We start from the raw sequence: 60,948 nt of genomic DNA on the forward strand, positions 1-60,948 counted from the left end.
TAAACAGACTCAAATGTTGGTGAGGAGACCCAGGAAGGGAAAAGGGGTGTTGGACTAGGAACTCCAGGTGGAAGTTCAGAGTGTCTTTTGATGATTCCTGTTTTCTCTGTAAAGCAGCAGGCATGACCATCCATGGTGGTTAATTTTATGGGTCAGTGTGGCTCGGCTGCGGTGTCCAGTGTCTTGGTCAAATAATCCTTGAGGAGTTGATTGCTCTCCCTAATGTGGATGGGCTGTGTCCAATCAACTAAAGGCTGTAACATCAAAAACTGAGGTTTCCTGGAGAAGGATTTCGCCTCAAGGCTGTAACAGTAGAAATCCTGCCTGAATTGCCAGCCTGCTGACCTGCGCTGATGGATTTCAAACTTAAGGCTGCAAATCAACTCTTACCTGAATGCCAGCCTGCTCTACGGATTTCAGGCTTACCAGCCCCAACAATGGCATAAGCCAGTTCCTTACTCTCAATTCATCTCTCTCTCGCTCCCTCACTCTCGCTCTCAATATATGTATAATATTAGTTCTGTTTCTCTGGAAAGCCCAAACTGATACAGCTTCCATTGAGAACATGTTCAGACATTTGTCCAATTATTTTCTTAGGCTGAATTCCTGTAAGTAAAGTTGCTAGGTCGAAATTCCTGAGCTATCCAAAGAAATATGCAGTATGTTGTCAGTTTACCTTCTAGAAATGTTACATTCCTAGGAATAGTGTATGGCTGTCCAGGTCCTGGACCCACATCAAGGGTAGGTAGGTACTTAATGATTTTTTTAACCTTCACCGATTAGCTGGGAGGTACCACTTTCTCATTTTATATTTGCAGTATTTGATGAATAATACGCTTGAACATCCTTTCATGTTTTCTGACCATGCACCTTCCTCCTTAACATTTCATATCAAACTCTGAAGTATAATTATTTGCTTTAGAAACCTGGGCTGCTTATATACGGCTTTTTCTTTTCATTTGAAAATATCGCACATGATCAGACTCTGTAACAGATAAAATTCTCACCTGCTTTTTGTTGTTTGTCCGCTTTTCTATCGGATATTTGTCCTTTTGGATTGATTTGTGATCTTTATGTAGTACTTTGTCTTTTATCCAATATGCAAGCTTTCCCTCCGTTTTTGATTAGCATCTAACATTGTTTGGGGGTTGTTGTTGCTGTTAGGTTTTTTTGTTTTTTGGGCTTTTTTTTTGTAGCACAAAAAAGTCTATATATTATGTGGTCAAATCATTCAATCTTTTTCTCTGAGGCAGTTATTTATTTTGGAAATGTTGGCCATATATACGGACTTTCCTCTTTTCACATGAAAAAGACACAAATGATCAGATTATGTAACAGATAAATTTCTCAATTTAGGAATGGAGTTTATAGGTGTTAATTACCACTTTAGTATCTGAACCTTTGACTGGATGCATGGGAAAGTCTTAATACGTTATTTTTCCTAAAAACTTGAGTCGTTTCAGTTACTGGGGAGGCATGTTATTGCAGCTGTTAAAGCTTGGTGATTTTTGGAAAAAGAGGGATTTTTTTTCCTTTTTCGTGAAAACTTAGCTATTGCACAGCACTATGAAAAACATTAGATACATTTCTAGCTTCCGGTGGTAGATACTGAGGAAGAAGTAAGTGATTCAAAGCGGAATTAGGGTTTAAACTCCACATATTATTCCCAGTGCTGTGTTGATTTGAGAGAAACTTACACATTTTTTTTGTTACATAGTTTATTTCTTCTCTTAGTACCTCCCTTAAAACCAGCATAGAATGAGTACAGTTTTTTTGTTTTGTTTTGTTGCATTATTATCACTGTAGGGTTGCCCCGTTAAATATGTAGAGGAACTTCCGCTCATGTAATGATCAGGAAGCAACAATGCAGGTTCTAGAAGCTCTACCAGTGCCCCTCCAGGGTCCCCTGAACACGTTCCTCTAACCCTGAAGGCTGCCCTCAGAGCCGCCTTCAACCAGAGATGGACAGTTGGTGGATATGAACCTAGCTTCCTCGCCCCAGGTGGGATGTCTCTGCTCGGTCTCCGAGAGGCCCCAGATGCAGTGAGCCCCAGTTGCCCGTGATTCACTGGCTTCCCTTCCCGCCCCACATCTCCACCCATCTACTGGTGTCTTGGATCCTCTCCCAAATACACTGCAGTCATCCCTCAGTATACACGGGGGATTGGCTCCAGGACCCCTCCCCAAGTGCTCGAGTCCCTTCTATAAAATGGTGTCGTGTTTGCATGTAAGGTACGCACATCCTCCCTGACACTTTCAATCATCCCCAGGTTGCTTATAATACCTAATAGGATGCTGTGTAAATAGTGGTAAATACAATGTAAATGCTATGTAAATTGTTGCCTGAGCATGGGCAAATTCAAGTTTTGCTTTTTGGAACTTTCTGGAATGTTTTTCCTTTTTTTTTTTTTTTTGGCCACACTGTGAGGCTTGTGCGATCTTGGTTCCCGGACCAGGGATCAAACCTGCACCCTCAGCAGTGAAAACATGGAGTCCTAACCACTGGACTGCCAGGGAATCCCCCCCAATTATTTTCCCCCAAATATTTTTAAAAATTATTATTATTTTTTTTTTTATAAATTTATTTTGGCTGTGTTGGGTCTTTGTTGTGGTGCGTGGGCTTCTCATTCCGGTGGCTTCTCTTGTTGTGGAGCAGGGGCTCTAGGCACACAGGCTTCAATATGGCACACGGGCTTCAGTAGTTGCAGCACGGCAGGCTCGGTAGTTGCGGTGTACGGGCATAGTTGCTCTGCGTCATGTGGGGTCTTCCTGGACCAGGGCTAGAACCCGTGTCCCCTGCATTGGCAGGCGGATTCTTAACCACTTTGCCACCAGGGAAGCCTTTTTAATTTTTTTATAAATTTATTTATTTATTTATTTTTAGAATTTTTTAAATTATTATTATTATTTTTTTTTTTTAAGACTCTACTGAGTCAGTTTTTTTTTTTTTTTTTTTTTTTTTAATGGCTGTGTTGGGTCTTCGTTTCTGTGCGAGGGCTTTCTCTAGTTGCGGCAAGTGGGGGCTACTCTTCATTGCGGTGCGCGGGCCTCTCATTATCGCGGCCTCCCTTGTTGCGGAGCACAGGCTCCAGACGCACAGGCTCAGTAATTGTGGCTCACGGGCCTAGTTGCTCCTGTGGCATGTGGGATCTTCCCAGACCAGGGCTCGAACCCGTGTCCCCTGCATTGGCAGGCAGATTCTCAACCACTGCGCCACCAGGGAAGCCCAAATTATTATTATTTTTAAAAAATATTTATTTCTTTGCTTGGCTGTGCTTGGTCTTAGTTGCGGCACGCAGGATCTTCGTTGATGAGTGTGGGCTCTTAGTTGCAGCATGTGGGCTCTTAGTTGTGGCATGCAAGATCTAGCTCCCTGACCAGGGATCAAACCGGGGTCCCCTGCATTGGGAGCACACAGCCTTACCACTGGACCACCAGGGAAGTCCCCCCAATTTTTTCCCCCAAATATTTTTAATCTGCGGTTGGTGGAGCCCACGGATGCAGAGCGCCAATGATACTTGTATTTGAACCCTTGCCTCAGGGTCTGCTTCTGGGGACTCCAAGTCAACACAAGTGCTTAAAGTAAGTCAGGCTACATGCAAAAAATAATGGCTGATATTTATTATGCACTGACCATTGTAAGCACATTATTCAACCCTAACAACATGTTTTGGGAACTAATATCATCTCTAGCTTACAGATGAAGCATGTGAGGCTGAGAGAGATCATCTCTTTGCTGAGATCACATAGCTAATGGGTCATGAAGGATTTAAACCTGGACTATTTAACTCAAGCATCCATGGTTTTAATCTATATGTCCTATGACACAATGTATCAAGTTACTTCAGATAACTTCACTGGTACATATTCAATCAGCTTTGGGAGGGCATTTTGCTGATAGCTGAGCTGATATAATTTTTTTTTTTTTTTAACAAACTATCAGCAATAATGTTGCCTAATTTGGATTGTCTGCACTTATCCAACTGAAATCTGAGTCACTGCAAACAGCTTTTCTTTTTTTCCAACCACATGAAGAAGTGTTCTCCTGGTTCTTCTAAAACATGTCTGTTTTTGCAGCTAACCACTGTTCCTGCTGTTTTTGTCAAAACTAGCTGCCGAGCTAACTATTTGTTGTATGATAAAGGTCTCCATTTATGCCCTAATAACCAACTGAATGGATCCAGGATTTTAGCTGGTTGTGTGAGGCGTGTTCATTACTGGTTTGAAAGACAACATTTCACGGGCTTTAGATGACCTTTATTTGAACTGAAACATTCTTCCAGCCACTGATGTTATTAACGTTTTTTCTGTTTCAAGGCAAAATATTATGCTCTCCTCCTGGTCCCACTGCTGGCCTTCAGAAAGAGTAAAACAAATGTTTTGTGTTTTCTACAAAATGTTATCAAATTGTTTCCCAAGTTAGGTCATTGCAGCTGCAAAATTCTTGTTTGTAGAAAACTTAGCCAAAAACAACAGAGCCAATGGTCAGCCATTATTTCAGGGGGAAAAATAAATCTTGAGATTAGCTAGGGATTGCTATCTCCCTTTCCACTAAAATAAAGACCAATTCCTCCAGCTGGGTCTCAACTATTGTTGAGATAAATCTCTTTCTTCCTTTACAGAGCTACACTTTAATTTACTGGCTGACTTCTCCAGTTTTTGAAATGGCCCCATAACATTTTGGGAGCTATGTTAACTTTATAAGGCAATTTATCATAAATTAATTTTCAGAAACTTCTTGAGCCAACTTGACATCAAAACAAGACATTTTCTCAGGCTATATACTCTGATTCTAGTCTAATTTTTTTTTTTCTAAGCTGAGCATTTAAATTTAGGGTACCATTTTATGTAACATACTTGGGAAGCCTGATTCTCTTCTTTGAGCTTACAGAGTCTGAAGAAAAGACATCAAAAGTTTCTCTCCATCAACATCTGCCACTGGAGAGGTGGATCTATATTATTTCACAGGTAATGCGATGGCAGTAGGTGTTGAACACCTTACTTTCAAGGGGCAAATGTCCTGAACTGTGTTTATGGTGTTTGTCAATTCCTGTGGTGTAAATATCCCCACCTGGCTGATTTCAAGCTACCAGTGAGGTGTCAACCAGCTCACCAAATTCCTGAAAATTTAACAACTGGGTCTTATGAGGTCCTAAGAGGCAGTTGCAGAACAGCACTGCAAGTGACTCAGCAAACTAGTGCCCCAAATGCAGCCTTGGGAACACCGGCTTGTTAGCTCTGAGATGCCCTGGAATTGTTCTTAGCGTCACGTGGACATCACGTAGAAATCCTGACAAAGCAGCATCTTCAGATCCAGTGTGTGTGTTACCCCCAAACTCAGGTTGCCTTGAAAAAATAATGTGGACTACTCTGGTGGTGCAGTGGTTAGGAATCCACCTGCCAAAGCAGGGGACACGGGTTTGAACCCTGGTCCGGGAAGATGCCACATGCTGCTGAGCAACTAAGCCACAACTACTGAGCCTGTGCTCTAGAGCCCGCGAGCCACACCTACTGAGCCCGTGTACCACAACTACTGAAGCCCGCGTGCCTAGAGCCCATGCTCTGCAACAAGAGAAGCCACCACAATGAGAAGCCCGCACACTGCAACGAAGAGTAGCCCCCGCTCGCTGCAACTAGAGAAAGCCCGCACACAGCAACGAAGACCTAACGCAGCCAAAAATAAATAAATAAAATAAATAAATTTATTTTTTTTTAAATTGTATGTCCATGAAGGACAAGGCATAAGTCTCTGGGTGTTAATTCAAGCTCTGGGCAACATCCCTCAACTCAAAGCAGCTAGATCATATCATTAAGGGTGGCCCCCCTGCCTTCGAGCTGTAGCTGCTACTTGTGACATACTTCAGGAAGCTGAGAAATATACCCTGGGGCAACCTACCACTGTGTGTGTCCCTCACTATTTCCTTTCTTTACTGGAACAAAAAAGGGGACTATTGGCTGACCTCTGGGAGAATGGGAAAGTACCAAGCCATTCTCTTAGACAATCCCAACGTAAGACTCCAGGTCACTTCAGCCCTAAATCCAGCCACATTGCTCCCGACTGAAGCCACACAATCCTCAGAGCCCGACTGCCCGAACATCATGGAGCTAGTGTGCTCTAGCAGACCAAGGCTTGGCCAGCCAGATTTGGAACTGTTCACTGATGGGGAGCAGCTTCACGGACCAGGTAGGCAATGCTCTGGGTACGCAGTAATAACCCCAGAGAAGACTGCTGAGAGGAAAGCCTTGCCCCCAGGGAGCTCAGCCCAGAAGGCAGAAATCTTTGCTCTGACAAGCACTCTCTTTATTGCTGAAGGAATGTGGGTGAATATATACACAGACTCCCGCTCTGCATTCTCCATGGTGCACGCTCATGGGGCAATCTGGAAAGAGAGGGGCCTCCTTACTTCAAATAATAAGGACATAAAGCACACTTCTGAAATCCTGTCACTGTTAGAAGCAATCCATAAGCCCTTACAAGAGGCCGTAATGCACCGCCCAGGCCACCAAAGAGGTGAAACTCATATAATAAAAAGAAACCAATTAGCTGAACAAGCTGCAAAGAAGGCAATTATCAAGCCGTGAGAGGGTCACTTCTTCCTCAGCTCCATCTGTCAAAATACCAGCCGGTGTATTCAGAAAAGGACAAAGAAGGGGCTAAAGAGTGGGGATCCACTCTTGATCACACCTCGCCCGGCTGGAAATGTAGTGCATGAGGAATTGTTTTGATCCCGAGGCTTGGACCCCGTCCTGAGGCACATTCATAATAGTACCCATTACGGGAGAGATGCCACGTTACAATGGGTTCAGAAGTATAAAATGGGGCCTAACCTACAAAGGGCCATCCAACGAGTCACTCAGAACTGCATGATTTGTGCTAAAAATAATGCAAAGACCGCTGCTAGACACAGCACCCCCCATGGGAACTCAGTACTGTATACAGGAACCTGCCCCACAGAGAACTGGCAGGTAGATGAGCTGCAGGAAACTTCAGATACTCGTTAGTGTCTGTGGACACTTTTTCAGGATGGGTGGGAGCATATTCCACCCAGACAATAAAAACCTCTGAAATAGTGAAAGCTCTCCTTAAGGTAATTATCCCCCGATTTGCATGGCCCAACACCCTTCAAAGTGACCATGGGCCTGCTTTTCTCTGCGCTATAACCCGACAGGTATCTAAAGCTCTGCATGTTGATTGGAAACTACATGCATCCTGGAGACCACAATCAACAGGAAAAAACTGAGAAAATGAATCATACATTTGAAAAGAACATTGCTGGGAATTTCCTGGCAGTTCAGTGGTTAAAACTCCACGCTTCCACTGCAGCGGGCACGGGTTCCATCCCTGGTCGGGGAACTAAGATCCCGCGAGCCATGTGGTGCAGCCAAAAAAAAAAAAAAAACCAGTAAAAAGAACATTGCTAAAATATGTCAAGAGACTAATTTAACTTGCGATAAAGCCTTGCCGGTTGCCCTGCGATGGGTCAGAGCGGCTCCCAGAGGCAAACTTAAATTAAGCCCTTTTGAAATATTGTATGCTAGGCAATTCCAGGTGTCTGCCTGTGTGGGAGAATCTGTAGGTCGTCTTAAAGGACCTGGCAGTTGCCAATCATGTTAAGACTTTAGCAGTATACTAACTTCTGTTCAAAAGTTTGCTTCCAATAGGTCTGCCTACCCAACTGAGGTGGTCCTGCATTCCCTTCTAGCACGGAGATGAGTCCTCCTCAAAACCTGGAGAGAACAAGGACCCGGACATCAACTTGCGGCTAAGCGGACAGGACCGTATGAGGTCCTGCTAAACACTCCCTCCTCTGTTAGGTTAGCCAGGATGTAAGGCCATGGATTCACCAGACCTGAGGAAAATTCGCTCCTCCAGAAACTGGACAGAAGAAAGAAAAGGGGACTTGGTCTTATGAGCCATTAGAAGATCTTAAGTTGCTGTTTCGAGCCAAGCCTCCTACCAGATAAGTAATGATGACTTTTGGTCTTCTCTTTTGTTTCACTACACTGGAGACAGCCACTCATTGGAAAGGACCAAGGGGGGAAATAACCCCACTTTCTGAAATGTTTGGCAGGATATAAAGATAGCACAGAGCAGAGCATCCTGGGTATCCTTATACCAAGTGCTGGAATTTATGTATATGTTCAAGTGCTTATGGCCCTGTGTTGTGACAGGGCCATAAAAAGGGGAGCCACGGTTGCCCAAACCTGGCAATACTTCCTGTCCCAAGTTGATCAGTTCCATTCCACAATCACCCCCACATCGCCCCCGTTCAGCAGAGCGGTTGTCACCCCTTTTCCCGCAAAATGGTGGAATGGACATTGACGGGGGGAATTGTACCAGAGAGGAACAAACCTGACTCCATATTGAATCTATTCCTTTAGCTCTAACCTTTGTGCTCTGTTGCCGGGGCTTAGTCATGCAGGCTCTGCACCTTTTGTAAACGAATGTTGCCTATAGCCTGAAGTATACAGGAGAGCCCATTGTCAAGGCTCTGACCTTTAAAGGTATTAACACTTTTCCATTCGTATAGAATTTTAAAAGTCGCAGAAAAGAAAATAATTGTCTTTTTGGAGGTTTATAGGAGCATTGTGACCAGACCTATCTGGACAGCTGCAAGAACAAATGATTCTGGCACCAAGAAGTGGGCAACAAGCAGCCACACTCCCTCCCCTTTTAGTATAAAGGAAGCCTGAACTCTAACTGGGGTAGATGGTTCTTTGGGACATGAGTCCACCGTCTTCTCTGGCTGCTGGCTTTCTGAATAAAGTCGTTATTCCTTGCCTAAGAGCTCATCTGTCAATGTATTGGCTGTTGTGTGGCAAGCAGTATGTGCTTGGACTCAGTAACACTATGTGCCTTCCAAACAATGGCAATCTTCTGCAAACCAGCTATTATTAGAACTTTCATTAGAAAACTTTATGTGGAATTTAGGTCTGAGAGTTGAAAGTTAGGGCTTAAAATGTACAGTCTTAGTATCCCTGAGTGCAGAATCTGAAAATAGATGATAAAATAGCTTGGGATATCATCTGTCCCAATTTCATGTCAAAGCTGAGAAGTTGGTAAACTTCAGAAGCTAGAACATCTTCTCTTGTGACATAGTTCAATTAGTTCCTCTTGATAGCAATAAGGAAGTAGATATGGACCCATAAAAACAGTGGGTATACCAGATGTAGGTTTAAATCTGTGACTGTGTAGTTCTATTAGAAATGCCTTCATGGATGTTTGTGCCTAATTCCTTGCAATCCATTTCCTATTGGTACAAATTGGGGTCTGGAACATCTTCCATTTAGGGCAAAATGAGCATGCCAGTTGGCCAACTGTGGCTCGATGATACATCAAACCACTTGACAATCTATTTCCAAAAGAAAAGTGGGTGGTTCAGATGTAGGCTGACCCAACTTGAGCATGGCAGTAGGTCTGTTTAATGATATCTTCAAGAGAAGCACAGAGCAGAAATATGAATAGCATGGCTAGAGTGAAAGCCACAAGAAATTATAACTGTGAAAGAGACTTCTCCAAACTTGGTCCTGAGGATGGCACCTGCTGGGACCGTGACTCATTGCTGCATCCCTGAGGTCACAGGCATGGCCACTTTTCATGCATAACCAGAGTGAGGATGAATGAGTAGGTGTGACAGTGTCTCAACGACATTCCAAGGCTGTGCCCCGTCGTCTGGTGCTCAGGGGAGGTGAGTCCAGATACATCTCAAAACCCCTTCATCACTAGTGTGTTACACTCCTGCCTTGGTCATCAGTGAAATCCTGGTTGTGGAGACCATGATATCATCTGGTGAATCAAAGGAGCATTTTTGCATTCTCTTGCTATCATTAAGAAGCATCTACTCTCAGCACAAATTTTCCAGAGGTGTTTGGGATTTTGGAGGGTAGCTTTTTCTTTTGTTATAATTTCAAACTTACAGAAAAGTTTCAGGAATAGTATAGGGTACTCCCATTATACCCTTTACCTAAATCCACCAATTATTTGCAATTTTCTCTACTTGCTTTATTATTCTCTGTTTTATTTATCATTCACATTGATTTGTATGTGTGTCTATTACATATGCATATATATTATTTATTTTCTGAAGCACTGCAAGTAAATTGGATATTGTGCCTAATCATCCCTTAAACCATCATGTATTTCCTGAGAACAAGGTCATCTTCTCATATGCCGTTGAACAATTATCAAAATTAGGCATTTTAACACATAATATTGCTAGCTATTCAAATTTCATCAATCATCACAATAATGTTCCGGGATAGCTTTTTTTGTTTGTTTTTTCTGGTCTAGGATCCTATTCAGGATCATGCACTGCATTTAGTTGTTATGCCTTTTGTCGGTCCCATCAGTCAAAAACCACAAGAAATACGTCTGTCATCAAATTTGATATTTGCTTCGGTTACTGTATTGGACCCTGAGAAAAGCAGGTGGATACTCAGTGCACTCCTGGCTTCGATAGTGAGTGAATCTATGGCTTCACTTTCCAGAAGGCCTTCAGCGTCCACAACATGTGTGCAGTTGGAGAGAGAGCCTTGCTTTTGAGTGTGTTTCTTCCTTTGTGTCGACGCATCACTTACAGAGCAGCCAAGCCTGCTTTACAGCTGATGGGGAGGCCAGTCTAAGGGAGCCGGCATTGGGGGTGGTCAGAGGTTTGCCCTTTCACTCCGGGGTTGCTGGCCATCTTACTCAACACGAGCCTTTCCAGAGTGACTCGCGTTTTGAGTTGATCCAGTTTGGTGGCAAGGCTTCCAGCTGTGCATCTGTGCACCCAGCTGCCCCCCCTGCTGTCTGCAGTGGCCCTGGGGGCCAGGAGGCACTTTAAGGGCAGCGTGGCCCTCTTGTGGCAGCCATGTGTATGTCCTGGGAAAGGATGGACCGTAATAGGAGGCCGTGCAGGATCAGAATGTCTGGGCAGTCTACTAGATTGCTAGGGCTGCCACAACAAAGTTCCCCAGACTGGGTGGCTCAAGCGATAGAAGTCTATTTTCTCACAATTCTGGAGGCTAGAAGTCCGAGATCAAGGTGTCGTCAGGGTGGTTTCTTCTGAGGCCTCTCTCCTTGGCTTGTAGACGGCTGTCGTTTCCTTGTGTCTTCGCGTGGTTTTCCCTTCTGCTCCTGTCTGTGTCCTAATCTCCTCTTCTTATAAGGACACCAGTCATATTTCATTAGGACCAAACCACATGACTTCATTTTATCTTAGTTACCTCTTCAAAGGCCCTGTCTCCAAAATACAGTCACATTCTGAGTAATTGGGGGGTGAGGACTGCAACATATGAATTTTAGAGGACACAGTTCAGCCCATAACGAGCAGCAAGACGGTAGAGATTCCTTAGCTCAATTCCTTCTTTTCAGAAAACGGGTTAACTGAATTGTTCAAGGCCTCACAACTAGTAGATGGCAGGGACCCCTCCACTACCCTTTATGTCTATAAAAAGCCCAGAGTGAACTCAGAATGTATCTGAACTGAAAGGGAAGGCTTAAACCTCTAGAGTATGAAATTGACTAAAAGGCAAACCATCTATGCCTATTTTTTCAGTGGACAAAAATGTTAATTAAAAAATTTAAAAGTGTCATGTATTGAAACAACTTGAAATGGAAATAAAAAGATGTGATGAACATAAAACCTGGCATATTACACTAATTTCTAATTATATGTATGTTTTTATATGACTATAATCACTATGCATCTGTTTTTTTGTTTTATCTGCTCCCCTTCATGTTTGTTATAAACTTTTTCACTTATGTCATCACATATTCCACATGATTAAAATTGGTCAATGGTTATAGACCATTTTCTCCTATTGTTTTTGCACAGTTGACTAAACCATTTCCCCTCTGTCCCTCTCCCTCTCTTTGCTTTTATGTAGCTAGTGGGCTATAAAGTAAATCAAGTAATATTTCTTAGATGTCTACACCACAAAGTGGTTAATGTAATAAGGTGATCACACTTTTCACAAATGTTTTTGAAAATAATCTCAAACTATGTAAGAATGGTACAAACAACACCCGCATACCTTTAACCCAGATTCACCTGTTATTATTATGCCCCATTTTCCTTCTCTTTCTCTTTCCATACATTTTAATGTTTATGTTTATGTATATATTTATGCATGTAATTTTAAAAAATCATTTGAGGGTAAGTTACATACATCATGCATTTTACCCCTAAATAGTTCAGAAGTTATTTTCTTTTCTTTTTCTTTTTTAATATTTATTTATTTATTTGGCTGCATCAGGTCTTAGTTGCGGCACACAGGATCTTTTGTTGCGGCATGTGGGCTTCTCTCTAGTTGTGGCACATGGGCTCCAGAGCGCACAGGCGCATTAGTTGTGGCGCGCGGGGCTCAGCTGCCCTGCGGCACGTGGGATCTTAGTTTCCCGACCAGGGATCGAACCTGAGTCCCCTGCATTGGAAGGCAGATTCTTAACCACTGGACCACCAGGGAAGTCCCCAGAGGCTATTTTCTAAGAATAAAGATATTATTTTACTTAACACTGGCATAGTCATAAACTTAAGTAAATTTAACATTGATACAGGTGTAATCTATCGTCCATCTTCCGATTTTGCCAAAGGATCTAGTGATGATCTTACAGCATCTTTTCTCCTCCAGCACAGGATCCAGTCTAGGATCAGTACTGCATTTGGATGTCACATCTTTAATCTGGAATCTTTCCACATCTCTCTTTGTCTTTTATGATATTAACATTTTAAAGAACATTGTTCCCATCTAGTTTTATTAATAATGTTCCTTATTTGGGGTTTGTCTGGATGTTTCCTTATATGGTTAGATTCAGGCTATGCATCCAGGGACAGGATGAGATGTTTGTTGTGTCCTTCTCAGACAAACCACGATACTCTTGAGAGTGGGTGCCACCTACACTTACACTGAGATAAAGGGTGTAAACGTGGATGGTCTCAGATAAACTGGGAGGTATGGTGACCCTCGTTCTGTGATTATCCCCCTTCTACCAGTGCCCATACTGGGACCAGATGGACTTGCTGGCCCACCTCCCACTGCCTGCAGCTGCCTCTTTTTCCCACCGGCTTCAACTGGCCATCATTCTACCCTTGGCTGTGCCTGGCAACTTGAACTCAAGACCTCTCTTGTTCAATTTCACTGCAGAATAACTTCCAGTCTCCTGTCATGATGGGGGTTGGGTGGTTGCCTTGCTGTGCAGGGTTGGGTAGGAGATCTGATATTCTAACTGCTCCTATGCAGACTCTCAGGCAACCCTCCTGTGTTTCAGCTCTCCTGTAACAGAGAACAAACCTGACTCCATATTGAATCTATTCCTTTAGCTCTAACATTTGTGCCCTGTTGCTGGGGCTTAGTCATGTGGGCTCTGCACCTTTTGTAAAAGAATGTTGCCTATAGCCTGAAATACACAGGAGAACCCATTCTCAAGGCTCTGACCTTTAAAGGTATTAACACTTTTCCATTCATATAGAGATAAAAAGTTGCAGACGGAGAATAATACTTGTTGAAGTTTTATAGGAGCATTGTGACCAGACCTATCTGGACAGCTGTAAGAACAAAGGATTCTGGCACCAAGAGGATTGCAACAACCAGCCACCCTCCCTCCCCTTTTAGTATAAAAGAAGCCTGAATTCTAACTTGGGAAGATGGTTCTTTGGGACACGAGTCCACCATCTTCTCGGGCTGCTGGCTTTCTGAATAAAGTCGCTATTCGTTCCCCCAACAACTCTCCTCTCTATTTATTGGCCTGTCATGTGGTGAGCAGTACGAGCTTGGACTCGGTAATGCTACCCTTCACCTCCATCTTTTGCCATATCTGGTACATCCAATTCCTAAGATTTCTGAGATTCTCTTGCATGAACCAGCTGTTTTCCTCTCCCATCCCCCCGAGACACTTAGGTTTCTTAGCTTTCTCCACTGTGCTAAGTCAGTCTCCTGAAAATTTGTTGACATTATCTTGTCCACTGTATTCTTTTCTTCCTTATTTTTGTGGAGTTTTAATCTAAAAACATTCTTTGCTGCCATTTTTGGTGGGGCTTGGGGGAGGGAGTAGAGATCATGCCCACGTTCAATCCACTACCACTAATGGGAGGCCTTCGAACTTACCCTTGTGGGACCGTTCTTGCCATGCCCACCTCGATTTGGCCTCACCACGTTTGGGGAGCACAGGGCTCACACCTCATTCATGCTGTTCTGCCTGGGATTCCAACTTCCCTACCTGCCCACGCACCGCTCCCTGCTGCCGCCTTGATACAACCACAGCGTTTTATTACCATCTCTATTTTAGAACTTATCCCAGATTTCCTTGTGTCGTCATTCGTTGAGTAGGACTTTGTCTCCTGCCCCTTAAAGGTAGGGACTTGACCTTGTTCAGTATTTAACTCTTCCAGATGATGCTTTGTGAGTAGATATTTTCTAAGTGTTTGTTCCACTGGATTAAAAGGAAATAATATTGTTTCTTTTGTTATGTTCCTGGAAGTTTATTATTTTTCTCAAACGGGATTTCTATGAGTGGTAGACTGGGTTGCTGGTCCCAGTGCTTCACTCCATTGTGACAGAGTTCCACACCACACCCTCGCCATGGCCTTCGGTGAGCCATGCCTCTTCCCTGCCTCTTGACTGAGGCTTGGAACGATCTTGTGTGCCTGGGCTTGCTCTCATCCTTCTGTCACTGCTAGCTCTAGGAGGATGACAGATATTTGGAGCAGAGCTGCACCAGCTGATCAGAAGACCTGCAGCTTGCAGGAGAGCTATCCAGCTGAGCTGCAGACCTGGGACAGAGTGATAAAGACTTCTTGTCTGCTGCTTAGTTTGGGGGTCATTTTGTTCTGTAGCAAGAGCTGACTGATACATGATGTCAAAGGGAATGAATGATTTTTTTATAAATTATTCTTGTCCTACGTTGGTTTTGCTCTCTAGGAAGCCTGAAACCAATTTACCATGCAATCAGCATGGTATATGTGTGCCACATCATAGAAAATACTCATTGATGCTCCTTGATTTGATCATAAAATCTATTTTTAAATGGCTTAAGACAGCAAAATAGAATAATAACCACACTGCCAGCACAACTTTGGCCCTTACATAGATTCATTCCAGACTGAATCAATTATCGTAGTCCTTTGGGAGAAAAAAATAAATTCTGAGAAACCAACAAAGATCTGTGTAATTTTCTTGATCTTTGATAACTATGACTTTAATTTGTAGTATACTATGTGCAATCCATAGAGTTAATTATATGGCACTGCTAATCCTTATTTTTATGAAAACAGGCTTTTGATAATGATTTTTAAAACTGGAGATAGGACAAAATATTTATATTTAGGAGCATTCTCATCAGATGCTATTCATTTCTTTCAACACCCACAATTTACTTTTAAGTTTGTCAAAGCCTAGCTTTGTTATTTCCATAATACGAATTAAAATGAAACATAGTGGCAAAACAAAAATTCCTTTATATTATGTAATTGAGAATTGGCCAATTTATCAAATCTTTAAGAATTTTTTCTTTGGTTCAAAGAATCTATTATGCCAATGTCCTGATGGAGCTCTGCTTGTATCTCCTACTCTGGAAAGGTTTTCAGAATCCATGAGAGTCAGGATAATATTATAATGACAACTTTTCTGAGTTATTGTACAAAGAAGAGATTAGTTACAAACAGGCACAAGTATAAGTAAGAACTTACTTGCAATACACCTCACAATTTACCCAGAGGTGCCATTTGATTTTGCATCCACGGTTAAGAACCCCTAATAAAAGGAGGGGTCCTGAATGTCATGTTGCAATTACGAAAAAGAATTGCTTAAGTAATCAGAAAAGAAAATGGTATTGTTAAACAGTTCTGGCATTGACAGCTTGACTGAAAGAGAGAGAAGACAAAGCCAGGGGTCCTTGGGCTCTCCGACTAGTCCAAGTTTAACAAGCTCCCTTGGGCTTCCTTCACAATTCCCAGTGGAAGCAGTCAAAAGAAAGGCATGCCTCTCCTGTCCTCCTGACCCTCCATTTACTCATAAAACAACGGGCTTTAACAATCACGGAACAAAAACCACATTGCCCAATGTAACCTTCCAACCCCCAGAGTTGTATGGGCCGCTAATCCACCGCACAAAAGCAGGCCGACCGCTCTTTTGTTCTGCCCGAGGCTGGGCGCAGCGCTGAGCAACAGCTGATCGGCTCTGGAACGTCCCAGCAGCGTGCCAGGGGCCTCCGATGTTTATTTAGCGCGCTGCTGTCTCGACGAGGGGCCTCCGGGAGCCGGCTGCACGCTCGCCCGGAGAGGAGTCATGTACCGGCGCAGCTACGTCTTCCAGGCCCGCAAGGAGCAGTACGAGCGCGCCGAGGAGGCGTCGCGCGCCACCGAGCCGGACAGCCTGGTGGAGGGCCGGGCGGCCGCGCCGAGCCTAGCGCAGCTGCAGGGGCTCGGCGAGCGCGTGGCCGCCCACGTCCAGCGGGCCCGGGCACTCGAGCAGCGCCACGTCGTCCTGCGGAGGCAGCTGGACGCTTTCCAGCGCCTGGACGAGCTGGCCGGCTCTGAGGATGCCCTCGCCCGCCACGTCGAGGGCAACCGCCAGCGCGCCCGGGATTTGGCGGCCGAGCGCAACCGGTTGGAGCGCCAGGGCGCAGAGGCGCAGCGCGCCCTCTGCGAGTTCCAAAGCAAGTAAGCGCAGCCGTGGGAGTAACGAGGCAGCGCGGGCCGGGATAGCGCTGCCGCCGGAGGTAGGAGGGCCGTCTCCCGGGCCCTTGCGACCGGTGACTTCATCTCGGCAGAGGCACGCACGTGCTGCATCTCCCTAAGATAGGACTAGCTTCCATTTTGGTGACACGTCACGGTTTGCATGAAATGGTGTAATTTGCTGTTAATGTCTTTTAGAGTCTAGATATAAGTTACATGCAATGAAATGCACAGATTTTAAGTGCGTAGCTCAATGAGTTTGACGAATGTATTAATAGATACCAATGTAACTACGAAAACAAGCAAGATATTCCTCTACCCCAGAAAGTTACCTTCTGCCCTTTCCCAGCCTTTGGTTCCCTCTCCCCAGTCCCCGCAAGCAGAGGCACCCAGCGTTCTGATTTCTGTCACCATAGATTACTATTGCCTGTTCTGGAATCTTCTAGACATATTCTTATGTGTCTGGCTCCTTCTGCTCGGCACAGTGTTTCTGAGACGTGTCGATGTTATTTAATCCTCACAGCCTCATCCTGTTATAGACGGTACTGCGCCCAGTTTACAGATGAGGAGACTGAGGCTCAGACAATGTAGAGATTGGGGGCAGGGTCCCTCAGCTGGTGGATCGCTGCACTGGGACTGGAATTCAAGTCTTGAGCGTGCTAAGTCTAACGGCCTTCACTGCATCACAGCGGACACCTGGACATTGCTTCAGCGTGTGCCTGCTAGTGTCTGGCCCCTCAGAGTGTGATCCGTGCACCAGCAGCATTGCCATCACCCAGGATCTTGTTAAAAATGGAGACTCTTGGGCCCACCCCAGAGCTCCTGAATCAGACTCTGAAAAAGACCCCTAGGTGATTCGTCGTTTAAGTTAACGACCTTGAAGTTTCAGAGGTCCTGCTCCTGGGCAATGTCCCCCCTTTTGACAGACTGAATAATGTGTTAAGATCACTCAAAAAGCTATTCAAAGAAAAAAGATGCTCAGCAATTTGTCAGCATCTTTCCAGGTGATAAATGGGTGTGCGCTTTGATTCAGCTGGGCACTTCAGGGAATTTACCCTCTGATACTCACTCCAGGACGTGTCAAAGGGCATGTCCACCAAGATATTCACTGCAGTGTGATCTGCAACAGCAAAGGCCTGGGACCAACCTGAAGGCCTGTTAATAGGAATCAGGTTATAAAATTGTGCTTCATTCATGCAATGGAATACTGTGCAATTGTGAAAAAAAAAATAGTGTGTTATTATCATCTATTTTAAAAAGACGGGGGTCAGAGTAGAGATTTTTTGCTTGCATAAGAAAAAAGAAGGCACAAGCACACACACAAAAACCTAATAACACTGGTTACCTATGGGGATAAGGAAGTAGGAGCAGAGGTGAGAGGGAGACTTTTACCTTTTTCTGTCATTTAAAAAATTCTCTAACCATGTAAGAGATTTATCTGTTTAAAAATTATATAAATTAATTTAAAAGTACAGATGTGCAGGCCCCATCCTGGACCTCAAGTGGGGCCCAGGTTTTTTATATTTAATGAGCTCCACTGGTGATTGCAGTGAACAGCCAGGTTTGAGAACCTCTGGTTTAGGATAGAAAGAGGGTTTTCTTCAAACATGCTTTGTGTTTGAGTTCCACATTCTCAACCCCAGTCGTGGGCAGGGTATTCAGCATTGGGTACTGAGCATATTTATCAGATCATAAGCATCGATTCCATTCCCATCAGTCCTTCTGTTTCTGGTTTTTGTTTTTGTTTTGTTTTGTTTTTGGCCAAATTGCACATGTGGGATTTATTTCCCCGACCAGGGATCGAACCCGTGCCCCCTGCAGTGGAAGCATGGAGTCCTAACCACTGGACCGCCAGGGAAGTCCCTGTTTCTGGTTTTAATCCACAGAAGTAGGTTTGCAGCTGGAAGAAGGCACCTGAAAAATCCCTGTGGCCCTTCAAGGGAAAACTGAGGCTTGCAGAGGGCCTGTGGGTGGCAAGACTTGAACTTGGGTTTTTCACCCTAGGCCCATACCCTAGACACTGTGTCTTAGAGAGAAGCTGTTCTTGGACTCCTGTGGAGTGAGGCCCAAAGGTAGGACTTCATTCATAGTAAGCTCATGTTCCCTAAAGAAAATAGAAGTGGATGCTGGTTGACACCCAGGGCAGTTCCATGGGTCATCAGAATACCTCAGATCCCCAAATGGCCTTTACCTGGTCCTTGGACCACAGTCAGCTGTGATTTGGCTGGGCAAGCATGACTCCCAGGAGCCCTCGTTGGAGGAGTGGCCATGTTGAGTCTTCCTGATTTCACCTGGTTCTGAGTTGTATGTTCTGAGTATGTCCATCGTGGAGCCGACCCTTCAGACTCTGTGATTTATTTGATAATTCTCGTTAATTTATTCCCTCCCATTGCCCCCTTGGAGAAGTTTTGATGTTTTAACTTGGGTAGTGGGATTTGAAAATCATTATAAAAATCATACCCACCTACATGCATGGGTACACGCACCGAGTTTGGTTTAATTCCAGAGGTGAGGTGATGATTAGCCAGAACCAGGTGAAATTAATGCAGAAATAGGAAGGTATATGCAGCCTTGTTAGGCATGTTCTTTACCTGGATAGTTGAATAATTTCAAAATCAGGTCTTCAGCACATCAAACAAAGGCTAAATAAAATAAAAACTAAATACAAATAAAAACAAAACTACCAAAATACAATGATGAATAGAGTCAATTATCCAAATTGCTGAAAACCAAAAATAATCCTGTAAAACAATCAGGTAATTGAAGCCAAAGTGGGTTTTTCCACTTTATGAATTCACTTTTATATTCACTTCTATGAATATATGAATATATCATGAATTCTTACAATGGATTCTTTATAATGAAATCACTTGTCTGTAATAAAATATCTAGGCTTGTCTACAGCATGAAAATCACATTAATATGTTGTTTATTAAATATGTTTTTAAGCTACAGAAATTCTTGGATGTTTCTAGCAGGAAAAAGCAATGAGAAAATTAGATTTTGTTAACAGTTTTATTCTTAAAGCTAATTAACCATTAAAAAACATCATTTCTGGCTCCATTAGAGCCACACAGAAAAGAAACTGTTAAATGTGACATCCTGGTGTGAAAAGTAAACTGATGCAAATATATTTTGCTTACTGGTTATAGCTGAGCTGCTTAGGTGGCTCTAGAACTGGGAACACTTAGTACAGCGTTCCTATACCTCATGTTCTTCCCTGAGGTCAAGACTTTTAATTCTGAGGCATGGTTTCCCAGCACCTGTCACGGTATAAAGTCCTTGACTTGAACCCGTGGCATGGGTCTACAGGGACACAGAAAGCGATGCTTTGTGGGTTGGGCTGAGTGCTAATTAGGATTAGTTTCAACAAGTAAACTCCAAATTGACATTGGCTTATCCAAACAGAAGTGTGTTTCTTTTTTGTGTAAGGTCTGGACTAACAGTTTAGTATGGCACCCTACAGTATTCAAGGCGCAGAAGGCTCTGTGTGGTCTTCAAGAAGGCGGCATCCATGTTTCAGGTGCAGGAGGAAGGGATGCAGAAGGACACACCTACACCATCTCTTACCGCAGATACCTGGAAGGGGCCACAGACATGCTTACATCCCATTGGTCAGGGCCACACTGAGCTGCAAGGAAGGCTGGGAAATGCAGTCTCCCTTCTAGGCAGCCCTGTGGCCACCAAACATGACGGGCTCTAAGTCCTATTCGAATGGATATTGAGGGCAGCTTGCAGGGAAAGAGGTCAGGGGTCATTTGGGAAGGGGCTTTCTCTTTTTCTTCAGGGGGTGAAATTCCCCCTAGAAGGAAACTCGTTCTGACCAGAATGATTTCTGGGGTCTCTCTGCTTCCTTGATCCTTCCCATTTTTTAGAAGTCCAGGGAAGAAGTCGACTAGGAGAAAAAAATACACCTGCTCCTAGTATCTGCTGCTTTATTAATCTTGTGTATGTTTAACTTTGAGGGTGTCCCTGCTCTACCCAGGCAGCATGGTGTGGCTGTCAGGACACAGTTTTGTGTCAGACTCACATCTGAGTCCTGCACCCCTCTCTTAGTTTGGAGTCCTTGAAGCCGAGCTTGAGCAAGTCGCTTATTTGGGAGGTGGCATCAGGGAGCACCAGTTGGGGAGTAAGGAGGTTAGGCAGGAAGGGAAGGAGCCAACACTGAGTGCATCATCTGGCAAGTTACCTGCACGGCCACTGGAGGCCACCTGCGGGGTGGAGAGCACACCTCAGTGGTCCCAGCTGAGGGCCAGGGAGCCGGGGTGTGTACGTACCCACTCGCCCCGTCAGAGCTTGCAGGCTGCTCCCAGGGGCACTGACTCTCTGACCCGTCCAGCCTGCCCTGCCTGCCACCCCACAGGAGGCCCTTGGTGTGCAGGGCAAGGCCTCACAGATGCAGGTGAAGTGCCAGGAGCACCTGCGGAGGCCTCGGGCCAGTTTCTCAACCTCGGTTTCCTCATCTTTCACGACGGGGTAACAGGAGCTGCTGTATTCCAGGGTTTTGTGAGGATTAAATGGCGTAATCCAGAAAAGCTGACACATGATGATAAATACAATAGGATAGGGTATCCGGACCAGGTCAGGTTAGTGGTGTTTGATGTAATAGATCGTTAGTACAGCCTCCCAGTCTCTGTGCTGCCGCTGCACTTGGGGTACAGGTGTGCTGGGATCTGATTCCTGCATCTTTGGGTGGCTGGGAGGGGGCGCTGGGGGGTTGGGGCTGGGACTCCGGGCTGGGAGACTCCTGCTCCATCTATGGTGCCACTGGCGGCACTTCCTACGTGTGCCGTGATGTGGACAAGGTTGGGAAGGAGTGGCTCCGAAATGCAGCATCAGCTGCTGCTTCCCTTAATGAGAGGGGGTAGGCCTCAGGTTAATTGAGTGCTGATTGTGTGACCACACGTACCGGATCACGGAAGCTGCCCAACTCTCCCTTCTGTGTCCCATCTGCAGGTATGAAAATGAGTGTGAGTGTCAGCTGCTGCTGAAAGAAATGCTCAAACGGCTAAACAAGGTGAGCTGAGCCCGTCCTTGGGTTTGAATAGATTCACGACAAGGTTGAGCTAAATGGCTGAATGATTGTTTCACACACTGCCTCTTTGTGTTCTTTCAGGATTCCCCTATTTCTTTTGCTGTCATTCTCCTTCTTTCTTAAAAAATTTATTTTAATGAGGTATAGTTGATTTACAATGTTGTGTTAATTTCTGCTGTACAGCAAAGTGATTCAGTTATGCACATATATACATTCTTTTTCATATTCTTTTCCATTATGGTTTATCACAGGATATTGAATATAGTTCCCTGCGCTCTACAGTAGGACCTTGTTGTTTATCCATCCTATATACACTAGTTTGCATCTGCTAACCCCAAATTCCCAATCCATCTCTCCCCCACCACCCTCCCCCTTGGCAACCACAAGTCTGTTCTCTATGTCTGTGTGTCACTCTCCTTCTTGACTTTGTAATTTCAACTAAATCTTTGTGAGTGAATTCACACACCCACACACACTCCTATACCACAAGCTAAATGAGCTCGTGAGAAATCCCTAGATGGTTAAGCTCATTGGTTTGCTTGGCTATCAAAATGGGCCAGCGTTACAGAGACTGGCTGTTGTTTGCACCAAACTTAGGAGGGAACTTGCTCTGGGCAGTGGTTATTTGGATGCAATGCTACCTTATCCTGTTGGCTAAGAGTCTTGAGATTACTCCTCCCCAGGGAAAGTCTCAAGAGAATAGAGGACAAAATTTCCTTTTACCCTCAAGCTCCTCACTCTTGAAGCATGAACAGTCGCCATGTGCGAGGGACCAGGATTCTTAGCTTCTTGCTGGAGACCCTCCTGCAGAGGTTGGGTGGAGTTGTTCTTCGCAGGGGCAGTTTCCTTCTTTGGATCCTCCATCACCATCCTAACTGATTGGATTTTCTGCTGTAGCCAGGAGAACTTGACTACCAGATAGCAGAATAACTGTGGACCACAGAGGTTGGACAAAACCAGGGATGGCAAAGAGCTATAAGCATTATCCTTTTCTGATTATTTCAGAGCTCAGATGTCAGAGGGGAAGGACCTATGGGAACTGGTTATTTGAAGGGTTGCTTGTTCAGTGTACCTGGCTGCCTTCCCCCTTCCCCATTCCCTACCCCTAACCTCATTGCTGATAAAATCCATCACCCTTCCCTGCTGCGCCCAAATGTGGCCTTAAGATTCTTCTCCACCTGGTTGCCATATGATCCAGCAATCCCACTCCTGGGCATACATCCGGACAAAACTCTTATTCAAAAAGATACATGCACCCCATTGTTCATAGCAGCACTATTTACAATAACCAAGACATGGAAACAACCTAAGTATCCATCGATAGATGAATGGATAAAGAAGATGGGGTATTTATATACAACAGAATACTACTCAGCTATAAAAAAGAATGAAATAATGCCATTTGCAGCAACACAGATGGACCTAGAGATTATCATACTCAGTGAAGTAAGTCAGAAAGAGAAAGACAAATATCGTATGATATTGCTTATATGTGGAATCTAAAATATGACACAAATGAACCTATCTATGAAACAGAAACGGACTCACAGACATAGAGAACTGACTTGTGGTTGCCAAGGGGGAGGGGGGTGGTGGTGGAGGGATGGATTGGGAGTTTGGGGTTAGCAGATGCAAACTAGTATATATAGGATGGATAAACAACAAGGTCCTACTGTAGAGCACAGGGAACTGTATTCAATATCCTGTGATAAACCATGGAAGAGTGTGAAAAAGAATGTATATATGTGTATAACCGAATCACTTTGCTGTACAGCAGAAATTAACACAACATTGTAAATGAACTATATTTCAATAAAATAAATGAAAAAAAAATAAGATTCTTCTCCACATGGAACCCCAGGCAACTTCAGACGGTCAGGGTTAGCTCAGGGTTAGCTCGGAATGTTTGCCACTAATTTCCTGGCTTCGTCCAACGTCTGTTGTCTAGGATTATTCCGCTAGTCGGTGGGAAAGTCAGAACTACACTCTAGGGACACTGAATTTTGCTTTGTGTATGTTACTGACTGTATGATATTTCTGTGAGCATCTAACGTCTTGTCCAACTCGGGACACTGTGTGAAGGAGATGCTGTCAGTAATTACGCAGGTCGATTGTTAGAAGCTGGACTGTCTCAGGCCAGTGGAACAGACGGGCACACAGAGGTGAGCACAGAGATGGCAGGGAGGGGGTCCTGCAGGGGAGCCCTAAGCCCACAGCTCATGACTGGCCGTGTGCTGAGCTGGGTTGCAAGGACCCAAGGCCTGCTGGAAGTCTGAGGATTGGGGCCTTATTAGCATTTGACCTCACCCAGCTTTCAGCTGACACTTGTGGCTCACCCCCATTTGTGTTTTTGGTGGCGATTCCAGGCTGTCAGGTGGGGCCGCTGTCTTGTCTATCGGCCGAGGCCTTCAGGAACAGGGGCACCTGACACCCTTCACCTTTAGGTGCCAGTTCAGCCCCTCCGCAGCACCACCTCGTTTTGCTTTGTGACTATTTGCCCTCCCTGCAAGCAGGGCTCTCTCTGGACTGGGCCCTAAGGTTGTTGCTCACATGGTGCCATCCTGGGCATTCCTTGAAGAAGAGACAGAAAGAACTTAGTCCTTCTTTTTTACCTTTGGTGGCAAGTGACACTGGATTTAAAAACAAGCTCAAATCTTCTGGTTTTTTTTTTTTTTTCCTCTCTTATTACAAAAGCAATGCCTATTCCCAGTAGAAAGATAAGACAGTAGAAAGAAAACGAAAAATAAGGGAAAGACATCCCACCATTTCCCCGCGTCATACTGTGATGTAGCGTGTGGACGATGGGGGTATGAGTCCCGTGAGAACGTTACGAAGGTTCTGGGGAAAGATGGGACCAAGCATGCGGGCGGGCGGGGGCAGCACAGGTATCGGCGTGGCTGATCCCGGGTCCAGGGAAAGACACTTCTCCCCACAAGGACTGTGCCATCCAGAACAGGAGGGCAGCCTGCTAGCAGGACCCTTCACGCTGTCGCTCAGTATCTGTGAGGCTTCATCTCTCTGAGACTCAGCTTCTTCGTCTGGAAACTGGGAGCAATGCTAGTTCCCACCACCAGAGGAGCAGGTGTCCGTCTGCATGCCTGGTGAGAGATAAATGACATAGTAATGCACGTGACCTGCCTGTTACAGTTGTTATTACAGGTCACGTGATGTGATGGACGCCAGCTTAGTTTTCTCGGGAAGTGGCCGCGTACCCCTGGAGGAGTGGGAGTGCACAGAGGGACAGTTTTTTCATAGCTGTGAATTTATTTTTATGGCTACCTTTTCTCTAGAGCAGGTGACATTAAAAATAAAAGTTTCTTTTTAAATGCATGTCAATAAACATGAATCAATTTGAAAAAAATACGGGGTGAGTAACAGTAGAAGATTTTGGATGTAGCGGAAATCACAGACACAGGATGCAAATACAGTGAATCCGGAGGTCCCTGCACTACTAGCTCACGGGAGCCTCGGAACAGCCTTTTGGATTTTGTTTATTTTACCCTCAGATAACACGGTCCGATCGCCGCTCTGTCGGGGGGGAACTCACCCTTGCTGAGGCTAAACGACTTCAGAGACCCACAGCCCACCCGCGGCAGGTGTGGGCAAGAGCGAGGTGCTCTGGGTCCATGGCTCGTTTTTTCCCTCCCAAGGACGGTCAGGGAACCGCTGTCTCTCAGGAGACAGACACAGAGCCGGAGTCTCTGGGTGAAGACGGCCACTTCCCACTAGATGTTGGTGCCCTGTCCATCCCCCCAGGCCACCCTCAATGTCACATAGAGATGCTGGGCCTGCTGGCAGCTTCCTGCATCCGTCTGGCTTGGGAACGTCTGCAGTCGCAGGGGGCACGGTCCAGAAGTGTGGGCATTAGCACCCCAGGGGCGACCCTCAGCCACTGGGGGACAGGAGGGGGTGGCTGAGTCCCTGGCTGGCCCACCCCTCGTCCCGACAGTTCAGAGGTGAGTTTCCCAGTCTCCTGGGGGGTCCCCAGCAGGACTGAGCCCATTGCCCACAGTGGGAACCCGCTCATTCCACACCTTTATTGGCTTTGTTCTTTTCCCTGTGTCACTACACCACCCCTTCCAGTGCTCCTGGGATTACCTCTCAAATAAGGGACCCCTTCCCAGTCCTTGCCTCGGGGTCTGCTTCTGAAAACTCACATTAAGACAGCCCCTCAAGGGTCAGCCAGCTGGATCTTCAGATTCTCTGTCCACTGAGACGGTCACTGGAGAAGAAGGAGGCGAAATGGTACAGTAGAATTCACATCTTGTTGGCTGTCGGTCATATCATTGATTTTAGTTGACAAAGCTTTGAATATCTACAGACATCACATCAACTGGGTTTTTACTGTCAATGCAGCCTAATGTCCATTTCCTTTGGTCCCTTTGGAAGGGATTGATCCCTGGGTGTGGCCGTGTGAAATGGGGTACACTAGGAATCTCTGACCCAGTCTTTGAATCTGGCTTGGAAAACATCACAATGTATGGACAGGACTGGTTGCCACCATGTTCATAAAGCTGCCATCTATGTATACTGCCCATGTAATTAAACCTCCAGAACAGAGTGTCTGTATTTTTAACGGCCAGGGTCTTCGTTTCTGTGCGAGGGCTTTCTCTAGTTGCGGCGAGCGGGGGCCACTCTTCATCACGGTGCGCGGGCCTCTCACTGTCACGGCCTCTCTTGTTGCGGAGCACAAGCTCCAGACGCGCAGGCTCAGTAGTTGTGGCTCACGGGCCTTTGCTCCGCGGCATATGGGACCTTCCCACACCAGGGCTCGAACCCGTGTCCCCTGCATTGGCAGGCAGATTCTCAACCACTGCGCCATGAGGGAAGCCCTTGGAAAGGTTTTTGACGTCCAGGATTGAAGTAGGTGTTTTTTTAAATCAAACCCTAATTAACTAGAAATCTTAATGAATTTGAATACCCATTCTTTAGCAGTTGGTTTTTTTTTGTTTTTGTTTATTTTTTTAGTTAGGCTGGATTTGGGGCTGCGTGTGGATACAGACAGTTGGGTTTTTAATGGATTTCCAGCATCTCTGTGACTGGGTTGGCAAGGCTGATTTTTCAAGGGTATATAGGACTCTAGTTATTTCTTCACTTACTTTCTCAAAAATCGTCTAGGCCAGCGGTTCTGGAACTTCCTGTGCATCAGCGTCACCTGGAGGGCGTGTTAAAACACAGATTCCTGGGCCTCTACCCCAGAAATTCTGATCCGGTAGGTCTGGGATCCACCAGAATTTTTACGTTTTTAATCATTTCCAGATGGTGTGGTCCAGGGACCACACTTTGAGAACCACTGGCCTAGATGAAAACATACACAGTATCAGGGCTGGAGTGTTTTCTAAAATTAGAATATTGGCCCAGAGTCTCGATTTGGAAAAATCTAGACGCTTCGGCTGGTGGAGCTTTTGAAAATGCAGCTGACAGCATCCAAAAGCATAATAAAAACACAAGCGTCTACACATTTCTGAGTTCTAGTGCAAACAAAAGAAAACACTTCCAAACGAATTCTTCTCCCCGTATCAGCAACTGCACATTCCAGCGGCAGCTACTCACCTTTGGGAGTTTTCCCGGGCAATTTATCAGATGATTGTCTTCAAACCAAGAGAATGTGCTTGCAGAGCATCTGGTTACTCTCTCTTTTAAGGACGGATGTGGGCTGGCCTGTTACTATCACTCTTTTAAAGGTTGGCGGATGGGACCTAAGAGTGGTTGTTTGGCTTGACCCGGAGAGGGAGGTGGGGGACGGACAGCAAGCACCTTGCAGGACAGGGTCAGCACTCAGCCCTCAACTCCTGGCTAGTAGAGGGAAGATCGCATTCCCATTATCTCCAGTTAACCTCTGTTCACTAGCTGAACGGCCCACTGGTGCGATATCTCCCCATCCGTGAGGTGAGACTCCAGTTTCTGAGCTGCGTTTGTCAGAGTCCTCGGGTTCCATGGATTTGCTGAAGAGCCTCTGAGGGAGGAGGGTTGCCAGCCGATCGGGGTTCCTGTCCCCCCGTCATGTCCTTCAAGAAGCACATCTCTGCTTTCCTTCTGTATGTTGGCTTCCCTGGGATATTTTGTTTGAAGGATGACACATGTGGCTTTAAAAAGTTTGAGGACCAATGACCTTTAGGGTCCCTTCTATTTTTTTTTTTTTTAATTAATTAATTTGGTTGCACCGGGTCTTAGTTGCGGCTCGAGGGCTCCTTAGTTGTGGCATGTGAACTGTTAGTTGCGGCATGCATGTGGGATCTAGTTCCCCGACCATGGATTGAACCCGGGCCTCCTGCATTGGGAGCACGGAGTCTTAACCACTGCGCAACCAGGGAAGTCCCAGGGTCCCTTCTATTTCTAAAATCTTGAGTGTTCGATCCCTTTATAAGTAATGACGCAAAAGGTCCTTGAAAGCTCATTTTCAGTTTTTCAGCTCCGGTAATTGTGTATCAATTGTGGATGAATTTTTGGTAAAAATTAAGATGTTTGAGAATTCCCTGCCCCATTCCATCCTCAGCAGTCTTGAGGGGCCGAGGGTGGGGCGAGTAGGAAAGCATCCCGAAGGTGAAGGTGAAACTCAGGTCTCCACCCAGCACTGCCTCGCCTCTGCCCCGGATTTAGCCACACCCACTCAGCAGTGTCCCATCCCCAGAGCTGAGAATCACTTTCACAAGGAACCACCGTGCCTCAAGGGGGTTGGAGCTGATTTTCCTTCCCGTCAGTGTGGTCCTAGGAGGATTGTCGGCAAGACGACAGTCATGTGACCATGTGGGCCAATCGCAGCTCTCTCTCAGAGATGTGCCTCCTGGGGGCAGAGATGAATGCCTCTGGAGCTGGGTCATCCCAAGGGCAGTGCCGTGGACCCCAGCTGCTTAGATTGCTGGGACTGCCCTGGTTTCTGTCCTTCCCAAGGCCTGTAAATTACCCAGGATCTATCTGGTTCCTCAGCCCTTGCCCACTGCTGGAAAGACACCCAGGCTTTCTTTCCTTCACCATGTCTCTCATGAAGGGGCTTCCCCAGGCTTATGTGACAGTCCTGAGTAACTCAGAAAGCCATTCACCAGGACCTCCAAGGGGCCTCCCACCTTCCCTGGGGCATTTGCACAAGAGCATCAGTAATGCTCTGCTCTCCCGGGGGCTGCGGGGGGCGGGGGGGGGGGCGGTCGGGCAGCACAGGTCTTGAAACAAGGACAATACTGTTGTGTTTTCATTGTACTCTGTGTGACCATCCCTGTGACACAGGATTTGAGGACCCATCATTAAGCCCCCAGGATGGTAAACTCCTGAAGGCAGAGCGTATCAAAAGTCAGCGACTGGTTAACTCATTTATCAAAAGAATGAGCCCAGAAGCTAAAACACCCAAAGACGGATTTCACATTATTTTAGTTCAGAGCCCTGTACCTGGAGACATGCATCCCTTTCAATAATTTGGTTCATTCTTTTACTTCTGATTTAAAAATAATACTTCAGACCATGGGTGGGTCCCTTAAACGGTGTGATTTTCGCACATGCTGGGCAGCGGATCCTGGACAGCGGAGGCCCAGCTCCAGGGCTGAGAAGTGGGCGACACCTCGGGGAAAGCGTGCAGGAGAGTCCAGGGGCTGCGGGTGAGGAACCGGCTCTGGGTCTTGGGGTCCTTCCCTTCTGCCCTCCCCACCTGTTTGCCCAGTGTTGGCATCCTTGGTATCCATGAAGGGATTTCAGAGTCTTCAGGGGAAAGGATTTGGTAACCGGAAATTAGAGGCTGAAAGGGCTGTGGGATTCACCCTAGAGCAGGAGACACTGAGGGAGACAAGATGGTCCACGTGTCTAAAATCAGTCCTCTAGACCTTCCGTGTCCAGCGCAGGGGCCACTAGCCATGTGAGACTGGGGAGGGGTCAAAATGCAGAGAGTTCAAATCGATGTGATGTGTTGTGAGTGTGAAATACACACCAGGTTTCAAAGACCTAGCCTGGAAAAAAGGGAAATATCTCATCAATAGCTTTTAAAATGTTGATGACATGATAAAATGATAAGATTTTGGGTATATTGGGTGAAATAAAATATATTGTTAAAATTAATTTCACCTGTTTCTTTTATTTGATGGGGCTACTAAGAAATTTAAAATTATGCCTGAGGGTTAGACAACCCTGTATTAGAATAACATTTAATTAAAAAAAATTTTTTTTATTATTATTATTTTTTTGGCTGCATTGGGTCTTTGTTGCTGCGCGCGGGCTTTCTCTAGTTGCGGCGAGCAGGGGCTACTCTTCATTGTAGTGCGCGGGCTTCTCATTGCAGTGGCTTCTCTTGTTGTGGAGCGTGGGCTCTAGGTGCGTGGGCTTCAGTAGTTGTGGCACGTGGGCTCAGTAGTTGTGGCTCGCGGGCTTAGTTGCTCTGCAGCATATGGGATCTTCCCAGACCAGGGATCGAACCTGTGTCCCCTGCATTGTCAGGTGGATTTTTAACCACTGCACCACCAGGGAAGTCCCAACTTACTTAATTTTTGCTTGCATAAACCTACACAAAAGGCATGTGTGAAGGTACATTGCTAACTATTGCAAATTGACCAATCTGATCTAGCACAACTCTTAAGTTCTTTAAGATAAACTCTGAAGTTCTCTTGGGTAGGTAAAATAGTTTACCCATTTTGAGTACGTATTTTGAGGTTTGAGTTGGGTGAGGGTTAGCTGATCCCTGACAATCTGGTTGAAGTTTCAGACCAAATTCACGTGAATGGATATTTATTAAATAAGCCTTTATTCTGATGCAGTCCCCTAAGGTTCATACAGCCTCTTCTCCAAGCTCCATGCAGTCCCAGATGTCTGCTGTTTTAGGTGCTAAGGCAACACTTTGCATGAAAAGCTCATTCAAGGCAGGTGATACAATAGGGTCAGGATTCTGGTATCCTTGCTTTCAGCATCAGACAATCATATCTCCCTACACCAGCGGTCTTTTACAAGAACGATTATAAGGAATCAAGTGCCTTTCCTAAGAGTGCAGGCCTAATGCCTCCCTGGAACCTAAACGCTATTAATACCAGGATGGCACGTGTCTCAAAATATCTTGGCCTGTCCACATACCTTGACTGTCTTAACTCTGTTCACGCAGTGGTAGGGAGTATCTTAAATATTTTAGCAAACCACATTTCTACCTCTGTCAGTGAGAGCCCATTGCTAACATTCATCATGCTTTTTAACAAGTCATTAGGTAGTCAGTAAAAATTCACTTAGCAAGCCCTCAGGTATTGGCAGGTGGGCATGGCAGAGGGGGCAAGGAACTTGGACCTGTAACATCTCGCTGAATTGTTGAAGTATTTAAGTCAGTTCCAGACATCACAGCACTATCTTATGAAGAGCACAAACACTTACTCATACCTATTTGGTTGATCCAAACAAGATCAATGAGATATGGGCTTCCCTGGTGGCGCAGTGGTTAAGAATCCACCTGCCAATGCAGGGGACATGGGTTTGAGCCCTGGTCCGGGAAGATCCCACATGCTGCGGAGCAACTAAGCCCGTGCACCACAACTACTGAGCCTGCGCTCTAAAGCCCAAGAGCCACAACTACTGAGCCTGCGTGCCACAACTACTGAAGCCCATGTGCCTAGAGCCCGTGCTCCGCAACAAGAGAAACCCACGTGCAGCAACGAAGACCCAACGCAGCCAAAAATAATAAATAAATAAAATAAATAAATTTATTGAAAAAAAAGATCAATGAGATAAAAGTTGGTGAATTATCAAAAAGTTTGTTGAGAACATTCAATCTTCTGTCCTAAGTGTCATTTCCAACTTGAAAGGAACAAACACTATTCACCACAGCAATCATGCTAAAACATGAATTTTATGTTGAAGATACATGGCCTCAAGGTGTCAACAGTCCTTGGGAGAAAATTATTAAAATTAAGGTTTCCTATCCCATAGGTTGTCTTTTCACTTCGTTGATGGTTTCTGTGCACAGCTTTTTTTGAGTTTGATGTAGTCTCACTTGTTAATTTTTGATTTCGTTGCTTGTGCTTTAGGTGTCATGTCCAAAAAAATCATTGCCAACGCCCATGTCAGGGAGATTTTTTCCTGTTTTCTTCTTGGAGTTTTTGTTTCAGTATTAAATTATTTAAATCTTTAATCCATTTAGAGTTCATTTTTGTGAATGGTAAGATAGGGGTCTAGCTTCATTCTATTTTATTTGTTTATTTTTAATTTTTATTGGAGTGTGGTTGATTTACAGTGTTGTGTTAGTCTAGCTTCATTCTAAAATAAAGGTTTCAGTGTTAAGGGAAAACTGTTTCTTAGTCTTAGAAACTCAACTCACTGATGATAGGATATAGAACAAATATAGATGTAACTTAAATTTTAAGGTTATCGGTATATAAATGTACTCTTTCTCCCTGATCTTTCTAGATCAAGGCTTCTCACCCCTGGCACTATTGACACTTCGGACTGGAGAATTCTTTGTTGTGTGGGGTTGTCCTAAGTACTGTAGGATGTTTAGCAGCATCGGTGGCTGCAACCCACTAGATGCCGGTAGTAACACACCCCCCGCCCACCCCCGCCCCGCCCCGCCCCGCCCCGCCCCCGCCAAGTGGCGACAATTAAAAAACCCTCGAGATTGTGCCAAATGTCCCCTTGGGGGCAAAATCACTCTCGGCTGAGAACTACTATTCTAGACCAGGACCAATGGGCTAACCCAGTGCTTGGCTAGAAATGCAGAATCTCAGACGCCCTCCCAGACCCAGCAAACAAGTCTGCATTTTGGTAAGGCCCCGGCCGATGTCACACGCACGCCCGTGCTCTCTGCCCCCCGCCCCCCGCGGCCCCTCAGAGTCGATGCCTCTCACTGCAGGAGGCAGATGAAGCCCTGCTGAGTAACCTGCGCCTTCAGATCGAAGCCCAGTTTCTGCAGGATGACATCAGTGCGGCCAAGGACAGGTACAGAAAGGTAACCATGACCCTTCTGTAGCCCTTCCCCCCAGAAAACCAGTTCAGAGCACTCGTGGCTGAAAAAAATGGGGTGGCTGGGGTGGGCTGCCCTGTGTGCGGTGCCCCGAACCAAGCGGGGCTGGGCTGGTCACTGGACGGCACCTAGTGAGCCAGACCTGCAGGGCTGTGGGAGGGGTGGCAGTGTGTGTGTGTGTGTGTGTGCGTGTGTATGTGTGTGTGTGTGTGTGTATGTGAGTGTGTGTGCATGGGGGGGTATGTGTGTATGTGTGTGCGTGTGTGTGTTTGTGTGTGTGTGCGTGGGGTGTGTGTGGGGGTATGTGTGTATGTGTGTGTGCATGTGCGCGCGCGTGTGTGTGTATGTGTGTGTGTGTGCGTGTGTATGTATGTGTGTGTGTGTGCGCGCACGCGTGTGTGTGTATGTGGGGGGGGTATGTGTGTGTGTGGGGGTGTGTGTATGTGTGTGTGTATGTGTGTGGGGGGGTATGTGTGTGTGTGTATGTGTGTGTGGGTGTGTGTGGGTGTGTGTGTGGGTGTGTGGGGTTATGGGTCGGGGGGAGCCAATATCTGTGCAGGACGTTACAGTCCACAGAGTAATTGCACACAGATCCGCCTGGATTAAGCTGTAGCCTGTTGACTGGTTCAGCTCAGAAAATGGAGAAAATGCAAAAGTCGTAATTTTTTAGCGCTGTCTCTGAGGGAACACATGGCATGCAGGGGCCTCCTCGCATGTAGCTCTGTGCTCTGCCCCCGCCCCCGCCAGCTTCTCACAGGCCTCACGTTGGGGGGGCCTTGGTGTTCTGGAAAAGTCCAGCCCTGGAGCTGTGTAACCAAGGGCCAGTGGCCTAACCTCTCTGAGCTTCTTCATCTTCAAAATGCAAACGCCAGACTCTCCTTCCTGCACAGCCATGTTATCTGAGCATAGACACCTGTAGGCCTGACCCTGACCCTCAACCCTCGGGGCTGACCTCTCCAGGAGGCCTGGCCTCCCTCCAGCTGCAGTGTCTGCGTCTATGCCTCAGGACGGATGTGCACCAGGCAGCGGAGGGCAGGTCTGCCTCACAGGAAATGTTGGGGAGTTAATGCCCCGGGAGCAGCCTCAGCCAGGGACGGATGGAGTTGGTGGACACGTACTTCAGCTCCCTCTGCACCGGCTCCCAGAGAGCCCCACTAGGACTTGTGCCCACAGGGGTAACTCACCTGATAACACAGCATCTCACCTCCCCGTTCCACTGCTCACGATTCCCGGCATCTTTGCCCAAGCAAACTATTTGCACCCAGATCCTTCCCCCAGGGTCTGTATCTTACTCAGCTGGGGCTGCTATAACAAAGTACCACGGACTGGTGGCTTATGAGCAACAGAAATTCATTCCTCTCAGTTCTGGAGGCTGGAGCACCGAGATCAGCGTGCCGGCAGGGTTGGGTTCTGGTGAGGACCCTCTTCCTGGCTTGCAGACGGCTGCCTTTTTGCCATGCACTCACCTGGCCTTTCCTAGATCCGTATCCATAGAGAGAGTGACTGCCTTTCTTATCAGGGCACTAATCTCACCCTGGGGGCCCCACCTTCATGCCCTCATCTAAATCTAATTGTTCCCCAAAGGTCCCACCTCCAAATACCATCCTGCTGGGGGTTAGGGCTTCAGCACATGAATTTTGGAGGGACACAACTTTTGATCTATAACTGTCTGCTTCTGGGGAAACCCACACTGAGGCGACGTGAGGTAATATGGGTGAAGCACCTGGTACAACCTGGAACCTGGCAAGTGCTCAGGCAGCATCAGAGTCCCTTCCTGCCTCTGTGGGTGCCTGCTGCATTGTCTCTGAATCCCAAAAAAGGGCCTCAAGAGACAGTGTCCTAGGTTCCCTGTCAGCAGAGCCTGAGGTGCGTATAGGTGGGGTGGGGAGCAGGAAGGCGCAGGGGAAGGGGCTGAGCTGAGTCCAGGCTCAGCCTGATCCCATGGGGGCTCTGGAGCGTGAATCGCACCACAAGCTTGGTCCCACCTTGAGGCAAGAGGGTTGGTCTTGTGTCCTGAGCCAGGAGTCATTGGTCCGGGTGGGGGATGGTGTGGCATTGGGGGCAGTTGCATAGCTTCCTGGCAGGATGACCACTGTGTGGCCGAGGGCAGTTCTGCGGAGGGGGCAGCTGTGCTACGTCCTCAACTCTTGTGCACAGAGAAGGCCCAGGTGATCTGCTGGTGAAAGGGACCAGGCATTGCCTTCAGGTTGTTAATCCCTCTTTTGTGGAAGAACCGGAGGTTTAGGAGGTTTGAATACCTTGCCTGAGGCCACATGCAGCTAGTGAGTGAGGCAGTCCGGGCCGGACTGGCCACAGCCTGTCCTCCGAAGCACAGCCTGTGCTGCAGTCAGCAAGGTCCTTTGTGCCCTCCGGGGACTCTTTGTCCCCCATCGCTGATTTTCTGATAACCCTGCACCCAGGGCGCTATGGAGACAGCCGCAAGGCAGCCACGGGACTGAAGGGAAGGTGACACGAACTAAGCCTCGGTTTATTCATGGAGCCCAGTGTTCTCATGCAGATTAAAGGAGGCATAAAGCGTCCTCCGCACCCATCACGGTCTGTCCTATTTGTGGCGGTGGGACACGTGAAGGCATTCATCCCGCGGGTCACCTGGTACTGGAGGTGAAAATGTGGGGAGCTCAAGTTTTCATGAGAACGCTTTCCTCCCCCAACAGAATCTTCTGGAGATTCAGACCTATGTCAGCATCCTGCAGCAGATCATCCAGACCACCCCGCAAGCAGCCGCCATAACCAGTGGCATGAGGGAGGTAAGAACGGGAGCCCAGGTGGCTGGGAAACCGCACGTGGGGATTTGTCCTGCAGCCCCGGGGGCCCAGAGACCCAGGGAGAGGCGTCAGGTCACCCCCACTGCGGGTTCACATTCAAAGTTCACTCTTCTGCTCTTTCACTCAGTCGGTGAACGTGGGTATTTAGACATCTGAGGACATAAACTGTGCCCCTGACCATCTTCTTAGGTATTTCCTCTTGAGGATTACGGGCTGTCCTTCCTTGTCTAGTTTATAAGAAACTACCAGACTGTTTCCCAAGCGCTGTAGCACTGCTGCATCCCCACTGGCAACGGATGGGAGTTTCTGTTGCTTTGCTTCCTTGTCAACGCTGGGTATGTTGGGTTTTTATTTTGGTTTTGCCGTTTGCTACTCTAATAGGTATGTTGTGTATCTTGCTGTGCTTTTAACTTGCATCCCCTCACGCCTTAATGATGTGGAGCATCTTTTCATGTGTTTATTTGCCATTTGTATAGCTTCTTTGTTGGACTATCTACCCAAGACTTTTGCCCATATTTTTTTATTGGGTTGTTTGTTTTCTTATTCCCCTTAGCAGTTTGAACATAATTTTGAATACAGAGAACCTCAGACAATTAGTGACTATTTTCAAGGTCAGGCTCTGCTAGTCTGGGGCATGAAAACTCTTGGGAAAGGGTAGAGGTGATTGAAGCCGATTTTTTAAAAAACTGGGATTTGGATGTAAAACCTTATTCCCAATATAATGTTCCAAATCCCTTCCTCACTTAGCTCTCTAGCAGGGCAACAGGATATTGATGTATTTTTTTCCCTAATGTGGTTTATGGGATTTTGTGATGCATGATATGATATTGTAAAAATAAACTGAAAAGGATGCAGATTAAAACAAAAATGTCATGTGTCCTTTCTCCAGAGGAGTGTTACGCTGGGACAGGGTTTTGTAGACTGTTCAACTGAGAAGACTCTGGGTTTTTCTGCAAGGATGACTTAGGACAGAAGTCTACCCAGGCCCACACCCTGGAGAACCAATGGGCTAGGGTAGCTGACTGCTTGATGTTTGTTTGAACCTAATTTTTTATATCAAAGCTAAAGAAAACCCCAAATTTGCTTTCAGAGACACTTTTGAACCCTGCCAAGTAACATCTAAGAGGCAGGAGAGTTACTTTTTTTGGACTTGATGGGGATATTTTTGTCCACATTGCCCACCAATGACCCCAACTGAACTGGGGTTGCCGCTAAGGCCTAAAAAACAGCTTCTCCTAAAGCATAATTTTCTTTGTCAGAGACTTCTTTCCAGACACTTTATTTCTGTTTTGAAGACATTTTTCCTTTAATTCGTAGGTGTTTTACATCAGAGCACACTTTTAAAATCACATCATCTGTTCCCTTGTAACCCTGTTCTTCTGCGTTGTACTAATGTAGAGCCGTCTAGACCTAGTTTGATAGCGTCAGTGATCATCAGAGACCCTCAGCATCGTTGCCCGGGAGCTTGAGACAAATGCAGCATCTGCAGCCCGACCCCCAGCAGACCCACTGTGTCAGAATCTGCATTTTAGCAAGATGCTCAGGGATTCGTGTGCACGTTAAAAAGCAGATTTAGAAAGAATCACATTCTTTATTAATCTCAGCTGAAAAATTCTACCTACGAGCTAGGTGGTTGCTTTCCGGTTTGCTCCTTTGACTCTTGTTACTGTCCTAGAAAATGCCAGTTGAGTTTGCACAAAGGATATGATTAGCATTGCTTCCTAGGAGCGCGGGGTTAATGTGTCCATAAAGCATTAAGTCAGTGTCCTGTAGCCAGAGGTCCCTGGGGCCACCCCTGTGGTCAAATCAAGCTGGGTTTATTATTCCCCACAGGAGGGGAGGGTGTACGCCGTGGATGGGGGCCTGCGCTGGCCTGGGTGCTCTTGGGGGGCGAGGGGCTGGTCTTATGGCTGAATATCCCCCGAGTCTGTACCTTGGAGGCCGAGGTATGGGGTGAGGCTAAGGCCGTGCTTGGTAACTAGGCATCACCACTTGAGGTAGTGGTCATTTCTGTGGTTACACGGTGGTCGCTTGGTCTGAGCTCAGACACAGTTGCAGAGCCGGTCTTGTTTCTGTCTTGTTCCCCTGGGATCCCAGAGTGACATCTTTGGATGTTGAGGTGGCATCGTCTGTAAGTTTATAAGGAGGGAGCATCATGCTGGGCGGGTTGGTTAGTGCCGGCTTCCAGCTGACAGCTGCCGGCTGTCTTCCTTCCTCTACAGTAAGTATCCAAGGGCCTCCTGTGCGCGAGGCACTGTGAGGGCACCTGTGGGAGGGCATGGGGAGGATGTAGTATAAGTAGGAGCTGGGTGGTGAGGAGAGGTGGGGCCAGACAAGCAGGCCGGGCCCTGGCGGGGAGGTGGGTGAGGGATTTGCACTGTGTCTGCATCCGTGCTGAGGCTGCAGGTCTCGGTGGGCATGTTTGCACATCCTCCATGTAGTGGTACCCAGGACGTGAGTCCCCTCTGCTCCCAGCTGTCCCCATGGCTGTGTCTTTGGGGCAGGGAGGCGGGAGCCGAGGCACAGAGAAGCAGGGAGGACAGAGACAGAGAGAGAAACAGACTGACAGACACAGGGAGAGAGAGACACACAGAGAGACGGAGAGAATGCACGTCTCCACTGAGAGACTCAGAAATAAACACACCATCCTTCAGCAGCTCTGTCCCCAGGCCCGCTCCTCCTCCCTCCCTCTCACTTTCTCTGTGTCTCATTGCTCTGGCCACTTTGCAGGCGGCTGCAGAGCAGGGGCACCTTCAGCGGGTGGCCGTGAACGTGCTGGGCTGTGACTCTGCCCAGTGGGTGGGGGGGTGGTCTCTGTGTCAGAAGGCACTGCTCTAGAGAGGCCAGGCTCTCAGGAAGGGGTTTGGATGTTTCTGAATAATGTGGAGAGGCTGGTGGGAAAAGGGCAGCTGCTCTGCAGAGTGTGGAGAGGTTGAGGGTGGACCTCCTTCTGGAACATTCCGGGAGCACCGACTGGGCTTCCCCTGTCGCCATGGCCCCTGCTGTGTGCCATGGGGATGGCTCAGCACAGTTGGTGGCTCTGGCTCAGGGCTCAGACTTAGAAAACAAAGCGAAAAGGCAGTGAGTGGCCACGGTGGGCCCGCCTGAGTCAGCTTGGCTGCTGTGACAAAATACCATAGACCAGGTGGCTCAACCAAAAGACACTTATTGCTTACAGTTCTGGTAGCTGGAAGTCCAAGGTCAGGGTGCTGGCAGATTTGGTCCCTGGGGAGAACCCCATCCCGGCTGGTAGATGCCACCCTCTCCCTGTCCTTTCCTTGCTGCCCACATGGAGGAGGGGGCCCTGGTGTCTCGTCCTCTCCTAATAAGGACACTAATCCCATCATGGGGGCCCCACCCTCATGACCTCATCTAAACCAACCCTCCTGCCAAAGGTCCCACCTCCAGATGCCATGCATTGGGGGTTAGGGCCTCGGCCTGTGAACTTGGGGGGATGTAAACATGCAGAACATAGCGGCCCCTCTCCTCCAAGTGTGAGCATGCTGAGTCCGGCTTCTTTGTGCAGGCGAAGCTCCTGACGGAAAGGGAGGTGGCCGCCCTGCAGAGCCAGCTGGAGGACGGCCAAGAGGTGCTCTGCCTCCTGCAGGCCCAGAGAGCCGAGCTGCAGGCCCAGGTATGCCCGCCCCTCCTGTCTGCTCCTCTCATTCAGGTGTCACGTGCCCGCAGAGGTGTGCACTCGTGCATCTAGTGCTGTGAATTCTACAAACTCAACACACCTGTGTCCTCAGCCCTCAGAGCCGCAAACAGCATCCCCAGTGGGGTGACCAGCTGTCCACTTCCGGGGACGCCTTCCTGCCCAGACTGGAAAAGCCCTGGGCCAAGGGGGGCAGCGGGTCCCACTAATTCGTGGCCCCCGGAGGTCCCCCACAGGCCCCCTTTGAGTCGCTGCCCCTCCCCCACCGAGGGTAAGCTATCCCCACTCCTGCATAACCGATCTGTTTTGCCCAGTTTAACCTTGTTTTTGAAAATAAGAAACGGACGTACGTTGGGGTTTTTACCCTACGCTCGCGCGAATCTGTGCTTCCTGTTTCTCTTCTCATGACCTAAACTCTCTCCTTTGGAATTTGACTGCAACCCGGGAGACAGTGGTTGTGTTGGGATTTGCTCCTGCTCAGAATTTGTTAGCGGAAACTTTGCATTTCCACCCCACCCCTTTTCCTTTTTTGGTGAAGCTTAGTTTGCAAATGAGCAGAAAAGCTTTTTGCAAACTTGGCAGGAAAGCTCAGTCTTGTCTCTGTGGCCTTCCTTCGTGGTTAACGAGCTTCGTGGGTCACCCCACCCCCGCCAACCCTGTGATTCCTCGTTTTCTTTCTCTCGTTACTGTACACCGGGCCATTCTGATGGGGACGTTGGGTTAGAATATGCTTCTTACACTGTGTAACCATTTTTCCCAGATCCAAAAGTAAATTGACGTTCGGTTTGACAAGTACACATAAGGGACAAGAGAACAAATATTTTTTAAAAATCTGCCCCTCTAGAAAACCTAGACCATTAAAGGCTATATGTTACTTTGTCTCTATCCCACCAATGCCTGACAAGATCAAACCCTGCAGAAACCACATGAGATGTGGTGCTTTTGGTGGGTACACGGTGTCCTCCAGATCTCAGGACTTGAGTACAGAATCCTGATTCCTGCCCCACCCACCGCCCAGCCCCTCCCTGTGCAGCAACTCAGGGGCCATGGAGAGCGAACGGGGGCCTGGGGATGGTCCCCCAAGGCAAAGACCCCAGCTCAGGAAAGCGAGTACTGCCCTTAAAACGCGTCCTGCTCTTGTGACAAACCGCAGCTTGGGGACCAGATGCACCGTTTTGGTGACTTGGTGAGTGTGTGGTTTCCTCTGAGGCCCTGAGAGGATGGAGGGAGGGTCAGGGTGTGTGTGTGTGTGTGTGTGTCATGTGTGTGCACGTTTTTTATATGTGTGCATGTGTGCACGGGTGTATATGTCTGTATGTAAGTGTATGTGTATATGTGTGTGTATGCGTGTATGTGTATATGTGTGTGTATATATTTGTGCGTTAGTGTATGTATATATGTGTGTATGTAAGTGTATGCGTTTGTGTAAAATATGTGTATGTAACTGTATGTGTGTACGTGTGTGCATGTTTTTATATGCGTGCGTGTGTGTATGCGTGTGTATGTAAGTGTATGCGTGTATGTAACTGTGTGTGTACGTGTGTGTAATATGTGTGCATGTTTTTATATGTGTACATATGTGCACGTGTGTATGTGTATACGTGTGTCTGTGTGTACGTCTACGTGTGTATATAAGTGTATGCGTGTATGTTTTTGTATGTGTGTGTACGTGTGTGTGTGTGAATGAGTGTTTGGAGAAGTGGATGCACACCCAGTCACGGTTCTAGACACCAGTGTTTTCCAAACCACCATTTACAACTCATTACTGTGTTGTAAAATGAACTCAGCAGAATCAACTGGCTTGAGAAAAGAAGGAATTCACAACACTAGCCTAAGACCGAAGAGGAAATGACAGGGTGCATGGCGAGTAGAGGCAGGATTTATTTTGTGAAACCTTTGTTTTAAATATATCTGTATGTGTGTTTAAGTATATAGATTTGTGCAAATACACACACGTACTTATATCTTTGTATGATGTCTATGGTTTGTGAGGTAAAATGTGGCTCTTCCAGTGGCCACAGTGAGAAGATTGAAAAACCTCTGCCCGAGAGACTGAGAAGGAGCCCAGTCTCCTTCTCAGGAGATGAGGGAGCCCAGCCTGATGTGGTGGGCACATCAACCGGTGAAGTCCGGTTCCAGGGCGAAAAGAATGCTTGTCTCTCTGTGGACACATATGCATTTATTGACTATAAAATTCAGATGTTTCATAAAGGATTAGCCTAGTTTCTGAGAATATGAGATAAAGCTCTCTGCTTGGCCGCCTGTCCCCACCCGTAGCTGCTGCACAAAGACTGGCTTGTCTAACTCTGAGGTCGTTGTCTCTCTAACTGGTGGGGCTTCACTGTCTCTTCTGTGCCATCCCCCGCCCCAGTCCCCTGCCCAGCAGTCTGGTGAAGCCCCGGACCCTTTCTCAGAAAAATGTTAAAGGCATATAGCTTCTGTCAGAGGTTTAGGACTATGGGAGGCGTAAGCTAAAGAGGCTTCTTTATTGTACTTTGGTTCTGCCCTTGTTTTTTGAAGGTTCTCATTTATACCTGGGGTATCAGAAGAAACATTTCAACAAAGTGTCTTGTTGGAAATTAATAGCCCCAGCCATCATCTGATGACTTTATTTCTTATCCCATTCATAATTAAAAGTTACTAATTTGAAATTTTATATGTTTATTTTACATTCAAAGTCTTTGGTAAAGTCACATATTAAGGATGACTGAAATAATTCCAGAGGAGCTCTCTTGGGAGTAGTTGTAGAGAAATGCATTTGAACTAATGTGCTATAAAACTGTAATAAAACGGAAATTTCATGTATTTGCCAAAATTCTGAGTTTGTAAAATTACCTTCATTTCTTTGGCATCACATACTTAACATTAATAATAGTAAAATAAGATATTGACATTTTCCATAAAAAAAAAAGAAAAATGTTAAAGGCATAAAATAAAGTACATAGAATTAAAAAGAAACCAATTATATTGAAACAAAATATTATCTGCTGAATTAGTTATCAAAATATTGCCAAAGCATTTCCTCTATAATAATATATGTGCTTATAATAAATAAAACCTAGCAGGGGGTCTGATGAAACACGAGTCATATTAGTTTTCTCTTGCGGCCATAATAAATTTTCACAAAGGTCAGGGCCTAAAACAGCACTTCCTTGTGATCTTACGGTTCTGCAGGTTAGAAGTCGAGGCAGGCTTGGCTGGTTTCTCTGCTCTGGGGCTCACAGCCCTGAAATGAAGGTGTCGGCCGGCCTGGGTCCCCCGTATCTGGAGGTTCTTGTTGGGGGATGGGCCGAATCTGCTTCCTGTCCCGTTCCTGTCATTGGCAGAATTCCCTTCTGTGTGCCGCTGGGACCAAGGACCCTATTTCTTTGCTGGCTGTCGGCCAGGATTTACTCCAGACGCCGTCCACCTTCCTTGGCATGTGGCCCCTCCATCTTCAAGGACAGCAGTGGTGCTTCAAATCTTTCTCGTGCATCTAATCTCTCTGATTTCTGCTCTTAAGGGCCCGTGGAATTAGGAATAATCTAGAATAATCTCCCTGTTTTTTAAGGTCAGCTGAGTAAGAAGTTCCTTTACCGAGTAACGTAATATATTCATGGGCATACGGCTAAGGGGCAAAGGTCATGGGGGGCAAAGGTCATGGGGGCCGAAAATCTGCCTAATTAGCTTGAATCAAAACACGCACGTGGCAGGACCCACCTGAGAGCTTCTGACTCAGTGGGTCTGGGGCGTGGCCCAAGAATTTTTATTTCTAAATTCCAGATGCTGCTGCTGGGCCAGGAACCACACTTTGAGAACATTGATGTAGGGGTGGGTCCCACGTTGGGCCAGAATATTCTACATCTCGGGCACCTGGGTTCCTGGCTCGGGGCCTCCATAGCCTTATTCACGAGATGTTCACGGCTGGCTTTTTGCTGATTTTAAAAGGCTGTCGTGACTTCCCAGTGGAGTAGCTGAGCTGAGCGTTCCAGGGGAGACTCGTCAGCCTAGCCCCTCAGCGGGGCCAGGGCCATGACTGGGGACATGGTGGGGGCCAGGGGAGGGGGAGCTCCTTGAAGCCTGAGGGCTCCAGCCGGCAGGGCTGTGGCAGCTGGTTCTGCCTATGGTTAGGGCATCTGATGCTTCTGGAACCCTCCATTGCAGGGTCCTCAGGGGGAGGTCCCGGAACCAGCAGCACCAGCGGCAGCATCACCTGGGGGCTTGTCAGAAATGCTCGTTCACGGGCCCGTCCCAGGCCCACGGAACCAGGAACTCCGGAGCAGGCCCAGCATCTCGTTTAACAAGCCCTCCAGGTGCCTCCGCAGGCTCAAGTTTGAGAACGTTGGTCCACAGGTTGCCCAGGACCGCACCCACGATTGGAGCTGAATGTGGACCACACACGAGACCCCTGGGGATGGCACTTCTTCCAGGCGGACGAGAAGGGACAGGCGTTCTGGTTCTCTAAATTGCATCTGCTGAGAGTTTCTGTGACAGGAAAGTGAAAAAAGTCAGATTATTGGGAAAGTATACGCCTCCCTGGTGTCATTTCTCGTTAAAGTCCCTTAGCACCACCTGGTGGTAGGTTTTGGTAAGACAGCGTGTAATCGGTGAAGGACACTTGATTTCTTTTTCCTTTTTGAAATGACCTTGGATCCAAAGGAGTCTGGGTGCCTAAAGGGACTGAGGAAGGAGGTCACCTCTCCAGATGGGCTCACTGTGAAGCACTGGCCCGGGTCCCTAAGGACCATGCTGTGCAGAGGCAAGCCTTGCAGCTGTGCTGAAACCCTTATCTTTCAGCCGTTTCTGGCCAGCCCCATGCGAGGTCCGGGGAACACTGAGCAGAGACTGGCCTGACTCCTGCTCTGGCCGCCCAAGCCCGGTGGGGAGACGGCTGTCAGCCGGATCTAGCGGTCCAAGCGGAGACACACAGTCACCTAGCTCAAGATGAAGTTCCGGCTGCCTAGAGGCCCACACTTTCCACCTGCCTCTTTCCAGCCGCCAGGGCTGTCTGAGGGCTGCTCTCTCCCCCTCTCCTCTCTGGACCCCTCCTGCGGATCCTGGCACCAGCGCCTCTGCTCCTCACTTCTCTCTCTGCGCGTGGCTTGGCTTCTGCAGCACCTGGACCGGCCCCACCTCCTCCTGGAAGACTTCCGTGATGTCCCCAGCACCCTGGGCCTCTCCGTGGGTTCTGTGACACCTTGGGCTTGTTCCTGTGACCGAGCCGCCTCCCCCTCTGGACTGTGGGTCCTGGAACGAGGGTTTCTTTCTCCCACAGTCAGGCTGGGGCTGGACGGCATCTGAAGCCCGTGCCGAGATCACTCCCATCAGAGACGTTGCGTTAGCCCCCTTTGAGCTGCTGAAAGCGGGGCTTATATTGGTTTTCCTGAACACCTCGCCGTCTGATGAATGGTTTTAATTATTGAGCTATAACACCCAGGTGCTGCGGGCACAGCCCTTTCCTGCTCACGTGGGAGAAAGCTAAGCTTTGATGAAAGGCAGTTGTGATCAGCTTTCATGCCCTCCTGCTGCCCGGTTGACACTGGGATCGCTGGACCCCAGCCATGCCAGCCTGTGACCCGCAGGCTTCGTTCTCAGGACTGCTCCGTGGAAATGGAGAGGCTTACGTGGGGATTCATCCACTCCGGATGGCTTCTTGTCTCTGAGATTTGAGCCTCAAAGGGGTCCTTTGAATTCCTTACTTCATGGAAGCATTTCCTAGAGTGTGTGAACGCCAGTGTGGGTCAGAGCCTGTGGCCACACCAAGAATCAGGGGCTGTGCCTCAGTATTTGACATCCCAGGAGACTGTTTGAATGGAGATAATTTTTAATGAGGAACAGAAACCTGGTCAAACTCGCTTGGTTTATTTTGAAATAATTTTAGACTTCTAAGAAGCTGCAAAAATAGCCCAGAGGTTTCCCGTACTCTCCACCCAGTTCCCTCAAAGTCAACCTCTTAATAGCGCAGCACCAAGGTTGGAACCAGGACATTGTCGAGCACGCCATCCTGGTAACAGATTTGCCTGAAGTCTCACCTGTTACCCTGCTCACGTGTTTTCTGGTCCTGGATCCTGCTTGCATTCAGCTGTCCTGTCTCCTCAGCCCCCTCCAGTCTGGGACAGTTCCTGCCTGTCTCTGTTTCTCATGACCTTGACGGCCAGTCCTCCTGTGGGACGTCCCCCCATCTGGGCTTCCCTGATGCTTTCTCGGGGCTGAGCTGAGGCTCTGCGTTTGCGGCAGGAACACGACAGAAGTGATGGGTCCTCCATGCCTCTCACCAGGTGCACCATGTGGCTGTGTCTTTGTACTGGGGGTGCGACTTGCGTCACCTGGGGTGGTGTCTCCAGCTTTCTCGACTGTGAAGATATTTTCCCCCAAACGAGCAAGATGTAAAGGGGCTGATGACGTTTGGGAACAGGGCGGGCGGCGGGAGCCGCTCACTCTCCCCGATTCCCTCTTTTCTCTCTTTCGCCAGCTCTCTCATCTCTGTTGCCTTTGCCTTTTGGCTTCATGTCTCTGTCTTTCTGAAGAATTGCCTTTCTCAGTTTCTCCACGCACTTTATGAAAGATTGTTGCTCCAGGGTGGCAGCCTCAGACCCCGGGCTTACGTGTCCCAGTGAGTCTAGAACCTGCCACCAAGTCACCACTATTCCTGAGATCCCTTCCCAGATGCCCGGGGAGGAAGCACGTGACAGGCCAGCCTGAGTCCTGGTTCTGCGGCTCTGGTCAGGGGAGTGTGGTCACACTGCTGCCCGGACACTTCCTACGTGTGAGATGGGACAGTCATCAGACATGGGGACAACACAGGCCAGTGGACGGCTTCCCAGAGTGTCTAGTGCATGTACCTCTCCCTCTGTTCCTTCCTCCCTCCCTCCCTCCCCCCTTCCTCCCTCCTTCCCTTCCTTCCCCCCTTCCTGATGCAACAGATCCATTCCTGACAACCTTTGTCAGCTGAGTCTGCCGGTGTCCTCACTAGGGACGTCACTGTTCCACGGCCACATCTGTACATAAAGTGAGGAATCAGGCTGTCGCAGGAATAATCAGCCTCTACATGTCCAATATGCTCGTTTAGCTGCACGTGTGAGGCGTCTTGTGGTGGACATACGTGAGGTTGGATTCAGATACCTGTCTAGTCCCCCGTGACTCAAAAAGTGTGACCTGGAGACCAGAGCCATGGGCATCGAGTGAGAGCCGCTTAGAAATGCAGACCCCGGGCTTCCCTGGTGGTTCAGTGGTTAAGAATCCGCCTGCCGATGCAGGGGATACGGATTCGAGCCCTGGTCCGGGAAGATCCCACATGCCGCAGAGCAACTAAGCCCGTGTGCCACAACTACTGAGCCTGCGCTCTAGAGCCCGCGAGCCACAACTACTGAGCCCGTGAGCCACAACTACCGAAGCCCAGGCGCCTAGAACCTGTGCTCCGCAAGAAGAGAAGCCACCGCAATGAGAAGCCTGTGCACCACAAGGAAGAGTAGTCCCCGCTCGCCGCAATTAGAGAAAGCCCCCATGCAGCAACAAAGACCCAACGCAGCCAAAAAAAAAAAAAAGAAGTAACTATCCTTTAAGAAAAAAAAAAAAGAAAAGAAATGCAGCCCCTCCAGCCCCACCGGACCTGCTGAGTCAGAATCTGAGCTTAACAGTATCCTTGGGGGGTTCAGATGCACGATGAAGTTTGAGAAGCTCTCTTCCAGGAGAAGTGGGTTTGATTTGCTTGTTCTATTTTGCTTTTGAGAACCGGCCATGCCTGTTAGATCTCTTCTCTTTGGGAAAATGAGGTTGTACTAAGCTTGTAAATCAGTACGCTGCGGCCCTTTAGGGGTTGTCACAGCTCTTACTGTGACTACGAGGCCACCTCTTTTTATTTTCCCACCTTAATTTTGATTTGTCCTGCATTAATATGTAAATAGTGTTTCCCTGAAGTTATTTTATTTATACACATGTGCGAGTGTGCACAAACACACACACACCCTTTAGCTACCAATGTAACTCTACTGATCAGAAATCAGGAGAAAATTAAAGTGCCATAGTGATTGAATAAGATCAAGGAAACTTTCTCCCTTAATTATTTCAGTAAAAATAGCATCTTATCTATTTAGTACATGTTCTTCTTTTTACTAATTTTTCAGCTGTCAGATTTATGCTAACTCAGTAAATTATGAAGAATGTACTTTTTCTGAGTTGTCCATTTTATTCCATGGATGGCAGTTTTCGTTTCAGTTTCTGGGGTTGTCATCTTCCCACTGCCTTTGCGGGGTGGAGGCTCCGCTAGGGCAGATCTCCGAGGGTGCTGATGCCAGCGTAAGGAGAAGGGGTTCACATCCCTCTGTGGCTTAAGGATTCTCTGCTGACAGAGAAACAGAGAAACAAACCCACAGAACAAATAAAACTGGATATGCCACGTCCAGGGTCTCCCTGCCGGGTCTCTGTCTTAAGGGAGACGGCGGGCTGGGTTTCCTTACAGCTGTGTCTTTGCCCACAGACGGCAGCCCTAGAACAAGCCATCAAAGATGCCCACGAGTGTTACGATGAAGAGATTCAGCTCTACAACGAGCAGATTGACACCCTACGGAAGGAGATTGAGGAGGCCGAGAGGAGCCTGGAGAGGTCGTCCTATGACTGCCGGCAGCTGGTGGTCGCCCAGCAGACCCTGCGGAACGAGCTGGACCGGTATCACCGGATCATCGAGAACGAAGGCAACAGGTGGGGTCAGGGATGGGCAGAGCCCGCGGGCACAGCGCCCACCTCTCTGGCTGGCCACTTACTTGTTCCACAGATCTTTGCTGACTGTTTCCTGTGTTCCTGTTCTAGGCAGTGGGGATGTGGCCAGGAAGGGAACCCCCAAATCCGTGACCTCACAGAACTTGAATATTAGTCCGGGAGACAGGATGAGTGGGTCTGTAGCAGAGGGTGTGTGGCCTGTGACCTGTGCCCTGGAGTGAATTGCAGCAGGGAGAGGGGAGAGGAGGCGGGGGTGATGGGGGAAGTGTTTGAATGTCAAGCAGGGGGTCAGAAAGCACCCACGGAGAAGGCTCCCTTCAGCTCACAGGCCTCTGGGGACATGAGTGTCTTAACACAGAGGACGATCAGGCGTGGTTATTGAGATGCTGCAGGTGAGGGGCCTGCACGGTACCTGGAGCGCAACCAGTGCTCAGTGTCGGTGTTATTACTGCTGCTGCCATCGTGGCTCTGACCACCTGGTTGGGTCAGTAACGTGGCTGTCGACAGGCCGTCTGGTCTCCTCCACGTAATGGAACTTTGACTTGAACTCCACTGGGAAGTAGATCTCTGTCTCCATCTCATCATCATTCACAGCTGCACCTGCATCGTCTACTGTCCATTTTCTAGATGTATTAATACATCTATATCGGGACTTCCCTGGTGGCACAGTGGTTAAGAATCCACATGCCAAAGCAGGGGACATGGGTTAGATCCCTGGTCCGGGAAGATCCGACACGCCGCGGAGCAACTAAGCCCATGCACCACAACTACTGAGCCCGCGCTCTACAGCCCGTGAGCCACAACTACTGAGCCCGTGTGCCACAACTACTGAAGCCCGTGTGCCTAGAGCCTGTGCTCCACAACAGGCGAAGCCACCGCAATGAGAAGCCCACGCACCACAACAAAGAGTAGCACCCGCTCGCCACAACTAGAGAAAGCCTGTGCACAGCAACAAAGACCCAACACAGCCAATAAATAAATAAATGTATTTAAAAAAATACATCTACATCACCTATGTCTACACCTATACCTACACGTACGTCTGCATCTATGTCCTCATCATCTGTATGTGTGTACATCTACACTGCATCTACATTATCTACCTCATCTGTAGCTACACCTACAGCATCTTCATCTACACCTACACCTACACCTACCTCTACATCACCTACATTTATATCTACATCACCTACACCTACATCTACATTATCTGTATCCACAGCTACATCATTTACATCTGTGTCACCTACACATACACTTATATCTACATTATCTATAGCTACACCTACATCTTTATCACCTAAATCTACACCTACACCTATACGTCATCTATACCTAAGTCACCTGTATCTACATCATCACGTACATGCACATCTACAACGATGTCTCCATTATTTATAGCCACACCTGCACCTACATCTATGGCTACATCAATGTCTGTATCTGTAGGTATTCAGAGAACGGATTGAGACCAGCCCCCTCCTATATGGACTCTGATTCTCTATTAAGTTGAGGTTCTTCAATTCAGTCTTGCTGATTTTGGGGGGTTTAGATTGAGTTAAAAGAGAAGCACCCAGACACAAGAGCACTTCCTTCCCTCTCGCTGGGGCTCTGTCTTGGCTGTGAGTGCTCTAATGTGTGGGAGGAAAAGCAAGACTTTCTTTTGTTTTCTCTAGTTCTGGTCAACGTATTGTGCTGAACTCTATATTTATGTCACAGTGAAAGCTTCATGCACACATATACAAAAATAAGTCTTGAACGGGTATTTAAACGTCCTTGTGAAAATTTTTGTTTTGGAGGCAGGGCTTCATCAAAAGGTAACTGGATACCCCTTTTGTTGGTTTATATATAACTCTTAATTTTGATATAATTTCAAATTGATAGAAATGTTGCAGGCACAGAACAAGGAAATTCTGAATCCTCTTAGATTCACCAGCTATTTATGTTTTGTCTCAATTGCTTTATCTTTCCGCTGTCTCTGATTATATATAACTATTTTTTTAAAAAAACAGTTGGAGATATTATACCCTGGTTGCCCTAAATACTTCAGCCTGGGCTGGCCAATCTCTTATTTAAAAAATACTCCAGAGGGGCTTCCCTGGTGGCACAGTGGTTAAGAACCCGCCTGCCAATGCAGGGGACACGGGTTCGAGCCCTGGTCCGGGAAGATCCCACATGCCGCGGAGCAACTAAGCCCGTGCGCCACAACTACTGAGCCTGCGCTCTAGAGTCCGCAAGCCCCAACTACTGAACCCGCGTGCTACAACTACTGAAGCCGGCGCACCTAGGGCCCGTGCTCCACAACAAGAGAAGCCACCGCAATGAGAAGCCTGCGCACTGCAACTAAGAGTGGGCCCCGCTCGCCGCAACTAGAGAAAGCCCGCGCACAACAACGAAGACCCAAGGCAACCAAAAATAAATAAATAAATAAATAAATAAATAAATAAATAAATTAAAAAAAAAAAAAAACTCCAGAACAAAAGAATTACAATTTTTTTTATAAGTGTGTTTCACAGCTTTGACTTGAGCTCAAAGAGATGATTATTCCTTTCCGTTGTCCTCCAGTGTGTAGATGTGTTTGTGGTTCATGAGCAGTTGGATCTGGAGAAAGCCTTTTTCATTTTTGCTGGACATTAGAGCATCCCTCTTGCCTGCCCACCCCCCCATCTGTTTGGCTCAGTGAATTAAAGCTGGAGACCACCCTCTTTCTGGTTCTTTTTGCCAGGCTGAGCTCCGCCTTCACTGAAACTCCGATCACTCTGTACACCGTAAGCCACGGAGCCTCCTTCAGCCCTCGACACGGTGGGAAAGGTGAGTCCCCAACCCTGGCTTCTGCGACTTTCTGTCCTGGGAAAAAGAAAAAATCAAGCGGCTTTCTCCCTAAACTTAGCATTCATACTCCCCGTCCATCTGGAGACTCAGTGCTTTTATGTGAGGTCCCTTCTCTCCCTCACTGATGTCCTCCAACAGGTGCTGAGTGACTGAGTCAAAAAGTTTACAAGGAGAAAATCAGATGGGGGTTAGGCCACCTCAGGAAGGCCGTCCGTGAACACGAGGCATTTAACTGGGGAGAAAAAATGCAGCTCAACATTTACTTTGGCAAGAAGTGAATACTGAATTGTATGTCTTCATCGCCCCGCCCCCACCAGTGAAATGAACTCTTTTATGCAGAGGTGCTTGATCTAGTGTCAGGAGCAGAGTAGATGCTCAATTTTTGCTCAGTTCTCTCTCCCATTCAAAACTGAGCAGAAATAGCTTGGTGGGCAAGCGCAGCTTCTGCCTTCAACGTTTGGTCCTTTGGGGATGGTTTCACGCGCCTGTGAGATGTCAGCTCACAGCTCAGTCTCCCCAGTCCTGAAGGAACAGAACAGTGCCTGGGAGAAGAGAAGCCTGTGCTTATAGTGCCTTCAAATCCAGGGGTCTCAGAAAGCTCAGAGGGCTTTGCAGAGATGTGGTCCCAGAGTCAGAACGTTGCTGCCAGGGGCAGGGGTCCCCAGACACCCAGGGCCAGCTCCAGGGGCGGGTGGCTGTGTTCAGGGTGCTGGGCTTGATGCTGTGCGGTCGCTGTCTGGACGTTCTTCACAGTTTTGATTAGCGGGCCCTGAAATTCGGCAGCTGGTCCTGCCAGTAAGCCCTTCTCCACACCTGCTCCCAGCCACCTGCTTTGTCGTGTCCCCCCTGCGTCCCCCCCATCATGGCTTCACGGCCTGCTCACTCTGCTGTGTCGCTGAGGGTCAGCCCCACGGGAGGCCCTTGCTCTGTGCAACTGAGCCCTCTGATTAACGAAGGAAGGGAGGGGCTGGAGAAGACTTCTGGATGAAAAAGTTAAAAAAAATCACTGTGAGCAAAGCTGGAAAGCCTCCTGGATGAGGCAGGGTGAGATTTTGTGTTAAACTTTCAGTTCTTCCTCTTCGCTGATCTGAGGAAATGCATATGGCCTCGGGCACAGGGGATTCCTGTTCTGAGTCTGAGAGCATCCCTTCCTCTTGTTGCCCAGGAGGAAGGGGATGCTGAGCAAGGGGTGGCTGTGTTCACCTGGCCTGGCCTACGAGCGGGACAAGGGAGCTACTCCCCATGGCCGAGGCCATTCCGAGCCCGTCAGAGGCCCAGGCAGCCCTGCGTTGCTCCTTTGGGGAAACCTGAGGCGAGGGTGCCCTGTGGACTGGGTTTCCGCTGTCTGCTCTGTGGATCCCAGTGTCCCCTGTGAACTCGGGGGGCAGGGGGCTGGGTGGGCACTGGAGCCCTGCTCCCACAGAGTGTTACTGCAGGAGGATCGCGGATCTCAGTCCGTTGTACCCGGTGTGATGGGAACTGTGGGCGCCTCCCTCCCCTCCGCAAGCCCAGAGGGGCCGAGTGACTTGTCCAAAGTCACACAGTGGCCAGCAGAGCTGGGTCCTCAATGTGGGCCGTGGATGCTTCAGACCCAGGGATCTTTCCCTGTTGCTTTTGATCATACGTAGGAAACCCCACCCCAGCGCTAGGCAGGGGGCTCCAAGATAATTAGTGTATTTTTCAACAAATACATTTTCTTCCTCTTTCATTGGTGATGATACTTGCCTCATTGTCCTTTTTTTTTTTTTTTTTTTTCTAAAAGATCTCACCAGGGCTGTGCAGGATATAACAATAGCAAAACCAAGACAAAAAGGCCTCCCCAAGAACGTTCCAAGGAAAAAGGAGATTATAACGAAAGACAAAGCAGATGAAAGTCTGGAAGAGGCACCACTGAGAGGTCCTGAGGACCCGAAGCCAGGGCAGGTGGTACTTAAAGAAGAGGGTGAATCTAAGCTTGAATCAGGGGATGGAGAAGCAAGTCCCCCGACCGTGGACGGGGCTCCGGAGGATGTCCCAGACGGAGGGAAGATAAGCAAAGCCTTTGAAAAACTAGGCAAGAAGGTCAAGGAGAGGGTGAAAGGCCCCAAAGAACCCGAGCCCCCCGCTGACCTGTACACCAAGGGGCGGTATGTGCTGGTCTCCGGAGATGCCAATTTCGTGGACCCAGGCTTCTGTTCCTTGTCCGTCCCGGCCAAAGGGGGCGTGGTGGTTACCAAGGGGGACGACTCTGTGCGTCCTGACAGCCACGTGGAGCCCTCTCCCCAGCAGCCGGAGCCCCCTCTGGAGGACGGAGAGGGGCCTCCCCAGGGGAAAGAAGATGGTCTGGAGGATGGAGAGGGGCCTCCCGAGGGGAAAGAAGATGGTCTGGAGGACGGAGAGGGGCCTCCCGAGGGGAAAGAAGATGGACACCCCCCTACCCCGCCCACTGCAGACAAGGGGGATGAGATGAATGCCGAAGAACTGAAGGGCCCCCAGGGGAAACAGGATGGCCAGAAGGAGGAGGAGGGGGCCGGGGAGCCCTGTCCCGCAGTCACGCCTGGTCCAGAGGGGCCGTCTACACCCCAGTCTCAAGAGCCTCAGGTCACTCAGGGTGAGTCCGACGGGCCTGGAGCTCGGAGAAGCAGCCTGCCGGCGAGAAGCCCTCCCAGGACGCTGGCCTATGAGAAGGTGGAGGTGATGGAATCCGTTGAGAAGTTTTCCACCGACAGCATCCAGACATACGAAGGGACTGCTGTGATCGTGGAGACCATGATCGAGAAGACGAAGGCAGACAAGAAGAAGCTGGAGGAGAAGTGCTCTTCCAATGCCTAGGCTCGAGGGGAGAAAGTGCCTCTGGGCCACTGTTGGGAAGTGCTTGGATATTTTAGGACGAACCATACAAGACTGAGGGTTCTTGTTTGGATTAGACCATAGTTGGCCTGTCTGGCTTGCCAGTGAAGCCTTCATTAAAGCGTTTTCTTTGCTTGCACATCCTTTGTCTAATTAACAGGGGCTTTGGGCTTTGAGGTGGGTTAGCCTCGCTCAGGACAGGGGTGCTCTGTTAACAGCCACCAAGCCGTGCTCGTTTAGGAAAGAGACGAGCCCTTCATATGGGTCACTGAGAGACTCGTTAGAGGCTCAGAGTCTGGATTTCACACAGAAACGTGTTAGATGATGGATTGGCTGGTTTTCTCTGCATTTCAAGCACAAACATTTGATCACATGAGGAGTGTTTTGTTAGAAGTAAAACAATTAAAGGTGTCTATCTTGGTTTGGGTTCCCCCAGAAGCTGATCTCGCAGCAAGGATTTGATGTAGTTTCTGGGGGATGTGGTCTCAGGAAGTGCCAGGAGGGCAGGGAGACGGCGGTAGGGAGATGGGCTACCAGATGGGTCAGTCCTGTGGGCGGCTGGCGCTTGGCCCCCACCCCCGGGGGTTCTGGGAGATGGGGTAGAATGTGCGCCCCAGAGTTACCCTGCCCGAGGGTGAGGGAGCTGGTGTATTGACCCACCAACGCTGGTCAGTCAGAAGGGAGCGCTGCTCCCAGGGCGTTGACTTTGGGGACCAGGAAAACCCTCAGCCGAGAAGTACAGGTGCAGGCGTTTGGACGTCAGGCATGGAAATACATGGAAATGGTAAGGGTCACGGGATGTAAGTAGGGGACCATTGCCACCTGCCACAGAGTATGTGCTGAATGTCCTTTTGTCTGAGTCACTTAGAATTTGTCACTCAGAGATTGCAATCCTGGGTCAGGTTTCAGAAAGCAAAATCAAACGTCATCACGTAGTTCCTCGTTGAGCGGTTAGTTAATTAACTAGTCCAACATTTATTAAACATATTCTGTGTGCCAGACAGTGTGGCATGCTGGTAAGGGGAGAGTTTTCAAGTTTATTAGTGATCTCAATTACCGTAATATACTATACCATACTACACATTTGTGCATGTTCTCCTGTGCACACACATGCAGTCAGGTATTTACAGTGTCACATCCTAGGAAATAGGAATTACTTGAAGCCAGAATCTTTACAAAAATTTTTATGTTGCCTGTAGATATCTCTTTTTTCTACTAACAGTCCAAAAATAATTTTTTTACTTACCCAATTAAGAAATTACTCCTTCCCCAGGTAGATGCTCCAAAATACATTAAACGCAGTGAATAAATGTGCTGAAATGGATTATTGCATTTGCCTAAACAAAAGTACCTGGCGAGACAGCTACACATTATTAGAGAAAATTGATGGTGTCATAAATTACATCCTATTATTTTTGTTAGAAATAATACAAAGAATACTAAATGGACTCTCCTTTCCTTTCTGTTTAGAGCTTTAAAAAAATCTGAATTCATTTGAGGTTTCGATTTCAAGAAAGAAATATGCCTTTGTTGTACTTTCCAAAAGATGAGTGGAGAACCGGATCCATGGCACATTTTTGAGGTACATATCATTTAAAAGCTTAAGAGAGAATAATGGAAACCATTAGTGGAGCACAGAATGTGCTAGGAATTTGGACCAGTGTGTATATTATAGTCAATAACAGCCACTGCAAACCTTTTCTTTTCCCCATTAAGACTTCTAATTATTTTGGACCATGTGTTCCGTTAATATTCCTATTTTAAAAGGCGGGGGTTATCTTTTTGGAAAGAAAGGTCATTTTTATATTTTATTCAATCGATGATCAAGAATGGATTGGGGGCCTGTTCTGTGCCACGCGTGGCTGTGGGGAGACAGCAGGGAACACCGGACGTGCTTCTGCTCTCAAAGTCACGACTTTCTGGCAGGAGAGGAAGGAATTGCACAAGCAGGCAGATAAGTAAATAGGAGAAAACCACCTAGAGACAATACTACAGAGAGATGTGCTAGAGTGCCAGGGGTCTCCTTTGAGTTGGATGGTCAAGTGAAGACCCCATGGATGAGGTGATGTGTGATCTGATGACAAGATGGGCCCATCATGTGCAGATCGGAGAGAAGAGCATTCCCGGCAGCAGGAACTGCCAGTGCAAAGGTCCTGGGGCAGGAATGGACTGGCCTGTTCAAGCAGGGGAAATAAAGGGGACTGAGGGGGACGATGGAAAGAGGTGGGGACGATGGAAGGAGGGGAGGTTGAGGCGGGAGGCAGGGGCCAGGTGAGCAGCATTTCCAGGAGGCTCACCTCAGCCTGAAAGCCGGGCTCGCAGTGTGAAATGCAGGGCTGCCTGCAGCGGACACCTTGGGGTCTAGTCAGGCTCTTTGCCTGGCCTCCGCTCCCCCCACCCCAGAGCCCCACTTGCTCATTTTCTTGGCACTCCTCTCCACTTTTCCTTCTTGGTTCTGTTTTTCCCAGGAGAGCTGCAGAATGGGTTCATTTCCTGGCTTTTCCTCTCCCTGAGGTCTCTGGAAACAAGCAAGTTTTTATAAAAAGTAAACCCGGGGGCTCAGAGCAGGCCTCCCAGTAGCATCAAAGACAAGAGAACGCCGGAGCTTTGCCACGTGCCGAGGTCCCAATTTCCTGGTGCCCCGAGTGCTGGTCCTAACTGCTATATCAGGGGTCCTGGCCTCTTCCCCGACTCAGCCTCAAGCCCAGGACCGAGACTCTCCCAAGCCGCCTTCCCCCATAAAGAAGCTGTGACCCAGCCCCCCAGCCCCCCATTCTCCAAGCGTCTGAGTCGGTGACCAGTAACTGCTGTCGTATCAGCCCCCCTGGTGCTGATCCCCCAGACCCTCCAACCCTTGCTGCTCTGGTTCAGGCCCACGCCCCAGGCAAGCACAGCAGGCACGTGTGACTCTGCCCCTCAGGGGCTCCTGTGGCCCCAGGAGTGAGCTCGGTTCACACACTGGGCAGGTGGGCAGTGCAGGGCCTCCCGGAAGCGGCACTCATCCAAGACCGGGGGGCCCGGGTGCATGAAGGCCCCAGCGCTCGCGCTTCTCTGTTGGGATAACTCCAAGGCATGTCGTACACAGTCTCCGGTGGGTGTCAGCCCCAGATGCCCATGGAAAAGCCCACTCATCTATGTGCCCTGAGTGGGACTCCTCCCTTCCGTGTCCCACTGTCCTGCTTCCCTACATAAAGATGCTTCCTTTCAAGTCAATGACTTGACCTCGACTCCTTGTGTCAGAGCCAGCTTCTGGGAGGAAACAACCTAAGACGGCCGGTGGGCGTCTTCCCAGCCACCTCTCCCACTGCTCAGGAGGCCCTCAGCCCTGATTTTGTCTTCAGGAGCTGCTTCTCCCACACAGGTTACAGCCCTGATGGGACCATCAAGACATCCTGCCTCCCTCTGCCTGCGGGTGGGCAAGTGTCCAAACCAGACCCGTTGTTGGAATAGGAGACCTGAGTCTAGCGAAGCCGAGACTGAATGTGCTGGAGCTGCCCCGTGATGGGGGAGTTCTGACGTGGTGCCACTGCTTCCCGCTGTGCGTCCCTGTGCCCAGGCTTGCTGCAATCCCTGTCCCTTTCCCAGGCTGGTCTGGGCCGGCTCTTCAGGCTTCCCTTCAGTTCTGAGAGCTACGCTGCATGCTTCGGACATGCTGCTTGTTTGTTTTCACTAGTCAGAATTGGTTTCTGTTGCTTGCAACCCCAGAGATCGCAAAGATAACTGCTAGTGAAGGAGGTTTGGTATCAAGGGGCAACTCGTGGAAGTTTGGATTAGGTTGGGTTGCCCCCGAAGCAGACCCTAAACAAGGTCTCAGGTGCAGGTGGTTTATCAGAGCGGTGATCACAGGAGCTCAGCGTGCCATTGGTAAGCACCAGTCTCAGCTCCAAGCCGGCCTTTCTACACTCCAGTGCTGGGGCTGGAAGCTGCGGCCCCGTTCTTGCTCTGCCAGCATCTCCCTGGTAGGAGAAGAGGGAAAGGCTGGAGGAGGGAGAAGGGCCCTGCTCCTTGTTTGTTCTCATCTCCTGGCAGCGCTACTTCACCCTGGCAGCGGCAGCTCCTTCCCAGAGCAGCTGAAGCCAGTTCTCAGTTTTTCCAACATTTGCAGAAGCAGCCTCGCTGCAGTCTCCTTGGGGGTCTGGGTCTTCCAGGGTGGGCCTGCCTGCCAGGGGCACTCTCGCTCCACCTCTGGGCAGGCGGAGGGAGTTGGGTGGGCGGTGCCCCCTCCCCGGGACCCCAACACCATCCGACAAGCCGCCTTCACCTTCACGCAGGTGTTAGACTCCTTGGTCCATGCGGTGCTTTAATGTTCTCTTTTGCTTTTCTAATTAAGAAGGCATTACGTCTTTATACTCAGTTTTAGTGCTTTATATTCAGTTCTCTCTGTTAACATCACCAGTGGGGTTTCTGTCCCCTGAGTGGTGAAGGAGAGGGAGTGAGACTGGGAAGTGAGATGCCTGCACAGGCACCCACGGGGAAGAGACCAGGTGGAACATCTTCAAATTGTCCTGACAGGAGGTGAGGAAGCTGGAGTATCTGTGGACCAGCTCCCACCCTTCCTCAGGCGAGGGCGGCCATGGGGCGCTGATTCCCTGGCCCTTCTGCTTGCGGTACACGTGGTCTTGCGTGCAGCCAGAGAACATCCCTGGCAGAGAGAACATCCTTGGCATGTATAGAAACTGTCTACAGGTGACCTCTGGGGCCACCCAAGGAGATAGATACAGGACAGAGGTTGGCAAACGTTTTCTATAAAAGATTATAGGCTGTACAGCCTCTGTTATAACTACACAGCTCCCGTTGTATCAGCATGAAAACAGCCACAGACAATACAAAAGCAAATAGGCATGATTGCTTCCAATAAAACTGTATTTACAAAACAGGCAGTGGGCTGGATCAGGTCCTTGGGCTGTAGTTTGCTGATCCCTGCTGTAGGGCAGGCACCAACAAGGTCTAATACAAAATCCAATTTGCATATCAGAGGACACGTCTTACCTGGCATCGCTGCTTGTTTTTCCCTTCCCTTTTCATGTTGGAAAATTCCATTTAGGTCTCTCCTTGACTTGAAACTTATATTTTGAGAAAGGATCTTCAAGCAACCACCATAATCAAGTTTATCCTAAAACGGTTGTATCCCAGGTTTGTAGATGGGATGTTGCTGGTGAGAGAAGTCACCTCAAAACTCACACGGCATTTAGCACATTGATGATGAAGAACATTATTCAAGCCCCATGATTAGTGCAAATGCTCGACTCCCATCTCTCATGCTTGGATAAAAGCAAATAAATGCCACAAAAAAGCCACGCTGACTTATGTTTTATTCAGAGACATGGGGTTTTTGAGTTGAGATGGGTATTCTATCTATCAGGAGATTACATCCCTGGTCAATAACTCACCTGTCACACCTGCCCCTTCACCTGTGTGCTTGTGACCAGGAGTTACCTGGTGGCTTACCTGTCACCTGTGGCCAGTGGCTCCAAGACATGGGGTCAAAAGAGAAAAATATAGGTTGCAGCCTCTGCCTTCCATCCAGCTTGGAGTAGACCAAGGGCATCCTCTTGGGTGCAGGGGAACATCTTTCAGGGCACTGTGATGTGGGACCCCTCCCTGCTGGGAAGGTGAGGGTGGGGTGGCCTGAAGCCTCCATGGTAGGAAATGGTGACAGTTCACATTATAACTAAAGAATTCCCAGCCTCAGTTGGCTGTTTGTGCATCTGAAACTCTGTGGGCTGAGATTTCTAATTGCCCCCATCCTACCCCACACAGCGCAGGGCTGAATATTAGGAATTTAGCAACGCAGAGTCTGCGTCTCCTGGCCCGGGCACATTTCTCATGGTCAAGTTCATTCTATCCCCAGGTTCACAGTGAGTCTCCTCTAAATCCTGAGAGAAAAATGAAGCTGGCAGGCTGGCTTGGAGAATTTGCCTCGGGTCAGGTTTTGATTCCTGGCGCCTTATAAACTCAAAACCAAATTCAACCAATGTTTTTTAAACCCAAGGAAAGGGACAATTAAATGCACAAGAGATTAGTGGACCAGCTCAAGTACGAGTTTATTAATTTGCAAAGCAAAGAGGGAGCCTCCTTTCCTAGAGCTCCAGGGGCCGGCCACCCCCTCTCCTGGTGTCAATGTCCTTGGGAAGCTGATGAAGGCATCAGGAGGCTGTGTGTGGGCTTAGAACCCCCCTGGCAGGCAGATGGGGTTTCAGGGTGCTCTTCTGGGGATGGCTTCTCTGTGCACTGGTCTCTGTCCTCAACAGACTTGAGCTCTTCAGAGGATGGAATCCCCCTTTATACCAGCGTCTGCGTTTCCCTACGCTGAGCACCGCCAGATACTGTTCCTGACTTCCGTCCCCCACTCTCCATTTCCTAAGCTCCCACGTGCTGAGTGCCGGCCCCCCTTTCCCCACAGCTTGTTCCTTCTTTGGAGACAGGGAACCACCTGGCAGCTACAACCAACCCCCTTCACTGGCGCAGGACACATCCTGTGCTCACGTTACTTCAAACTCCCAGTGTTTTTCAAACCCCTTCTTCTCTCCCACAACTAGTGCCTCTAATCTTGGCATTCTGATTTTTAGAAATTTCTATCAAATTAGACTCTGCCTCCAAAAACTGACTCTGGCTATGCGTTCACCAATTCTCTTAATGCATTCAGCGTTTTTCTCTCTAAATATGAAATGCTTGGCTATGTTTCCTAAAGGTTTTGTAGTGTGTGGTTTTCATGTGATGACTCCAGCCAGTGAAGGCATTGATCCCGTGAAAACCACTCATTAATTTGTAAGTGACAATAAAAATGACACATAGTAGTAACTCTATAAGAATGATCAGTTTTTTAACTTAATCTTTGGGAAATCATTCTTTGAACTTAAGTATTGAAAAGAAGCCTTCAGTCTGTCACAAGATCAGACTGGACTTTACACCTTTCAGTATGTGTTTTCAGCCTTTGGCTCTCTTAAGATTTTACAGTAGTGTATCACAGGATAAAACTGAAAATTGTTTTTACAATGAACTATGATAAATATAAATTTGTATTTTATTAATAACTATCAAGATTTGCTAGAACTGCATGTGGTCTCATGGGTAGAGCTGGTTTGTGATACTCTTCATGGTACCGTCCTGTGAGGAGAGGCTGCCGTGTGAATCAGTACCTAAGAATATGTTTTTTCTTTTTTGAAAGAGATCAGTTCTTTTTAATAAACTCCTCCACAAGTCACAGGATTTGCAAAGTTGGTAAAGTACCATTTTCCATTTCACCTGGAAGCATGCTTAGTTTTGTGACTACTAAATACAGTTCTGGATCAGGGAAGTTATAGCAAAATAAGTACCCTCTTGACACTGAACAGACACTGAAGTCACGCTGTGGTGTTGATGCAGGGGTAGGCTTTCATTACATAGTTTATGTTATAAATACATCCCCAGTTACTCTTCCCTTACATTTTCCACTCAATTTACTTTCTTTACATAAGAATATGTTTTAAAGTAGCATCAAGTTCTCTCTGTGGTAGAGACCCCAGTGCTCACCAAGTATTCCACTAGTTGTCCTATAATCTCTCAGTTGCTTC

At 48.0% G+C, this 60,948-nt stretch overlaps 1 protein-coding gene across 2 annotated transcripts; it reads left to right on the top strand.

The window, feature by feature from the left end:
* Positions 1-16,263: 16,263 nt before the first annotated feature.
* Positions 16,264-53,506, top strand: BFSP1 (beaded filament structural protein 1). Of its 2 annotated transcripts, XM_036826472.1 has the most exons (9): positions 16,264-16,637; positions 21,609-21,669; positions 32,489-32,584; positions 35,275-35,367; positions 38,912-39,019; positions 47,496-47,716; positions 50,460-50,545; positions 52,329-52,886; positions 52,965-53,506. In XM_036826472.1, exons 1-9 carry the CDS (start codon positions 16,264-16,266, stop codon positions 53,375-53,377), a joined length of 2,010 nt encoding a protein of 669 aa, XP_036682367.1. In that variant the 3' UTR covers positions 53,378-53,506. The 2 variants fall into 2 exon arrangements, with proteins under 2 accessions (XP_036682367.1, XP_036682366.1); XM_036826471.1 differs by having other exon boundaries at positions 52,329-53,506.
* Positions 53,507-60,948: the final 7,442 nt, after the last annotated feature.

Source organism: Balaenoptera musculus, chromosome 15 (genome assembly GCF_009873245.2).
Source record: "Balaenoptera musculus isolate JJ_BM4_2016_0621 chromosome 15, mBalMus1.pri.v3, whole genome shotgun sequence".
In the NCBI taxonomy this organism is placed as follows: domain Eukaryota; kingdom Metazoa; phylum Chordata; class Mammalia; order Artiodactyla; family Balaenopteridae; genus Balaenoptera; species Balaenoptera musculus.

What these genes read in the sequence shown, in the direction of transcription:
- BFSP1 (XM_036826471.1), top strand. Translation starts at nt 16,264, where the DNA reads ATGTACCGGCGCAGCTACGTCTTCCAGGCCCGCAAGGAGCAGTACGAG. An exon ending in CTCTGCGAGTTCCAAAGCAA is followed by an intron (nt 16,638 to 21,608) that starts GTAAGCGCAGCC and finishes TCCCATCTGCAG; the next exon opens with GTATGAAAATGAGTGTGAGT. An exon ending in CCAAGGACAGGTACAGAAAG is followed by an intron (nt 32,585 to 35,274) that starts GTAACCATGACC and finishes CTCCCCCAACAG; the next exon opens with AATCTTCTGGAGATTCAGAC.